Here is a 60948-nt window from a genome sequence, read left to right on the forward strand (position 1 = left end):
TGTGTTGTTTTTCTCCAACTACTGTATCATTACCATGAAGCTTGTTCTTAGACTAGCTCTGATCCTCAGATGACAAGCTGCTATGCACTTCCATCTTAAATAGACAGAAGCCAATGGTATAATGTGCCACGTCATAACAACAAATTACAATAGAACCTCTGGAAACGAACGTTTCCGAACACATACAAATCAGGTTACGATTTTTATTTGTTTGTGTATATGTTACCTAACATATACAGGGCCTAACAAAGTAGCTGATGTTTCAAAAGGAGTCACAATGTTAACCAAGCAGAGGCTGGAAGAGATGGAAAAACTGTTGCTAGTGTGGTTGAACGAGAAGCAACTTACAGAGGATAGCGTAAGCGAGGCGATCATATGCGAGAAAGCCAGAAAGATTCATGGCAATTTGCTGAAAAAAAATCCTTCTTCGAGTGGCGAAGGTGAGGAATTTAAAGCCAGTAGAGGATGGTGTGAAAAGTTTCACAAGAGAAGTTTCATTTAATTTTCTTTCCCGGTGCTTAAAACTCATAAAAAAAGTGTTTACAGCGAGTGGTTCGTAAGGGTCTAGCGCGAACTCTTACAATGTTAGTTTTCTCTATTGTTCAAGGTTTTCTCAGTGTTATTCAATGTTTTTACATTATTACACTGTGCATTCTATGGTATAATTAACAATTTTTGTGCTTAAAAAATATATATATTTACATACAGTTCGTACGGTCTGGAACGGATTAATTGTATTTACATACAATCTTATGGGGACATTACGTTTGAGTCGCGACCAAATCGGGTCGCATCCAGGGTTTCGGAACGAATTATGGACATGACCAGAGGTACCACTGTACATGGCCACAGCTATGCATAGAGCCACAAAATGACAGTATTCATCTAGAAAATGCAAAATGGTGTTTCAAGCAAATGACAAAATAAACACAATGTACCAGGATTCCAAAAATTAAGCGAATTAAATTTTCAATTGATTAATCACAAAGTCTCCCTTTTTAAAGCATGAGCAGCTTGTATAACCACCAGGTTTCTGTAGAAAATGACAATGAAATTCTCATAAGAGAGGAGAAGCATGGACATCACAGGCAGGTGTCCAAGATTGGTCTTCTGGGCATTAGCTCACCAGTGCAGTAGGTAATACATAAAAATGATCATATTCCTTTGGAAGTGGAGGGCTAGTTTTCCTAGACAATACTCTGGATTGGACCAGTAAGGTCATGATAAGTAAACAGGTCAGAGGAACCATGAAAGGACCAGGAATAGCCCATCTGTATAAGACTGGGCCTATGTTTTAATACCTGTATTAAGTGGAATTCATTTGCAAGATGGAATCCTCAGCAGAATCCTTAGCACAAGGTCTCACTTTTCTTTGGGGTCATTCAAGAAGTCATCACGACTAAACACCAAAGAATTGGTGTTTTATAATGAAAGGAGAAAAGATTCATAAGCATGAATTAATTTACAAAGGGACATCCCCATTGCAATAGTTTTCACAATATTTCAAGATAATTTGGTCAGAAATGCAAGTCTGACCAGTCAAACTATGATTAATAGGCCATAGAGAATAGAAACCTCTCAAAAGTCCTGATTTAACAATTTGTTTTGGCCTTTATTTTCAAAGAGATACCTGGATGTAAGATTTTAACCAACAACTATTTTATCACAAAAGTATTTCCAGAATCATGATATAAACTGAGGTCCAGCATCAGGGATAACTGATTTAGGAGATCCATGTAAATACACAAATTTCTTTAACATATAGTTACAAGTTCCTTAGGTGTTGGTAACCTCTTTAAGGGAACAACAAAATTTCCCTTAAAAACAGATAAATGAAAATTACAAAAACTGTATTATGTTCTTGTGAGGAAAGTGAATAAGTAATAAAATCCAGCGAAATCTCCTTTCAGGTTGACAAGGGGGTAGTAGGAGTTGTACTAAGAGAAGGGGACACTCAACAGGAGATGTATTACACCAGAGACAATGTATTCCTCAACATCCTTGCTCATTCTGGCCCACCCAAAAATAACATTTAATGAACTCAGATGTCAAGATGCAAAGGTTGTGGAAACATCTTTCCAGCGAGAAGCTAAGGATACCTTTGTTTTAGCTTGGAAAAGGCTTATTGAGCTTTCACTCTCCAAAAAATAAAACTTAGGGATATTGTGCTTAGTGAGCGGCTTAGAGGCTATTGTTCATACAATTACATAACAAAAATCTTTAATAAACATTCTGCTATAGTTGGAAAAAACATAAAAGAGAGTAGTTTTCAGTCCTGGATTGGTCCATTTTCAGCCGGCACGTTTCAAATCACTAACATGTTACAGATATTTTTTAATATTTGGAGAAAGTTTTTAAATAATATACAGTACAGGAGGATGTTGAGGGATGGGTATCCTGGCCAGGATGGTTGGTGGCACCTTGCCTGGCTAACAAGCTGTAAAAGAAAGACAAAGAAAACCTGCCTCAAGGCACCTAATGTTTCCCCAGTAAGCTGGATGGCATGGCTCCCACTGGGACACCTGCTTGGCACATGGAAATTGGAGTTCTGGTGGGCATCCCTGTTGAGGTTTATGGGTTCTGCTTGAGGGAGCTGCTGGGTTCACGATCTCATTTTCCCAAGAGGTCCTGCTTGACCTGGAAGTGCTTGTGGGAGGACATATTGTTACACTGGAAGTACTCAAGGGTACATTGTAAAAGGATGAGAGTCAAGGGGAGTCTGAGTCGGGAGTGGCCAAAGTTTGCCTGGAGAGGAGTAATGGAAAAAAAGGTTAGGATTAGATTAGAGGAAGGCAATTGTATTGCAAACTATAATTTGCAGAAGGTGAGGTCACCTTGCAGGTGAATTACCATCATAATAAAAGTCAGTCAGTCATTTTCCAACCCGCTATATACTAGCACAGGGTCACGGGGGTCTGCTGGAGCCAATCCCATGGGGAGAACATGCAAACTCCACACAGGGAGGACCCGGGAAGCGAACCCTGGTCTCCTTACTGCAAGGCAGCAGTGCTACCACTGCACCACCGTGCTGCCCCATAATAAAAGTATTAGGTCTATTACACAAATACCTTACAAAAAGACTTTGAAATCACAACTACAACAATATTCTTCTACTTATCTCTCTCTATCCACTCCTACAGGCAAGCTTTGTCCTTCTTCCACGAAACTCTGACTTGCCTGGTTTCGTCAAACAGCTTTTTTTTATCTTGGACCCGGAAGTACTTCTGAGTCAATGTCAATGTCAATGTCAATTTATTTATATCAAACAGAAATCCCTGAAAGTAAGGATTGCGAATCCCGGCAACTTCCTTTGGTGCTCCCTATGTAACACAACAGAAATGTCCTATGGGACTGCAGGTCCCTGCATACGTGGCTGGTGTCCATAATGGTAGCATCATTCAGGGATGCTGCCACCTAGTGCGTCAGGGGAGCATGTAGCCAAGACAGGTTGTCTCCCCCTGTCCTTCCATGCCACTGGTCTCCTGATCAGGTATTATTCCTTGGTCCAACCCTGCCAGGTCACCAGCATTTCCACTTCCACATTTGCTTCCCATTCCTGTCTCTTGGATAAGAGAGGATAATCGTCACTTTCCTTCTCATGCTTCTGAAGGGATGCCCGCCCATATACGCCATCTATATATCTTATCAATGAAGGGAAAAAATAGATTCTATTGGACTTATTAGATGGCCTGGTGAAAGCTTTCACTAAAATTTAATTAAGATAGTCGTGTATGGCCCATGTTTCCTGATGTAAAAATGCATAAATATTAGTCTTAGATAGAGGTACACCTGGTAATACATCAGTTGCACAGTCATACAGAAAGTCTAGCAGGTCAGCCTACTAAACACATCCTTGAGAGGTTTATATTCAGAGGATAATAATTTTGTTTAGAAAAAAATACATTACTGAGGATTTAATTTATAAAGACAGAACCAGAACGTTTTCTCCCCTATGCCTCATGTTAATGTCAAGTATAGGGGAATGTCTTTGCAGCCATTAACACCCAAACCCTATAATGATTTATGATTCATGAATTTCGAAAACAAGGAAAGAAGTGTTTGCATGATGCAGGTACCCAATCTGAATTTTACTAAGCTGCTACCGATTGTTTTATCATTGAAGGGTTTTGGGGTGTCCCTATCGTAACTTTGTTATGTATAACCCACATATATGGCTAAATAGCAAAGATGGGGATGAGTGTAACATAGAGGGATAAACATTTTTTAGGAAGGATAGACAGAACAGAAAAGGAGGTGGGGTTGCTGTTTATACCTAACAGGATTTAAATGTAAGTCCTCTTCAGTTGGATGATGAGCCCCATCGTAGTGAGGACATGTGGCTTCGCCTGAAAAATATTAGGGAAAGTGGTCTTATTTTAAGAGTGTGTTATAGACCACCCAATTCAGACAGTAATTTCAACACACATCTTTTTGTTAATATCAAAAAGGCAAGTTTACAGGGAGATACATGTATTATAGTCATGGGGGACTTTAATTATACAAATATTAACTGGGATAACCTTGTAGATGGAGGAGCACAAGAGAAGGAGTTTTTAAAAGTAATCAGTGACTGTTTTTTAACACAGCATGTTAAAGCACCAAAAAGGGATGAAGCCTGTCTGGATTTAGTATTTTGTAATAATCAAGATGGAATTGAGGGTATAGAGGTGATTGAACCACTAGGGTCAAGTGACCATAATGTAATACAATTCTCAGTATTTTGTAAGAGTGCAGATGCAAAGACTAAAATTGTTAAGTTGAACTTTGGTAGGGCTAATTTTGAGCAGATGTGACAAAGTCTAAGTAGGATACACTGGGATAAGCTTTTAAGTGTGGAGACAGTCGAGGAGCAGTGGAACAGGTTTAAAAATGTTTTACATGTAACGCAGGACAGATACTGTACATACTTAAATTTGGAATTAATAGGAAACTAAAAAAAACTCCATGGTGGATTAATAAAGATTTAAAAAAGAAGTTGCAAAGGAAAAAACTGCTTTATAAGGCATATAAGACATAATGACTGCAAAGTAAATCGTAGAGCGTATGAGAACATGAGGGCAACCATTAAGAAGGATATCAGGAAGGCTAAAAGACAGTTGGAGAGGAATATAGCATGACAAGGTGAAAGAAGACCCTAAGAGATTCTTTCAGTGTTTTAGTAGTAAAAGAACAGTCAAGGAGAAGGTCAAGTGCATCTGGAATAGTAAAGGGGAATTAAAAGATACAGACAGTGAAATAGCGGATGCCCTAAACTTACATTTTTGTGAGGTGTTTACAAGTGAGCAGGTGGATAACTTCCCAGAGGTAACAGGGACTACTAAGGAGGTACTGAGGGATTTGGAAATTGTAGAAGGAGAAGTGCTGATCAGATTAAATAAGTTGAAATCAAACAAATCATCAGGACCAGATAATATTTACCCTCGAGTTCTTAAGGAGGCTAGAGAGTACATATATAAACCCTTGACACATATTTTTAGGAAGCCACTGCACACTGGAGAGATTCCGAAGGACTGGAAAATGGCAAATATCATCCCATTATATAAAAAGGGTGACAGGGCAGATCCAAGCAACTATAGGCCAGTAAGCTTAACATGCATCACAGGAAAAGTAATGGAAGGAATTATTAAGGATAAGATTGAGCAACACCTGGCAAGGACAGGAGTTATTCTGAACAGTCAGCATGGGTTCAGAGGAGGGAGGTCGTGTTTTACTAACATGCTGGAATTCTATGATGAGGCAACAAAAGGATATGATCAAAGTGGAGCATATGATATTATTTATCTGGACTTTCAGAAAGCATTTGATAAGGTGCCACATGAGAGGTTGGGCATCAAATTAAAAGAAGTGGGAGTTCAGGGTAATGTTTTTAGATGGGTGCAGAATTGGCTCAGACACAGGAAGCAGAGGGTGATGGTGCGAGGAACCTCATCAGAACTAATCGATGTTAAGAGTGGTGTTCCACAGGGGTCAGTGCTAGGGCCGCTGCTGTTTTTAATATATATAAATGATTTAGATAGGAATATAAGTAACAAGCTGGTTAAGTTTGCAGATGATACCAAGATAGGTGGATTAGCAGATAATTTGGAATCCATCATTACAGAAGGACTTGGATAGCATACAGACTTGGGTAGATTTGTGGCAAATGAAATTTAATGTCAGTAAATGTAAAGTATTACACATAGGAAGTAAAAATGTTAGGTTTGAATACACAATGGGCAGTCGGAAAATCGAGAGTACACCTGAGAAGGATTTAGGAGTCATAGTGGACTCTAAGCTATCAACTTCCAGACAGTGTTCAGAAGCCATTAAGAAGGCTAACAGAAATGTTAGGTTATATAGCACGATGTGTGGAGTACAAGACCAAGGGGGTTATGCTCATCCTTTATAATGCACTGGTGAGACCTCATCTGGAGTACTGTGTGCAGTTTTGGTCTCCAGGCTACAAAAAGGACATAGCAGCACTAGAAAAGGTCCAGAGAAGAGCGACTAGGCTGATTCCAGAGCTACAGGGGTTGAATTATGAGGAAAGATTAAAAGAGCTGAGCCTATACAGTTTAAGCAAAAGAAGATTAAGAGGTGACATGATTGAAGTGTTTAAAATTATGAAGGGAATTAGCACAGTGGATCGAGACTGTTATTTTAAAATGAGTTCATCAAAAACACGGGGACACAGTTGGAAACTTGTTAAGGGTAAATTTCGCATAAACATTAGTTTTACTTTATACAAAGAATGATAGACACTTGGAATAAGCTACCAAGTAGTGTGGTAGACAGTAAGACATTGGGGACTTTCAAAACTCGACGATGTTTTTTTGGAAGAAATAAGTGGATAGGACTGGCGAGCTTTGTTGGGTTGAATGGCCTGTTCTCGTCTAGAGTGTTCTAATGTTCTAATATGTCCTCCAACCTAACTCTTAATCAGTTATCCTTGCACTCACCTGGGGCGTCATGCATAACGCAGTGCGTAGAATTCACCCTAAAACATGGCGTATGGACAAAAGCGGAAATGTGAATACGCACAAAAAAATCCAGATGCATAAATCTGTGCATACACCAACTTCCACATTCTTCTGCTCCATAAATGGCAGCGTCAAAAGTAACGCTTGTGCACTCACCTGCCGTCCCACCCTGTCTCCTCCCAGAATTACGCCTCTTTGAATATGCAAAAAAATATAAATAGCCCTTCAGTTCAGGGTGCCTTGAAAAGACAATGGCAAAAACACGGGGGGAATAGAAGAATTTCAGTGAATACCAAGTGGAGGCAAGGAAAAACGTACTATTTGTTGGCTTAAGCAGTGATATAAACAACAGAAGGAAGTTGATCGAGTGACATAGAAAGCTCAAGTTCACAAAGTTGCACAGTGCCCGAAGTTAAAAAGAAGCTGTTAGATATCAAAGTCGCCGCGAAAATATGAGTCGTAGCCCACCGTCTGAGTGTCATATGGAAGCGTATTAGGGCACAGAGAAAAGAAAAAAAATAGGGACACAGTGGGAAAAAAAGCTTGAAATGTCAACTTTAATCTCGAAATTTCCACTTTAATCATGTAATTTATTTTGTCATTAAAGTAGAACGTCATAAAGTTCATCTTAAAATCGTTTAATTTACTAGTTTCTCAAATCCTATCATAACTAAAGTAGCATGTTAAATGCTTTGTTTTGTATGTGTTCTTCTATGTGCTCTATGTGTGTGATTCACTACATGCTTATTAAACGGGCTTTCTCTTCTGCCGACAGGACACAGAATACATTATATTCATATCACAGCTCAGTGAACAATTTAAATATTAAGATATATACTTGATATAATTTTCATGATGAAATGAATTAAAGCATGAACTAAACATGGGAAAAAGGTGGCGCAGTGATAGTGACGAACTGGCGCCCCATCCAGCCTCCAGCAAGATGCTTGCTGTGCCATGCGTGACCTTCAATGAAATAATTTATTGCAGCAGTACTGTCTCTTTCAAACGTACTAACCAATTCCTGTCTTTACTTTTCTTTCTCCAAGTAACTAACCGCCACACAATCAGCTCTGTAATAGATGTAAAGCCATCTGTAAGCTGAGAACACCGATTCTTCAAAACTTTTATTAAACATTGAAATATCTTCGTAGTGCATGTTTAATTATTCCATCCATCTATCCATCCAGGGTTGCGCCAATCCCAGCAAGCATACAGCGTAACGCAGGAACAATCCCTGAACTTGATGCCAGCTCTTCGCTAGTGCTGTGACACCGTGTCCTCACATGTTTAATTATTAACAATATAGATTATTTAAATGATGTTAAAATTTTATCCGTATAATGTAATAAAAATACTTTGCTGCATTTCATCTTAAAAATGATATCAAGAACTCCAAGAAGATAGCGCTTGGAAATCTTAATCGACTTAGAAGTCAGTCATCATCATATGTAAATACGCACTTTATAAAGTGGCTCAGGTTGTTCAATATTATAACTGTATTGCAAGTTTACAGTGAGGTAATTGTAATTATAAGTACAAACAGTTCTACCAGGAGCACTTGATGGATTCATTGAGTGCGTTTAGAGTTCTTGGGATGAAACTGTTTCTGAAGCGCGAGGTTCCTACAGGAAAGGCTCTGAAGCGTTTGCTGTATGGAAGAAGTTCAAGTAGACTGTGTGCATGGCTGAGGCAGTGTGTGCAAGATGCTGTATACCGATAATCCGATCAGCTACTGTAGAGCTGTGATTCCACACTCAGATACAGTGGGTTAAATACTCTGAATGGTGCACTGACAGTGACAATGCTAAAGCAGCTATAGTATTTGGAACAGTTTGGCCATTCCGTGGACCATCATATTGTTACAGGTTAATTACAATCAGATGCCTTAAACTAATAAACGATATGCAGTTAATTTCAGTGTATTTATAAAGCCGCGACAGGGATGTGGATCTAAAAAAGAAAGGGAAACCACACTGGAACAATAGCACTGCTTTGACGCTGGTTGCTGCCAGTTTGCAAAACCGAGCGGAGAACTTGCAAACTCCAGGGATTGAGCTGGTGTGAAAATGTGTGTGGCTTTACGCCAAGTTTAGTTTTTATACATCGCGATGTAAGCATGGAAACTGGCATACGCAACATTTTTGTGAGTACACACCGTTTATACATGAGGCCCCTGGTCTGGAATACACTTGCACTTGGAACTGACTGACTGCTACTCTAGTTCGCTTCTTTTAATAGAGGACATCTTCTCTTTATTTATTAATACTCCAGGAAGCAGGATAGAGCAAACATTAAATGCAAGCAAGGGGACCAGGTAATACATTTTATTCAGTCATTAAAATTTGTAACATTTTTAAATGTTCATAATTTGCCAAAAAGTGAAAGCAATTAAACATAAATAGATGTGGCAAATCAATTAATACAACCTGGAACATTTCAAGAGCTGTCATAGACAATTTGTGCGTCTTTGAGTCTCCTAAGGTCACATTTTTGCATGGATGTGTTCTTTCTGCTTCTCCTTTTTCCTGGTTCTTCTCTTCAATATACTTTCAATGTTAACTGATCATTTTTTTCATAGACGTTAAAGCGGGTCAGGATGTCTAACCTTTTGCTGTCCAATGTCATTTTCGGCAGACCACATCATTACATATTCACATAGTGTATATGTACGAAGATAACCAAAGGTTTGAGGGCTTAACTGTTATGCATGTGCAAAGTTCAGAAAATGATGATTAGGACCTGACCTTCCTTAAAATATAATTTTGCAGTTTAAAGTTTTGACTTTTTACTATTCAAATGGTGTCTGTCTACTCTTCTAACTGCAGTAAAATCCCTTCTCTGTTAAACTGCCATCTGCCTCCACTAACACTTCATCGTTCTGTGTTTAGAGAGTCAAAGAAAAGTGCACTTAGAGTCAAAGCATATAGGTTTACATATCATAAAATATTGTTTCATTTTTCAGTGTAAAGAATACGAAATATAATAATATCACAGTCCTGTACACCAATCAGCAAAAGATGCATAATTTAATTTTTAAAGGGATCACATTACATCTTGCCTGAAGAAGGGGCCTGAGTTGCCTCGAAAGCTTGCATATTGTAATCTTTTTAGTTAGCCAATAAAATGTGTCATTTTGCTTGGCTTTTCTCTACATTCATAATGGCTAACACAGTACAACACCCTAGTACTATAAAGGGATCACAGAAATCCCTAATTGGTTGAAAGGTCCTAAATTATCAAAGCTTTCAGCCAAACCCAAATCAATAATAGTGAACTGGTATCATTAATCTGTTACAAGGCACCATAACAGTTTTTCTGCCTGCTCTTCCCAAACCTGCCTTGCACCTGATGTTGTCATGTTGAGCATGACTTAGGCAGAATTAGGCAGAGTCTGGATGGATGGAAAACATTATTAATTTAAACAAATAAAATACATTTCTGACAGGTGTTGTCATTTTTGCCAGTCCAGAATATAAGGAGGCAAGTAACACTGCTTTTAAACTACAATGCCAATGGAGTTGTGATTAATACCAATTGTGTATCAAATTTGAGTGATTATTTTAATTATGTACTTGTATATAATGACCCATTTAGAAAAAGAAGATGGACAGTGCCCACACAGTTTGTTAAACCTCCGGTGATCAGCAGAATACAGCATATCTGTTAGCCTTCATGAATGAATGAAAGGATGAATTAATTGTACTGCACATACTTGAATAATTCAAAAAAGTCATGTTGCTTAATAAGTACATTTTCAAAAGCATTCTGTAATGTGTACAAATAATAATTACATATGGAGAGATAGTTATATTGCATTTGATTAAGTAGTGCTTATAGGGCAATGTTAAGAAATGTCTGCCTATGCCATCCCAGTCCATTTGGTACTTAATGTAGCAGACACTAAGTGTGTTCAATGACAAAATTAATCCACTCCAGCCTATAAAAGATCAGCATTGTATATTATAAAACTGCAGTAACTGCTCCTTGTTTCATGCTTTATAGTCTGAAAGAATTCACTTCAGTCAGCAATTGTTTCCAAATTGCAGAATCTTTCAGAATGAGAATTAGTGGTGTTATGTAATTTATCCATATAAAGTAGCTGTTATTTGATATTCCCAGCAATTTAAGCAAATGTTCTCCATCACATTTGGAGTATATAAAAGAGTGTGTTTGACAAAATAGCTGGAAATTAAACAGAAAATGTTATACTTAATCTCAGTTTATTCAATTATTTATTTTGTGTAATTTTAAGAAATCCAACAGATAGTACTGCCATCTGTACCACTGCTCAGAAGCTGCACACACCATTGCAGTTATGTAAGTAGTGCGTAAGTTTCTACATTTATTTCACCTGTTCTGCAGATTTATTGACATTATCAGACCACAATGCACTTTTGATGTAAAACGTTCATTGATCTCCTTCTAACAATGGCAGTTGTAGTTGTATGACACTTGCAGCTGCATGAAAAAAAATCACCTATATGAAAAGTGAACGTATAAGACATGTTTTTACAGTTTCGTAGATAATGATGATATCTTCTTCTCCATATCCTTGTTTTGCTGTCTCTTCTCTTTTTTCCTAAAAAAAAAAAAGGTTGAAACCTCTTTAGATGTATTTAATTTAAATTTACCATATTTTTTTGTCTTGGGTTTGATAACATACTATCATAGTATCTATGACCAAGAACACAGCCAACATGGTGGATTCAAGGAAGTCCTTGTTTAGCTACTCAGTTAACTAGGAGACACACATCTTCACACAGCAGAAAATTTTAAAGATTTTTTGAGTATTTCAAAATAGAAATCTTAACCTGGAAAGCATACTGTTGTATTGCCTAACGCTGCTGATTTTAAGCTTGACTGCTCTCTGAGTGGAGTTTGCCCTTTTGATTCTTGCTATTTTGGTTCTCTGCATAGCCACCTGCTTCCTGCAAGGATATGCATGTTAGGTTTGTATGTCCTTCTCATACACCGAAATTCTAACTTGTTATTTATCAATTCCAAGCTGGCCTAGAGTGAGGGACTATACTCTGTGAGGACTTGGTGTCTCAAGGATGGACGCTTCCTATGTTATGTTTAGTGTTGTTAGGATGGGTTTAGGCTAAGAAAGACACTGCAATGGAAAATGTGACATGAGAAAAGGTTTTTAATGTTAATGGGGTTAGTAATTGCTCCAAGCACAGTAATGGCAATTGAGGTTGCGAGACCAGTTGGTGTTTCTGAGATACGTGACTGCCAATGTAATCCTGCATTAGAACAACAGGCACAGAAAATACAGGGACAGAAGGAGGGAGGGATGGATGGATGAAGGTGTTAGATATGAAGTCCTCCAGCCTATTGAAGGTCAATACAGAAAAAGAGAGGGGCTTAGATAGATCTTCTCAGTCTCGCTCATGGCTATGAGTCACAGTGCACATTCTACAGAAAAACTAGATAGATAGATAGATAGATAGATAGATAGATAGATAGATAGATAGATAGATAGATAGATAGATAGATAGATAGATAGATAGATAGATAGATAGATAGATAGATAGATAGATAGATAGATAGATAGATAGATAGATAGATAGATAGATACTTTATTAATCCCAAGGGGAAATTCACAGAGGAACCAAATGAATTTGTAAGGTTCAAATGTCAACAATGCTAACTAACAGCAGGGCACATTATTTGCGTCAGAGGGGTTTCTGTTATTTTATTGCTTGATTCATTTTATGGTTGCATGGGGCAAAGCCTGTCCCAGCAGCCCTGTGTATAAAGCAAGGAACAAGTTCCTTTTGGGCAGACGTCCATAGCAGGGCACACTTGTGCACAGCCACACTTACCAAAACTGCTCCAAACATGAGTAATATGGTAGGTGCAGTAAATGCCAAAATAATACCCAGTGCGTACACACAACAATTCAGTGAAGTGCTTGAGCGTCTCAGACTTGAACGTTTCATTTTACAGACAGGGTCATAAACTGCACAGAAAGGACAATGGAAACTTAAAATATTTCTTCTTTAGCATGTGAATTTGCAATAAAAATACACATTTGGACAAGACTTGAAGGTGTTATTTGCAATCCAGCAACATTTCAAAACTTTTAAAACTTTTTAATTCTAAGCCATAAGGATCTACAGTGGAGTATCATGTACATTGGAAGGGCTATGGACCCAAGCACAATTCTTGTGTTTTGTTTTGATGCCCTTCATGCCTTTTTTCCCATCTTCATAATAAGTTTCCCTGGAAACCCATTGGATGGGTCTGGAGGACGCGTCATTGGCAGGGACTTATGTCATGATTTGGTATGCTTTTAGATCCCCATACACTACTGTTGCTTAATTCTGTTGCTAGGTCCGCTTCCATCATTACTGGGAATGTGGCCTCTGAGGTTGTCAACCATGTGTAATCAAAGCAATGAAATAAAAAGGTTGGCTATGAGTTCAAGTCCTTATCCGACATGCGGATACCAAAACATTAAGAACTCAAAATTCATCGTTGTGCTCCTTTCTCGTATGTAATTCCAGAGAGAGTGAGAAGGGACCTTAAGAACAGATCTAAGTTGTAGGTAGAGGATAAATGAGGGATATTATAATTAGACCTCACCAGCTGGAAAGTCTGCAGTCTGGAATCATCATAAATATCCTTGACAGTCAGAATACCCTGATGCATCCATGGTGGGAAAGAGATTAGCCGGCTGTCAGCTGTCTATATTTAATTATCTTCATTTGTTAAAAACAGAATGAGAAAACAACTGCCTCGTATAGATATTAACTGTCCCTCTCAGCTGCTTTCTATAGTGAAACAAAATTTTAACATTAAAAAAATGGATTTGGTGATATATTACTTGGCCCCCTATGAATGGTAAAGTCAATCCAGTAAGGTTGTATGTTTAGGATTTCATCCATTAGCTTCCATTGTCATATTACACTTGAAACATACACAGACTCTCATAGTGGTCACTGCCTTATGTGATGAATTGTTGATACAGCGTACCTGATTTTAAAGATGTGTGTGGGTTTACCAGTGACATTAGGTGTACCATCAGATAAATTCATCTTTTGCTTTTATTCAGGTCCACTGCCTGAAACAAATTGTTCTTTTGTTATTCACATGCTCTTTGATAATAAAAAAAAACATGTAATTTAATCAGGGAAAATAAACGCCTCGCCTAAATCATAAATTATCCCACCTCTTCTTGTTCTGTTTCTCCTAACACAGATAACGTGTCATTAGTCTCTAACTATATAATTAGCCACATGCCTTAATGATTATTAAATAGATGCTAAACAGAAGTTGCTTACAAGGAAACTTTAGCTTATCGGTGTGTTGATCACACACACTGTGATAAAATGTAAGTTCCAACAAAATGCAAGTAAAAAGCTGTCATAAAACAGAAGTTATTTTGTATCTTAAAATCTGAACTACAATAGTCCAGTATTGGTATTTGAGAATACTGTATTATATTTTGAGAGTAGCCTTTAAAAAGATTTGGATTCTCTTTAAATTTATATCAAGTGAACGTGAAGTCAAACTTTCAGTGCTGCAGTATGTCATTTGTGCATTCGCGTGTCATATATGGTGTGAACTGTTACTGCTTTTTTAAGATGCCACTGGAGTACCGCATTACTCCAAATTCACTGCACTTACCTCTGTACCTCAACATCATCAATGGTTTCTGGTAAAGGCATATTGAGAGTTTCTGGTAGGAAGATGACAACAAAGGCTGCTATTATAGGCACTGCACCATATATGATGCCTGGGAGAGAAGGCAGATGATCTTCAAACATCCTTATCAGCGGAGCTGTCATTGAACCCACACGGGCTAGTGTTGAGCCAAATCCCATTCCAGTCTGCCTGCAAGGTACTGTAGATAATCACTGAATGAACTACTGAGTGATTGGCATACTATTGAACGTTTCATACTGTGTATTAAAGGCTGTGACAGCATAGTGAGAAAGAAATCCCACTAGAATCTATTATAACACTCCCCTCTTTTAAAAAAAAATGTTTATCATTAAAATCATTACAATATACAAGAATTACATACAATGAAATGAAAATATATATTCACTGATAACTGATGTTCCTACAATGCATTCATATAAAAGTTCATACGTTTTTAACTGGTATTGCAGATTCCTAAAAGTTAGAGCTTCTACCTCATTTACTGAAATCCATCACACAGTCACTTCCTGTTCAGTGTTTGCACTTCTCGCCATGTCTGTGTCTGTCTGTCCTTCTTCTTCTACTCCAGTGGTCCTAACATGGAGCTTAGGTCCACTGGTGTGTCTAAACTAGCACAGTGTTGATGAGTGTGCCATGACATGGACTAGCATCTGTTGTGCTAAAGTCACAGTTTCTTCCCTGGCTCAGGTGTGGTTTCCTATTGTTTAATCTTTTTGATAGATAGATAGATAGATAGATAGATAGATAGATAGATAGATAGATAGATAGATAGATAGATAGATAGATAGATAGATAGATAGATAGATAGATAGATAGATAGATAGATAGATAGATAGATAGATAGATAGATAGATAAAACATTATTACCCAGATGGAAATTTTTATAGAAGCTCAAAAAATAAATATTATTATATTATAAATCTGTGATGCCGAACTGTGTCATATGCCTCAATAACTCAGCTGCCGTCACAGCGTCCTCTGTTTTACCTGGTCTTTCACTTTTGCTGACAAGTTTGCTCCTCTTAACAGCATTTGTGAGCTTTGTGGAGTGAACAGGAGCTTCAATATATTAGTACTTTTATTTGTTACTGCCACACACATGTCCGCTCCATTAACAGTACATTTGGCTTCCACTCATTGCGTCCAGCCCAAACTCATCTCTTTATTTACACTTTTGCACATATGATCTAGTGTTCATTTGTGAAGCAGTTCTACCCTTTCCTCCTTGCTGTGAACGATATCAAACTGCCATGTATACTTTTCTTGAAACAAACCCCTCCACATTGACTACACATTACACACAGCACCAAGTTACCCTGCATGCAAGCTTAAAACTCCAGTGATAAAGAATGAAAATTTGGGGGCCTGTCATTGTTTACAGAGTCTACATACAAAACAAAATCATGGACAATGTTGCTACTTTCGTAAACTCCAGATAGACCTAAGTTTTAGACATCATGTGCAGGAAATAGATGATGTCTAATTAGTCAGATTTAGTGAGCAAATCTAATCATAGTGAGACGATGGGGTTGGGACATGGCAAATACTAGTTATGTTTCCATCGATCGGCCTCTGATCTAAATTGGCCAGTTTTCCCTATAAAAGATGGAGTCCGTGATCGTTAAATTTCACAATCACAAAAAATTATTTTTTCAGCAGCTGCTTTTCTAAGTGTTATGGCAATTTAGCTGTAGTGCTCTTTTACGAGAGGTATTATGGTAGATGAGCAAGCACAAGACATTAACAGTTTTTAAATTAAGAAAGTGAAACGAAAGTGAAGAAACAGGAATCAGAGGAGTCATAAGGTGCAGTTACACAAAAAGGCAAGAACCTTTATAAATTCAAACCTTTTTATATTGTCCTTTAGTTAAAATGGACACAGCTTGTCTGCATGTTGATGGTGAGCAAGCTTGTGTTAAGTGCAGCAGCTCACATTTTCAGTTAGAAAAAGAAAAGTTAAAGAAAAATGTCAAACTGCTGCTTAGTAAACAATAGACTTGTTAGCTTAAAAGCAAAACCTGTCTATTTCACTTGTAAATTTGTGAAGCATGTTAGCTTTGTAAGTTCTTGATTAACGTCTTATGAACATTTGATAAACTTGTGGCTATTTTAAAGGTTTGTACTGAGTTTATTATTTGTTTGTGTGTGTCATACAGTGTAAGTTTCGGTAAGAAAAAATACTGCATATATTATAATGGTAATTCATATCTAATTACACCTCAAGAATAAGGAATATCAAGCTGGTATACTGGAAAACAAACAAACAAAGAAAGAAACATCTGTAGTGCAATTAAGGATTACAAATGATTCAAAACTATTAGTGCATGTATATTTACATTTAAGCAGTGTTCAACTGCGAATATCAATTAATTGAATGAATGTGTGAAAATAAGTGTTACTTTGTCAGACAAATGGTGAAAATGACTTTTTTTAACGTAAGCTTTGTTTCAGATAAGTACATGACAAAAGAAGTTAAACAATATGACAGCTTGTAATTAGGAGAAGCACTTTATTTTCTTTTATACTATATGTATTATGATGAAATATTTTCTATACATACTGAATTTTATTAGTTTAAAAAGACATGCAGGTGGCGGGTGTAACAGAGTAAGACACAGAGGACACAAACATATTGAAAAAGATGATCCACTGTGGCAACCCCTAATGGCAGCAGATGAAAAAAGAAGAAGAAAAAGTATGTATATTAATATCATTTTCTTTATTTTAGTTTTTTTATGGTCACTGAACAGTCATTTTTGTTAACGAACAAGTGACTCCTGTGGCTTATATTTTAATTATAAAAATACCAAAGTTATCGCTTCAATATAGAACTATGTCCGGTTGGAGGAGTTTAGTGTAAAACGTTTTTTAAAGGGTTTACTCAGTCAATTCAGTGACTTGAAATCGGTGACTGGTATTGTCCCTAAAAAAACCTAATTAGTACATCCCATAAAAATATTGAGCAGGTGAAAAACAATTCAAAAGACCAGAATGCACTTTACAACGAATTTACCTATATGTGACAAAATAAAATGGCTTCACTACTTTTTTTTCGAGCCCACTTCATTTAGTTCTGGGTTGCAGGGGACTGGAGCCTTTCCCAGCCACTTGGGGTACAAAGTGGGAAGTGATCACTTCCAATCGCCCTAACAGATCTCCGCCAATCCTTACCTAAGGACAGTGGGATAGAGTTCTCCAGTGAAGATGTACACCCCAGTGAAAGCAGCACCAAACAATCCTTTTCCCAGAACTGCCAACGAAGTCCGTAATGCCTTCATATCTAGAAATATGGAGCAAAAAACAGTTACAGTTCGGTGAGTTATACAGCACATATAACTGACAGAACAAACACCAGATTTAATATTCATTTCAATGAATCTTTCTGCCTTCTATCATAAACTGTTCGTATGTGCAGTATAGTGATGTTCTGCCAGATTTAAGTCACAGTCAAATTGTCCAATAGTGATCTTTTAGTGTCCTCTAACCTTTTCATGTAGTTGCACATTTTGTTTAATAACATTATTTCACCTTTATTTTCATTTCAATGTTGCTATATAATTAGCTTTTCTTTGAATACTGTTTTTGTTCACAGGATGCCATTTAAATATGAATTATAAAACTATTAAACACTGAAAAATATATGCTCACCATAAGAAATGAAGGCATTAGAAATAATCATAATGCCAGCCAGCAGCATACACCCTCCCAGAGTTCTCCTTCGACCAAGATACATCAAGGAGGCCGAGGCAAATAACTTGACAGGGAAGTCAATGGCTGCAAAAATCAGTTGCACCAGGAATACACTCACACCAAACTTTTGTAGATCCATAATCAGACCATAAAATGCAAAGCTGTTGCAACACCTACAGTGGATTGAAATAGGACACTACATTAATTATCATTTCATTAAATTACACCCATTTATATTATTGGCTTAGCACAATGAACTAGCCATGGTAAAGAATGTTATAATGTAAAATGATGCTCTGTATGCCTTTCAGTGAGTGCTGATTGACTTAACGTGCACTGTTCAGAAGACAATTCCTCTTTCACTTTTTACGAAAAACATTTCTGTTTTCTTCTGCAGATGTTCAATATGAATGGCCATACAAATAATATCTCTATGTCTACCGTATAAAGCACAGATACTTCTTAACATAAGTCAAGTTTTTGACATATAACTAAGGCCTTGCCTAATCTTTCATCATCTCTGTGGGCCAACTGACAATTGCTCAGAGTCATGGCAAGTGCTAAGAAATACTACACTGTGGTCTATCATCAGAGAAATAATGCCATACAAGTACCAAGAAATCTGGATTTAATTCCTGTCCAATGCATTTAACTTTTTCTTTAAATATCCATATTTTCTCCAGAGTACTTTATTACATTATGGGGGTGCTAGGCTAATCTATCACCCTTACATCACTGTTCCATCTTCCCTAGCACAGTATCTCTGTAGCATTTGATGTTATATGAGCCACATTTTTGACATAACTTTTGGCTTTACCATGACAAAGGCAGCTCAAGGTCAGAGTGAGCGATCGTAACCCCACTGCTGACTCAAATCTCACAACAAATTTGGAGTTACCAAATGTATTTAGTTTAAGGACAATAACATTTAGGTGCTCTAAATTTTAAAATCTGGACAAAGCCTGAAACAGAGCTACAGTTTCAAAATGAAGATTGGCATTGTCAAACACACGATGCTCGTTTGTGACAGGGGCGCCAATCAGGAGAACACAATGGGGATGGTTTATGCAGAAGCACATATACTAACCTCTCCACCTTTTCCAGCTTGAGAATGGAGGAGTAGTCTCAGAAGAATAGTTATTTCACTTCCTGAAGCCCCAGAAGTCCTGTCCTTTCTGGCACTTTCTCTAAATAAATACATAAATGGATCCAAGTCGCCATTCATACTTGGATCTGCAGCCGCTAGAACCACACTAGTCTATAAAAGAATTATGAACCTCAGTTGTTATTCTGGACCTTTCAAAGTCAAGTCTTCTATGGACTAGTGTGGGGCTCCAGCAGACAGAGGTCCAAGAATGAACGCGGTCCTGTGGTGGAAACAGTGTTTAAATAGGAATGGTACCAGAAGAGAAGGGACGTCATGAGGCTTCACAGCGCAAAATTACAATCAATTTTCACAACTTCTTATTTTGTTGACTTTTGTTGTCTTATTTTATTTAAAATAGCTGCTAATAAACTGGGATTTCATGGATTTCTCAACACTTTATTGTGTCATGTCTTGTTTCTCATAACAATATGAAATACTACAGTGTGATCTGTCAACAGAGAAACTGCACAGCACAGGTTGTGATGGTTTTGTAAAGGTTAGCATACTTGCCTTTCAACTAAGAAATCCAGGTACAATTCCAGACCATTACATTTAACTTTTTTCCTTAATCTAGTGCTACCTTCACTAATTTTTTCATGCCAAGCCGCACCAGCTGCAGCCATATTGACTCGAGAGTCAGTTATTGCAATTTGTAGATCTTTGCACCAGAAGGAAAGCCTAAGAATTTTGCATACAAAAATGCTTTTCAGGGTGGCACGGTGGCACAGTGGTAGCGCTGCTGCCTCACAGTTAGGAGACCCAGGTTCACTTCCCGGGTCCTCCCTGCGTGGAGTTTGCATGTCCTCCCACAGTCCAAAGACATGCAGTTTAGGTACATTGGTGGTCCTAAATTGTCCCTAGTGTGTGTGGGCTGGCACCCTGCCCAGGTTTTGTTCCTGCCTTGCACCCTGTGTTGGCTGGGATTGGCTCCAGCAAACCCCCATGACCCTGTGTTAAAATATAGCGGGTTGGATTATGGATGGATGGAGATGCTTTCCAATACTGAGAGTAGTTATTTACTAAGTGTAATGAGTTCAAGGGTAATAAAGTTTGGCAATTAAAGGATTCTTTTTCTCTTTCCACCTTTCCAGTTTCTAACCTGAGCAACAGTGGGTAACCCATATACTGTAATCATTACATAAAACAACATATGCTTTGAATGAAGAAGATGTCTCATGATTCATTCTTCTCTGAAATTAAAGAATCATAAATAAATCCAAAGGAACATAAAAATAAACAATATTTATATTAATGAACTACAATTTTATTTAGGGCCACTGCTCAAACTAATTATATTCTTAAAACATCATGAGAGTTCAAAACTCATTACTTTATCAAAAGAATCTTTTCTGACAATTCTGTTACAAATGAATTTCTTCTTCCAAAAATGAAGTTAATTTTGCTATTTTATTATTCGGTCTTAATTGAAAGTAAATCCATACCAAAGAGTCATAAGACACAGTGTGATCCTTCTCATCATGGGGGTGCGAAAGAGGTCGTAGATCGTGTATATCACTTTACTGGATTCAACCTCCTTCTGCATGTGCCTCTTAAGGACCTGGGGATGAACATAAGAGTGGGTTCTTTTTATAAGCAACGGTTTATAAATGAGATCTCCATTGTAGAACATAAAGCATTTCCACTTTATACATTTTTAAATATACTACATAGCATGTAAAGACCAGCATGGACAAAAGTTCCTGAAACTCAGTCCATAGGATAAGGAGGACAATTTTAGTAGACATGAAGGTAGAGATACTAGAAATGGTCAGGTTTTACCAAATGGACACGCTCAAGGTTCAGGAATATCCTTGAATTGTCGACTTTATGTAGTCTTGGTGCAACTGAAATTCTAAAATTTGAAGGTTATTTAGCAGTGTATAAAAAATATTTTATATTTCAGTTGGGTCTCTTATTGGTGGGATTTGTATTCACAGATATGAATATTCCTGAAAAAACAGTTCATGAGTTAACATCACTCCTTAGCCCCCAACAGCTCTGCAACAAGAAGAAGTTCATTTTGGAAAACCCAGCCACGTCATTACATGGCATCCACCACCTTGCAGACTTCTACTATGAATGTGATGAACTTAATTAAAGCAATGAAATTGAAGAGGAATCTCAAACACATTTTAACATTTTGCACAGCTTTGTTGAATTAATTAAAAAGTCAGCTTCCTGTAATGATGTTTCTCCCATGTACAAATATGTCAACCCCACAACCAGAACTGTCAGCCTCAACTGTTCCTTCTTCATCTGCAGCAGTGGTTCCCAAACTCAGTCCTGGTGACCCCCTCAGGCTGAAGGTTTTTGTTCCAACCAACTTCTGTTTTTAATTGGACTCCTAGCCTAATTAAGTGAGCTGTTATTTCCCAGTTTCTGTGTTTTGGGGTCAATGAAGAAATTACAAAAGTAAGTGTGTTAACACATTTTAATGAAAATTAAGCCGTTATATGTTGTCACACATGTGCACATGGGAGAAAGTCAAAGGGCTCGAATGAGAGTAACTCCATGCCAGACCAAGGGGTGGTGGAGTACACTAACCCTTTCTCTTTTTCTCCTGCAGACCACTTATGGGAAATTCTGCCTGGTTCTGATGACGCTACTTCCAGGTCCAGCCCCGATGACATCACTTCCGGTTCCTGCACAGATGACGTCACTTCTGGTTCTGGGCCAGATGACCTCATTTCCTCTGCCAAACTGCCATTTTTTCCCACATACATCAGTTCTGTCTTGAACTCAAATTTGAAATTTAGTTTCTTTACTTCTTCCAGCAACCAAACTACAATATACAGGGGGTGGCTACCCCAAACCTTTTTGTGGCCTTTTTATCCTTTATTCTGACAATGTGGATAATGCTTTTTTTTTATAGGTTTTATTTATATTCATCTGGATTTTCATTCTACCTTTACATTATTGACAAATTAGTGGGTCTGATGCCGAGGCAGTTGCAGCCTTTCATCATTTAGTGTTGTTTGCCCGGGGGTCTGCTTTGTTAATTTTTAATTGTCACTATTAGGATACATTGAATGGAGCAGAATACACAGAATAAGGAAAAAATAATATGAAAACAACAAAAAAGTGCTAGACATTTAAAGCTATAGCAAAATATAGAAACATTTTTAAATGTCTTATAATATAAAAATCATTTGATTGTGATTTTCTGAATGCAGAATAAGAGAAGAGAAAAAAGAACAACTAATTAAATGAGATCAGTTATTATCTATTATTGTTAATCTGATTGGAACAAAACCCTGCAGCCATAGGGGTCCACAGGATTGAGTTTGGGAACCACTGCCCTACACAAACAGAAACTCCTGCAGCATGCAGTTAACCTTGTGTGGTACATCATTTTTTTACCTGTTTATTTAAATTGTACCTGTGTGATTGTTACAAGCATTAAGTTGCATTTTTAATTCCTTCTTTGTTTTGGAAAATGTATACAGGTATATAAATGTATAAACATACAGTGGTAAAACTTTGGGCACCCTTGCTTAAAATGTCTGTTACTGTGAATAGTTAAATGAGCAGATGATGAACTGATCACCAAAAGGCATAAAGTTGGTATTTTCAACCATTCGTCCTTGCAAAACGCTTCTGATTCTGCAAGATTCTTAGGTTGTCTTGCATGCACTGCTCTTTTGAGATCTACCCACAGATTTTCAATGACGTTTATGGACTGTGAGGGCCATGGCAAAACCATCAGCTTGCGCTGCTTGAGGTATTCCATTGTAGACTTTGAGGTGTGTTTCAGATCATTATCTTGTGTTAGGACCCATCCTCTTTTTAACTTCAGCTTATTTACAGTTGGTGTGATGTTTGCTTCCAGAATTTGCTGGTATTCATTTGAATCTATTCTTCCCTCTAATAATGACATGTTTCCTGTACCACTGACTACAACATAAGCCCAAAGCATGATCAAAACCCCATGCTTAATAGATGGACAGGTGTTCTTTTCCTAGAATTCAGGATCCTTTTTTCTTCAAACACACCTTCGTACATTGTGGCCAAAAATTTCTATTTTTATTTCATCAGTCCACAGGATTGGTTTCCAAAATGCACCAGGCAGAAACAGACATTTTAAGCCAGGGTGCCCAAACTTTTCCATGGCACTGTATTTTAAAATATTACTTTAAATGTATCTACTAATTACAGATCAAAATCTCTTTGTCATTACTGGCTTTTACTGGCATTATTGACAAAGGCTTTTTATTCTCCTTTGTGTTAGTGGTGCACTTCCACTTTTGATCACCCAACACACTCCTGCAAAAGTGCACAGTACTCCTTTTTATATTACAGTAGATAGAAGCAGCATGTGATGTTGCCCAGATAAGTAATGTTAAGGTCTGGTCATTTTATCTTCTGGGCTGGCTTCAGTCTGTCTGATGTTTCACTTGCTTTGAGCCAGCAGGTGGCACAGGTGTAGAAACTGTAGTGCACAGGTTAAAAAATAAATAAAAAAAGACTAAAATAAAACTGGAGATACAAAAGTAGTCTATCTTGTCCATATGGCCGTAGTGATCGACTATGCCAAATTTGGCCCTGATCCGTCAACATGTGTAGGATTATATAGGGAACTCAAAGATAGACAAATATTCTAGTATATTACAGTACATCCGGAAAGTATTCACAGCGCATCACTTTTTCCACATTTTGTTATGTTACAGCCTTATTCCAAAATGGATTAAATTCATTTCTTTCCTCAGAATTCTACACACAACACCCCATAATGACAACGTGAAAAAAGTTTACTTGAGGTTTTTGCAAATTTATTAAAAATAAAAAAACTGAGAAATCCCATGTACATAAGTATTCACAGCCTTTGCTCAATACTATGTCGATGCACCTTTGGCAGCAATTACAGCCACCATGCTTCACTGTAGGGATGGTATTGGCCTGGTGACGAGCGGTGCCTGGTTTCTTCCAAACGTGACGCCTGGCATTCACACCAAAGAGTTTAATCTTTGTCTCATCAGACCAGAGAATTTTCTTTCTCATGGTCTGAGAGTCCTTCAGGTGCCTTTTGGCAAACTCCAGGTGGGCTGCCATGTGCCTTTTACTAAGGAGTGGCTTCCGTCTGGCCACTCTACCATACAGGCCTGATTGGTGGATTGCTGCATAGATGGTTGTCCTTCTTGAAGGTTCTCCTCTCTCCACAGAGGACCTCTGGAGCTCTGACAGAGTGACCATCGGGTTCTTGGTCACCTCCCTGACTAAGGCCCTTCTCCCCCGATTGCTCAGTTTAGATGGCCGGCCAGCTCTAGGAAGAGTCCTGGTGGTTTCAAACTTCTTCCACTTACGGATGATGGAGGCCACTGTGCTCATTGGGACCTTCAAAGCAGCAGAAATTTTTCTGTAGCCTTCCCCAGATTTGTGTCTCGAGACAATCCTGTCTCGGAGGTCTACAGACAATTCCTTTGACTTCATGCTATGTTTGTGCTCCGACATGAACTGTCAACTGTGGGACCTTATATAGACAGGTGTGTGCCTTTCCAAATCATGTCCAATCAACTGAATTTACCACAGGTGGACTCCAATTAAGCTGCAGAAACATCTCAAGGATGATCAGGGGAAACAGGATGCACCTGAGCTCAATTTTGAGCTTCATGGCAAAGGCTGTGAATACTTATGTACATGTGCTTTCTCAATTTTTTTATTTTTAATAAATTTGCAAAAATTTCAAGTAAACTTTTTTCACATTGTCATTATGGGGTGTTGTGTGTAGAATTCTGAGGAAAAAAATGAATTTAATCCATTTTGGAATAAGGCTGTAACATAACAAAATTTGGAAAAAGTGAATACTTTCTGGATACACTGTATATGCTAGCTGTGTAAGCCCATGTTGTAAAAAGCCCGGGGTCCTAGAAACTATTGAAATCATCAGAAAAAAAACTGAAATGTAGAGATGTTGGGTAATTGAAAGGAACTACTCTGGGCATCTCTCACCTAGGAGGATTTGTTTTGCCGTCGTGCTCGCATCGCTTGTGTATTAGCGGTGGGAGGAAAAGTAAAAGGGATACCATTTTGCCGATGTTAGTGGCTAAGCGATTTTGTCTTTCTTCGGAGGTTTCGATTTGCTGACGTCCTGGCCCCACTTGTGTTATTAGTGGCTAAGCATGTTTTCTGTTTCCTCAGAAGTGGATCCCTTATTACCCCAACTCCACCTCTCACTTCTGGGCCAGATAGACACACACACTTCCACGCATAGACGTTTATATATAAGATAAGATATTTTTGGCTCATAAACCAATCATCATCATAGTCAAAAAAATCCTGCCAGTTGTTAAAAGCTCATTCCACTTGTATGTGTCCATTTGCGTAGTCTTCAAGCTGTGGCAAATAAGCCATGTTGTGTCAAACATTTCTGTACACAGCTAGTGAGTCACTCCTGAGTTTTTCCATCCATCCATTTTCCAACCCACTGAAACAGGGTCACGAGGGTCTACTGGAGCCAATCCCAGCCAACACAGTGCGCAAGGCAGGAACCAATCCCAGGCAGGGCGCCAACCCACCACAGGACACACACACACACACCCACACACCAAGCACACACTAGGGCCAATTTAGGATCACCAATGCACCTAACCTGCATGTCTTTGGACTGTGGGAGGAAGCCGGAGCGCCCTCCTGAGTTTTTACTTAATGCAATTATTGAAAACAAGAGAAGGCGTTAGTTTTCTAACCCTGAGATGTGACAACTGGCAGGCTATATAAACTGATGGAAAAACAAAAATGTTTTTCAGTGTAAATATGTAGCAATGGCCCATTTAAAAAAACAACTAAAATAGAGTGTATACAGCATATTTTGAGGTTTAACATGTTTGTCATGCTAACACACATTATAACAATGGATCGGAGATATGAATTATTATATGTGTGAGTCATCAAGTAGCTGGTTTGGCTGCATTTCCCTACTTCATCAAGTGCGTCGCCATTTCTCACTTTCTCCAAAATGTTGCCTATGCATAGGTCAGAGTTGTGGTATATATGCACAAGTTCTCCCATCAAGTTTTCCTTTATAAATCCTGACTCTTTTGTGTGGAGTGTTAAGTGCACACAAAAAGAGACCTAATAATATTTATAAATCTGACCCCGGGAGACCTTGGCCCACCGGCCACCCACCCCCTCCTGGACATTCTATAGTATTACTATAGTAAGTTGCACTGTACAGTCTAATAAGATGACAGAATGCTTACATCCTTTGCCTCTGGTGTCTTTCCCATGGACAGAAAAATACCTTTGAAGCAGTGCCATCCATATTGGCTGTACAGTCATTTCATGAATGCAGGTAGATTGAATGAGAGTCCATACAGAGCAAAAATTATCAATACACTTCCATAATGTTGGACGTTTATGTTAATTACCAAGAAATAATAAGTTCTATTTGTTCATCTCCAGAGAAAAGCAACTAGGCTGATTCTAGGACTACAGGGGATGAAAGACTAGAGTTGAACATTTTCAGTTTAAGCAAAAGGAGATTAAGAGGAGAAATGATTGAAATGTTTAAGATTATGAAGGGAATTAGTACAGCTGGTCAAGACTGTTACTTTAAAATGAGTTCATCAAGAACACAAGATCAGAGTTGGAAACTTGTTAAGGGTAAATTTCGCAGAAACATTAGGAAGTTTTTCTTCACACTGAGAGCCACAGAATCATGGAATAAAGTTACAGTATATTTGAGAAAATGAATCCACAAATTCAGAAAGACAAAACCAACTTTCTACAATGCTGAACATGCTAATTTTTAGCTTGGCATTTTAAATTGCTGTAAAACTGGACTTTTTTAGACGTTCCTTTGTGGAGTGAACTAGGCACAAAAACAATCATTCCCACCTCCAAGGTGACAAGCTTGCCCTTATTTGCGAGTCCATTGATCCTGGCCACTTTCTTGATCTGTCGGAGTGCTTGATCGGGCTTATTCTTCAAAGTGAGCCACCGTGCTGATTCTGGCAACCACCTGGAAAAATGGAGAGCATTTTTCTAAGCAACTACTGTACAGTGTGTTTTTTTAAGGAGGAATCTCTGCAGCAGTAAGTTTTCATAAGTAAATAGAAATTGTGATGTTATGTTTCAAAGATTTTTAGAAAAGGGTATCATTGAAGTATTAAACAATCAATCAGTCAGTCCATAACCATCTCACTCCAACCCAGCTGTGGTATTTGTGGCACACTGCGTTGCTGGAGTTTAAAGGTCACCGTGACACTGTGAGCTGCCACATGTTGCTCCTGTTCTCAGTCGCAGTTCACCTTCACTCCCTGACACCTCAGAATTGTTTCTTACAGCTTCACATTTCTTCTGTTGTGTACTCCTGTTTTAGGCTCCACGGATTTTTACTTTTTTTCTAACTCAGATTGCATGACAACCTCTTATCCATGATGCAAGGAGCTTCAAATGGTGTCAGCATACTGTCTTTTTATAAGAAGTTTGTTTTTATGATTCCTTTTTTGAGCAGACGTACTGTTGAGTGTTTCTTATTACTGGCTGTTATGCAGTCTGTCCAACTCCTGTTCTTCTATAATTCCTCAAAATATTTTGTTGTAACTGTATCTACCTACCTCTCTTGCCTATTAATGTTTTGATCCATAATATTTGTTGTAGTCCTTGGTAAAATAAAAGAGAATGAGAATTATGAGAATTGTATGAGCCTGTTTGGGTAGGAGGTGCTGCCTCAAGCGGAGTTGTTTAAGAATATTGGGGTCTTGTTTATGAGGGAACAAAGGAAGAAGGGAAGAAAAAAAGGGGCAGAGAGATTGACAGACAGATCATAGCTGCATCGACAGTTATGTAACATTGTACAGGTCCTTCAATAGCGAAGAGAGAGCTAAGCTGAAGAGCAAAGCTCTTGACCTACCAGTCGATCTGCGCTCCTACACTTACCTATAGTCACGAGTTGTGGGTACTCACTGAAAGAATAGATCACTGATACAAGTGGCGGAAGTTAGCTTCTTTCATAGGGTATCTGGGCACTATTGCTCAATTTAAGCAGTTGTTTAGTTTCAATTTGTTCTAATTCTGTCTTTATGATTTTAAAATTGCCATAGTGTTTTTAGTTGTGGGCTCTGTATCCATGCAAGAGTATTGTTACCTTAGAGTGGCAGAATAGAAATATTCTTGATGTTTTTTGCAGCATGATGTTATTTCATCCATTAGATGGCAGAAGAATATTGTCTTAAGTGTTTTTCATGCTTGAAAATCATGTATAGCAGATCATTAGGGTGAGAAGATACTTAACTCTATACAACACATACGCTTGCGTACACTTCTGCAATCTAAGCAGTGTACTGTCTATACTTGCGAGCGTACTTTATGCAAATCTGGAGGAGTCCACAAAGTGGCATTGTGAGACATCATTATGGTGAGAAAACAATGTCTAGTTTCACTGTGTGTTGTAAGTTCAGTGAAGAAAGACGTTAAAATTAAAAATTCTTTGCATTCTGATGCTGTTGAAAACATGCAAAAAAAGACCAACAGTGACACATAAAATGGTATGTGAGACCTTTAATAGTATCACATCATTACGAAGGAGAATATGCGATGCTTGTATTGTCTATGAGAGAAATGGATGAAGAAAATGACCATGAATCATGTCAGCATTTAAGTTTGATGATTTGATTCACCACATCGAACCATTCATTAAACATCGAAGAACGCAGATTGATCCTGCTGGAGCTGCAATACGGCTTACCGTCAGTCTGCATTATCTTGCAATAGCCGAATTCCAACTTCTTTTTTCTGATATTTTCCACTTTACACGAACATATCTGTCTCAAATTTGCTTCCATTTCATCTTGCACATTTCCACATCCACTTTCAAAGAGCTGACGATTTGATATCATCTATTCTGATGGGCATGTCTGTCATTTTGGAGATGTCGATAGTAAACAATGATGCTGATGTCACGTAATAATAATCCATCCATCCATTATCCAACCCGCTATATCCTAACTACAGGGTCACGGGGGTCTGCTGGAGCCAATCCCAGCCAACACAGGGCGCAAGGCAGGAAACAAACCCCAGGCAGGGCGCCAGCCCACCGCAGGGCACACACACACCCACACCCACACACCAAGCACAATTTAGGATCACCAATGCACCTAACCTGCATGTCTTTGGACTGTGGGAGGAAACGGAGCGCCCAGAGGAAACCCACGCAGACACGGGGAGAACATGCAAACTCCACACAGGGAGGACCCGGGAAGTCAACTCAGATCTCCTAACTGCGAGGCAGCAGCGCTACCACTGCGCCACCGTGCCGCAGTAATAATAATAATTCTTTGCATTTATATAGCGCTTTTCTCACTACTCAAAGCGCTTAGCAATTGTTGGTTAAGGGCCTTGCTCAATGGCCCAACAGAGCAGAGTCCCTTTTGGCATTTTATGGGATTCAAACCGGCAGCCTTCCGATTGCCAGTGCAGATCCCTAGCCTCAGAGCCACCACTACCATAACTTGGACACACACGCCACCCACATTTTTGCTGGTACTACAACATGCACATGAGTCGCATTAATTTTGGGCAACGTGCTCAGAGGACGTGTCAAAAGAGCGCTAGGAACGTGTGGCAGCCATGATGCATGCATGTAAGCGTTCTGAGCATCAAGTATAAACCCAGCCTACAATAGTACTAGGTAAGATGACTTTCTAATAAAACGACTATAACAGTTTGCAAAACCAGCCTAATGTAACCCTCTTTAGTTTTCTTTCAGTTTTGGACAGTATATAAATCTTCCCTTTAGGTTTTTCTGGCAATAAATCGATTACACAATCATAAAATATAGAGACTTTTCTCAGTTTTAATTGTTCATGAAGAATGGATCCAATGATAATCGCTATAGAACCAAAAGAGAAGTACATTCTAATATGTAAAGTACTGTGTAAGTTTCATGTTAATGGCAAATATGTTTTGAGAATTTTCAGTTAAGACAGGCATAAGTTTTGAGGTAAGCCCTTAATACTCACTAATCATAGCGCTGGATAGTGGAAATGTACACGTGGCATTAATGACCATAAAAGTATATACCATACATGTATGCATTCACATATTTTATTTTTATTTCATTTACTAAATGCAATTTATTTGAAGGGAGGCAACAAAAGGCTCAAGATAATCTGGGAAAGCACCACAGTGCATGACTGCAGCCACTCAAGGACAAGTCCACCCACACTCACTGTGCAACAATTTAATACTGAAGATCAACCAGACACTATGTGCTTCAATAACTGGAAAGAAAGTATAGCTCCACACAGAGAAGGTTTCATTCAAAAATTAAACTTGTCATGGTCTGAGTTGTATTTGAATCATTTACAGTCACTTCTTGCCTTTTAAAAAAGAACCAAGGTATCACTTAAAATCAGAATTCACTTTATTGGCCAGGTACACTAATGTGGACTAGGAATTTGTCTTGATAGTATTGATGCAGCATGTAAGGAGAACACAGAATACAAAATATAAATATAAGAACATATAAAATATAAAATACTAAAATATAAAATGGTAAAATATGATGCAGCATACAAGGGCAATACAAAAAACGGTTAAAATGTCCAGACAGTCTAGTGTGCAGGTATATGTAGATACTGAGTAGAAGCTCAAACCTGATTAGTAAGAATAATTGAACATGGAAATAAGGAGCTGCGGTGGGCTGGCGCCCTGGCCAGGGTTTGTTTCCTGCCTTGCGCCCTGTGTTAGCTGGGATTGGCTCCAGCAGACCCCCATGACCCTGTAGTTAGGATATAGCGGGTTGGATAATGGATGGATGGAAATAAGAAGACGGTTGTTTTAGTTTTCACTGCACAAAGACATTTGCCGGAGGGAAGTCTTTGGAGCAGGTGATGCCCTGAGTGAGTCAGATCAGAAATGATCTCCGCAACCCTCTTCCTTACTCTGGACTCACATAGGCTTTCAATGTGCAGTAAGTTACAGCCTATGATCATTTCACAGGCTTTGATGATACGTTGCTGAATGGCCTTACCCTGAACAGAGGCAGCACCAAACCACACAGTTGTAGATGATGTCAGAGTGGACTTGATGATGGCCATGTAGAATTGGACCAATATTGCTTGAGGGAGATTGAACTTCCTCAGCTGAAGCAAAAGCAACATTCTCTGATGGGCTTTCTTAATAATACATGTGATGTTATTGTCCCACTTAGGGTTTGGGAGGCATAACAACAGTATGGGTTCATTTTCTTTTTATCCAGGCACATTCTTAGTTGTGTTTAAACGTAAATATGTTTTGTGGGTGTGCTTTTTTTAAATGGTCACCACCATTATGTGAATTCTGTTTAGTCTGGTTGCACGAGCAATTGCTAAGCCAAGTCAACTGGAAGTGAGCAGCGCATGGCATCACCAGGTCGAGGGTGTAAAGGTCAGTGTCTTGCACTTTGCAATTTGCTCAGGTCTGTGGGTACAACAGGCGAAACACTAGCATTCTCATTAGTTTTGCAATCTGATTTTGGCAACAATTCCTTTTGTTAATTGACTACAACTTTTATCTTACGTTTTGGATAGATAGATAGATAGATAGATAGATAGATAGATAGATAGATAGATAGATAGATAGATAGATAGATAGATAGATAGATAGATAGATAGATAGATAGATAGATAGATAGATAGATAGATAGATAGATAGATAGATAGATAGATAGATAGATAGATAGATAGATAGATAGATAGATAGATAGAAATTCACATACTCCAGCAGCACCTTACTGATACAAAAAACAATATTAAAGATTGATAATAATGCAGGTAAAAACAGACAATAACTTTATATAATGTTAACGTTAACCCACCCCCACCCCGGTTGGTATTGAAGAGTTGCATAGTTTGGGGGAGGAACGATCTTCTCAGTCTGTCAGTGGAGCAGGACAGTGACAGCAGTCTGTTGCTGAAGCTGCTCTTCTGTCTGGAGATGATACTATTTAGTGGATGCAGTGGATTCTCCATAATTGATAGGAGCCTGCTGAGCGCCCGTCACTTCACCACAGATGTCAAACTGTCCAGCTCCATGCCAATAGAGCCTGCCTTCCTCACCAGTTTGTCCAGGCGTGAGGCGTCTTTCTTCTTAATGCTGCCTCCCCAGCACACCACAGCATAGAAGAGGGCGCTCGCCACAACTGTCTGATAGAACATCTGCAGCATCTTATTGCAGATGTTGAAGGACGCCAGACTTCTAAGGTAGTATAACCGGCTCTGTCCTTTCTTGCACAGCGCATCAGTATTGGTAGTCCAGTCTAATTTATCATCCAGCTGCACTCCCAGATATTTATAGGTCTGCACCATCTGCACACAGTCACCTCTGATGATCATGGGGTCCATGAGGGGCCTGGGTCTCCTAAAATCCACCACCAGCTCCTTGGTTTTGCTGGTGTTCAGGTGTAGGTGGTTTGAGTCGCACCATTTAACAAAGTCCTTGATTAGGCCCCTATACTCCTCCTCCTGCCCACTCCTGATGCAGCCACTTTGGCACTGGTTAGGTGCGATTATTTTGTTTTTAACTTGACCACTAAGTTTTTGTCTTTTTAGTATTGGCTTTACATCCTGGGCTTGTCTATTTGAGTATTATTGTCTTCCCAGTATTAACTTTTGCCTGTTAATAAAGCCATGACCTGTCTCCTGCCCTATGCAGTCAGTACAAAACTAACTTCAAATGCTCTGTGAGGGAACTCTGCTATACCTTAACTGTGCTGCCTATAAAAAGTGAGGTCCACTTACCAGCATGAAGCAGGCTGCTTTCTAATTTCCCCATATTCCCTATGTGACTTCAGTAGGGTCACATTTCTCATTTTGATTTTCAACGGATTTGCATGTTTTAGGTATCTCTGAACAAAATACCATTAAGTGATGTCTGTCTGTCTGTGTCCAGAGTTCAGTCTATGCGTGCAGTAACTCAAAAATGAATTACTCAGTCTGAGCACAGTTATCACAATTATGAAATGTTAAAGTCAATTGATTTTGGGCTTCAGAAAAAGACTTCATGTTATAGCTGCTTCACTAGTAAAACATATTTACAACTGTAACTTTGTTTAATCAAAGGTTTAACATTAAAACGTCTGAATAAATAGAAGACATACCAGCTGTACATGAAGCAAAGCAGCATGGGACAGGACACTGCCAGCTGGAGCTTTCGCCAGTCTCTGATGGTATATGCCACTCCTGCTAGCACCATCTGGCCAATGGAGAAGCTAAATGCGTAAAGTGTGCCAAAAATGGTGCGTGATCTTATAGGAACCCATTCCACATCTGCTCGAAAGAAAGGTTGAACAATATTAACATGAGGAATTGTTTGATAAAGGCCATTTAATTCAGTTTATGGTTTCCATAACCTGCAGGACAATGACTGCTATTTGTTGTTTTTCCGCAGCACAAAAATAGGCAATAACAAAACAATTTATGGCATAAAAACACAACAGAGACAAATTATTAAACAAAACAATGACACCTGAAAAATGTTAAATATGTTAGCATATCAATGTAACAGATTTAAATGTACAACATGTATCAGACAGCATAAATACCTGTCAGACAATACAACTAAATAAATGTATTCAGTTTGCTTTTGTTAACTGTTAATGGTATTTGCTTAGAAGCTGATAATTTAAGAAATAATATGAAGATTATTCCAATTGATCAAAGACGTATGTGGTCACTAGTAGTTTTTATGGTAACCCCTCCTGATTTTAAAATAATGGCTGCTTATGTTACGTTTGACCTACGCACCATCATAATTCAATCAGACCTGACACGTATTTGGCAGATTTATTAATAACAGGTGTCACACACGTGCGCACGGGAAGAAGCTAGGGCTTAAATAATAGTAATACCATGCCAGACCAGCGGGTGGCGAGCTGCACTAACTCTCCCTCTCCACAGGCCAGCAGGGTCCCTCTTGCACAGTTCTTTGTTTCTTTTTTCACTCAAACAAATACTTTGCTTCTCCATCATAACTCATTTGGTTTGGTTAGTCCAAACTGCAGAAGGACAAGGTTTGGCTATGATGGTTGCCTTTTGGGTGAGGTGTGGTTCTGAGTTTGTGTCCTGAGAGTGCAGAAGGGTTGGGCTGTGAAGTTAGCGCCACTCAAGCAAAAAGAACCTGGTTAAATGAAGATAACAGCAACAATAACCGATTACACAGCCATTATCTGGTTGTGCCCAAGTCAACTGATTTTCCACCAAAGTCTATTCCCTTGAATGTGTACTCAAAACAGCATTGCTTACACAAAATGGTGACAAAATGATGTCATTGAAATAATCATAAAAATATAAAGATACACAGAATGTGCAAAAGTGAGATTCCCAACAGACAACATCAATGACAAGTTTTTTCTTCAAGAGTTTTTTTTTTGAATGGTGCATAGGTTAAACAACACATTGAATGGCAAGTAACTATTGGAATTTGGGTGTCACGATTTGAAAACGGCAATCTTGGTGTTTCGTTGATCACTTACTTATGTTAAACGTACTTCCAGTTTGGTTTTGTTATAGGTTTACTATTTGCTAGGAGTTATTTTTGTTTAACTAACCCGATCCAGGTCTCTTAGTTCCTGTATATTTCCATTTCTTGAGAGGCACCTTCTCACATTGTCTTGCTAATTAACCTCAGTACTCCTAATCATCTGTACCAGACTTAGAGAGTTCTACTGTACCAGTGTGGAAGAGTCAGCCCCTCACATGAAACCCTCCTCATGTGAAGACTGTGAGTCTACCTAGGCAAGTCCACCGAGCAGAGGCAGTGGACACACATTTCCAACTTCCTGTACTGCTCTCTCTTTAATCTTTTATTCTTCACCTCTTGTTATTAACAGTACATTCCTGTGATTCATAATGGACACTTTTCTTATCCCTCCAACAGGAGAAGACATAATGCTGACAGCCTTCGACTGCCCGGCCAAGCCTTACCTACTGAGAATCCCTTCTACTTTAGCTTGTGTCTGCAGTCTAGTCCTGCATTTGCCACCCAGTGCGCACTGGGAAAATCAATATGCTTGTTTTTTAAATTTTTTGTAGTCAGACCTGCATTCAATAACAGACAAAAATAAAAACACATAGAGACAAGCATGTTAAAATTACACAAGAGTTTCGAAACATTTAAATCATAAAACAATTGCTTAGTTGCTTCTAACATTTTGACAGTATGTATTTACCTTAAACAGTAGTCATACAATACATATGAAAAAGAAATAGAAAGAAAGGAATGACTATAGTGGTTTGTTTGGGTTTTTAAATTAAACTGTCCTCTGTGATGCACTGAAGGTAATGGGTGTCTGTCACCAGCTGACATGATTTCCAGTTTCTTTATCACTGCCCTCCAACTCACACTTACCAAATGATTTACATGATTTACAGTACTTTTGGCATCATGTTTGGTAACCTGCTGGAGCTTTTTTAAAATTTTGATTTGTCAGCCCACCAAAGCAGGCAATGAAGCTGAAAGTGACGACAGACTGGATCCCACTGTGATAAAAGGACAACATGAGATCCTTGTCCACTTTAGATTGTTTGCATTTACAGAGGAGCAGTGAACACTAATTGCATTTACAATAGATATTTTTGTATTCATTTTCTATTATGTAGATTAATATTTTGATAACCGTTTGTAGTACTAGGGTGTTGTACCGTGTTAGCCATTATGAATGTAGAGAAAAGTTAAGCAAAATGACACCTTTTATTGGCGAACTAAAAAGATTACAATATGCAAGCTTTCGAGGCAACTCAGGCCCCTTCTTCAGGCAAGATGTAATGATAACCGTTTGTAAATTGTCATTTACAAATGAATAGTTTGTCATGCGTGCGTATCTGAGGATCATTTTCCTGACTCATCCTTGGTAAGTAATTCCACCACAGGGCGAGAGGGGGCACTGTCACTAATGGTATCATCTCCTTCTGTTCCTACAGTACAGAGAAGACAGCCAATGAGTGCAACTGACTCCGCCCTTTGAGGACAGAGGACTATTCGACGGTGGTGCTCATTGTGGACAAACACTTGCCAGAGACAGAGCTCTTCTCCAGACCCAAGACCCTCAAGAAGGTATTGCGATGCTTTACTTTGTTTGAAATGCACCCCCATGTGCTATTTTTGTTAAAGTCTCTTTTGTTAATGAAATGGGGCAACCCAGCTGGTGCCTCAACATTTATTTTGTATCTTGGGTTACACCTTGCACAACCACAAGTTAATTAAAAAAAGAAACAACTTTCTGAAAATGTGAAAATTTAATTTTCTTTCTCCCAAAGCTTTAAGGAGTGTAATTTATGGCAATAAACTGCCTATCTGATATGAAGCAAGGTCCAGAGGTGTGAAATGTGGTTATTTACGATTGGCCATTGTGTACCACAATGCCCCATTGGTCCAATTGAATTAACCATTCCACCTTTTTAGATGTCTCTTGCCATTCCTCCATGAGAAGAAGACAACTCTTTCTCAGCAGCCATATTGAGACAGGCAGGTTGCCTGGGTCTGTGCAGATGATGAGTGTCCAGTATAACTACGAGTTATTGCGTCACATGAAATTACACATCTAGCATTATAAGGTAGTATTGATTTGTAATACCCATTGTGTTCTGCTTTCTTTTAATTTTGGCATGCTATCTATTGTCATGAACTAGGAGTCCCAAACAACAAAAATCCTGATACTTTCGAAAAGCACTTCCAAAAATACTCACTAGAGGGGATATCACTGTCAAACCCAGGCTAGTAATATGGGCATGCACCAAATCTTTATTAAATATAAAATTTATTCTAAAAATGCTCTACAATAACAATGAAGCTGTGTGGAGCACAAGGAGCAAGGCACTTATGACAAAACAATGCAAGCAAAGTCCCAATTCAGTGCGCTCCAGCTCCCCAACAACTGACTTCGACAGACACAGACACAAGTCCAACACCAAACAAGGCTTTTATTTGTGTGAAAATTTCTCTCAAGTGTTTCCCACAGCACCAACCCAGTACAGGAAAGCAGCACACAACAATGCCGTTGTCGTCTTCTTTCGCTCTCTCGCGCTCTCTCTCTCTCTCTCTCTGTCTCCATTCCTTCCAGCAAGCTTTGTTTCCTTCCTTCTGACTCTCGCTCCATGAGCAGTGGCAGGCAACTCCTTTTATGTTTAGCATTTCTATAGCTTGGAAGTACTTGCTGATGAGGTGAGAACCCGACAGAGTAGGACTACCCAGTCCCCCGCAGCACTACACAGCAGGGGCCCCGTGGGAATCCATGGAGCTGCTGCAACTGGGGTAGGGGCATGCAATCTGGCGGTCTAGGGGCAATAATGCCCTCCACACGTTTTCTCACCAAGTCTTCCCACTACAAAGGCCTCCCAGTCAGGTAAGGGTGCCAGCCATCTGCCGCAACAGTAATCCAGAAACACAGAGCATGAAGGTCAAAGTTCCAAAGACACAAACACAGCAAAAAACACAATTAACTCACCAACTCCAGAGCAGATTCACAATGAACCACCAGCAACTGTGGAAGACCCTCCAGATTTATAAGATGGAGGGGACTTCCTGGCAGTGATTGGCAGGTGACCCTGACTCTTGGGGACTCACACACAAAACACATGGAACATAACACAGACAGCTTATATACATAGACATAACCAAAAACAAAGAATGATGCACATAATCAACATAAACCTTGAATTTGAACCTGGCTGAGACAAGACACCTATAATACATTATTAATTAAAAGTGTAAGGAGGGAGTGCTGAACTACAGCATCTAACAGTGCAGTAAAAGTACAGGATTTAAGACATTTTGTTAACGTCTCCATTAAGAAGAGTAAAAAATGGGTGAATAGGGTCACTGAAGACTCTATTAAAACATGTTTCAATTTAGATTATCATCTAGTGGAGTTTCAAGCATTTATATTCATTCATTATTTCTGCTTCCTCCCCAGAACAATGATGGGTGAATACGAAGGGATAAATATAATTTCTTTGGTTTTTTTGACATTCAGACTAAAGGTTTTTATTGTGCCAAGTTACTGAACAGTCCACCTGGTTGAAGTAATGGCTTTCACTACCTTTAGATATGTGTCCAGTCACTATAGTAGTGTCATCGGTATACTTGACAAACAGTACATTTGATGGAAGATCAAATTTGGGCGGAGTGGTGGCTCTGAGGATCTGTGCTCGTATCCAGAAGGTTGCCAGTTCGAATCCCCGTCACTGCCAAAAAGAGATCCTACTCTGCTGGGCCCTTGAGCAAGGCCTTTAACCTTCAATTGCTCCAGGGGCGCTGTACAATGGCTGACCCTGTGCTCTGACCCAAAGGGGTATGCAAAAACTAACAAATTCCTAATACAAGAAATTGTATAAGGTGAAACAAAGAACAAAAAAAGATAACAAGCAGAGTGTGTTCTGTTCTTTAGTTTGCAGAATAGTGTGTTCTGTTCTTTTGTTTGCAGAATAGTGTGTTCTGTTCTTTTGTTTGCAGAATAGTGTGTTCTGTTCTTTTGTTTGCAGAATAGTGTGTTCTGTTCTTTTGTTTGCACAATAAGCAGATTGAATGCCCAGTTTGGCCACACCTGTCATTAAAATGTTTTATACAAAATGTTCAAAGCAAAGCAAACTCCTCTGGCCTATAGTCATTCAAACTGCTTGGCTCGGAGACCTTAGGAACTGGCAGTAACGATTAACTGTTTCTACAGCCCAGGCACAAAACCAAAGCTTAGGAGCCAATTGAAAAAGCAAATGAAAAACTGGAGAGATCTGCTTGACCTGATATGGCATTTGGCCCCACTGGCCTGTTAGTTTTGCCATTTGGCCTACTGACCTGATTCCTCTGCTTCAGTTATGCCATCTACAAAATCCCAGCAATATTACTGGAAACTTTCCCTACTTGTGCATTACAGATACTGAAACCATTAGTTTCATATCTTGTAAAAATAAGTCATTTAGCTTATTTATTAAGTGATTGCGATCCTTATCTACTGGAAAGATCACAATTTTTACAACTCACTCCTATAATTGTTTTCAGGTCTTTCTAAACCTGCTCTGGATTGTTATCATTAAACCACCTCTTGATTTCCCCCAATGCATATTTTACTTGGTTTAATTGACTTGTTAATTCTTTGCTGTAAAACCCAATTTTCTCCTGCTTTAATTCTCATAGCTTACTATTGAGCCACATAATTCTTAATGACTATAGATCGAAGGAATTTCATATATTCGCCGACATTATAGATGGCCCCATTATTGCTTGTGAGGACATTTCTTCTACTCCGTCCTTGCACCAGTTCTGTGTTTTCCTTATGAATGTTTCTCCTGTTTCAGTTTCTGTTTGTATTTTGGCGGTAAGTGAACAACGATACGGTCAGATGTACTCTGAGCTGCTCTATGATAGGAACCAGAGATGTTTCCATAACACTTGCCCAGTATTTTGTCCCGTCTAGTATTCATGATACAGTGACAAAACTGATTCAACTTAACCTTGTTAGAAATCAACCATCACTGGTTTGAATGACCCAGTTCTTGAATAGTTTCAAAAATTGTTTGAGCTATATAATTTACATGAGCAATGCAGAACTACTATAACAAAGATATGATTAAACTCTCATGGCAGATGGTACAGATAAAGATGTGGTTTCTCACAGTGATGTTATTACATCACCTTTTATTAATGTATAGGCAGACCCCGACACCCATCTGCTTACCAGAAGCTAATCTCCAGTCTTGCTGTTGATGTGCAAATCGATCTATGTCAATGTGTGTGTCCGAGTCAGAATTCTTAAACCTGGTCTCAGAAAAGCTCATTAGACAGCATTCAATGTACTCATGGAAGTATCACATAGATGCGAAATGCTTTATTGAGAGTACAGAGACAGGGTTGTTAACTTGTTAATGGCAGATCTCACACAAACATTAGTAAGGTTGTCTTCACACAGGGAAACGCAGGCACATGGAAGAAGCTAGCAAGTAGTGTGGTAGACAGCAGGACTCTAGAAGACTCAAAATTTGACATAATGCTGTTTGGAGGAATTAAGTGGGTAGAACTGTTGAACTTTATCAGACGGAACAGCCTATTCTGTTCTAATGTACAGATGAGATATTCAATATCAGGGTCAATTTGCACAGTGTATATTAAAAAAACCTGCTCTAATTTTTAATTAAATTCATTTGATCAATGAAATCAAAAGTCTTTAATCAATCATTGCAGCACCAGGGTCCCAATTTGAGGTGGCCCACACGAGTGGGCGCATGGAACGTCTTGTCTCTCCAGCAAGACGATCATCTTCCTCTTCTGTCAGACAAGCTGCATAAACTCCGCATTTCAGTGGCAGCACTCTCTGAGGTGCGCAGACCAGGGACTGGCCAGATCTCTGTAGGTGGATACACCTTTTATTGGTCTGGTCGTTCTGATGGCTATCATCCTCGGGGAGTAGCTGTTGCTGTAGTGGATTGGCTTCTTCCGATGGTGTACAATGTCACTCCTTTCAACGAGCATATTATGAGACTCAGATTACGGCACTCACTGGGTGTCTTGTCTGTTGTCTCAGTGTATGTTCCGACCGTGGTGAGTGATGTCTCGTTGTGGGAGACATTTTATTTGCAGCTTCGCTCAGTGGTTGATGGGTGCCCACGAGGTGATACTCCTCTGGTCATGGGTGACTTCAATGCAGCCACTGGCATTGACAGGACTGGCTATGAGGATTGTCTTGGTGACCGTGGTGAAAGTGGCTCCATGTTCCTTGACTTTGCAAAAGGTCAGGGGCTGCGAATCGCTGGATCCTGGTTCCAGCGCCCTGAAACACATCGTTGGACTTGGTACTCCAATACTGGTGGTGTGGTGAAGGAGATCCTCATGGGCAGACGCTGGAGCCTCTTGCAAAACTGCAGGGTCTACAGAAGTACCCAGTTTGTGAATTCTGACCACAGACTTGTTGTTGCTACTTTTAGGATCCAGCTTAGGTCCAGTAGGTTACCATCTGCTAGGAAAATTAGCCTGGACTTGGCCAGACTCCAAGACCAGGCTGTTTCTAATGAGTTTGCATGCAGTTTGTGTGAGGAACTTTCAGATTTGGGTACGACTGACGATCGTAATGTGATCGTTGTGAAGGTTGCTGAGGGTTGTGTTGGTGTAACCGGTGTTCCCAGAAGGAGGTGTTTCATCTCGCAGGGCACCCTGGATATCATTGAAAAGAGTCGCAGCGCACGGCTCAATGGCAACTCTGGTCTGTACCAGGAACTGAGAGGGATGGCTGCGTGGGCTCTGAGGGCAGATAAGGAGGCGTTTGTTAGAGGAATCTGTGAACAAGTGACACACCATCTGTGGTCTAGCGACCAACGTCCTGCTTACAGATGAATTGAAGCATTACACACATCTGAATCTGTTCCTCGGAGAGTCACAGTCAGGGCAGCTGATGGAACGGTCCTTACGGAAGAAACTGCAGTTGTGACCCACTGGGCTGGCTACTTTGAGCAGTTGTTCAAAGCTGATCCTCCGGCTAGGACGTTGGATATTTCTGGGTCCACAGTTCTTGAGGCTGATCCTCCATTTAGCTGTGAACTACCCAATCTCACTGAGATTGCACAGGTGGTGAACCAGCTGAGGGGGGGAAGGCTTCAGGGATCTGTGGTATCTTGGGTGAATTTCTCCAGGCTGGTGATAAGGGTGTCCTCCTGGCATTGCAAGCAATCTTTGGTTCCATTTGGGAGACTGGCATCATTCCAACGGACTGGAAAACGGGACTTGTCGTCCCTATCTGGAAAGGGAAGGGTGATTACCTGGAATGCAGCAACTACAGGAGGATAACACTGCTCTCGGTGCCAGGTAAGGTCCTTGCTAGGGTCATCCTCAATAGGATCCGTGATCACTTGCTCACCGACCAGTGAATAGGACATTCTGGTTTTACGCCTAAGAAGACTACCATGGTACTGAGGGTTCTCATGGAGTGCAAACACGAATATCGGCAGAGTTTCTTTGCAGCCTTTGTCGATTTTCGCAAAACGTTTGACTCAGTTGATCGAGCTTCCCTGTGGGACAGCCTGAGGATTCGCGGGACACTGGTACTGTGAGTGCTGTGCAGAGTGGAGGCAGGACCTCTGTGTTTTTCCCAGTTGATTCTGGGGTTCGTCAGGGGTGTGTTCTTGCTCCTACTCTGTTCAATGCTTGTATGGACTGGGTGTTGGGCAATGTCATGGGGTCCAGTGGCTGTGGGGCATCTGTTGGTGAACAAAGGTTCACGGATCTTGACTTTGCTGATGATGCTGTGATCTTCGCGGAGTCAATGGAGGCTCTGATCGGGGTGCTCGAGAGACTGAGTGTGGAGTCTGAGTGTCTGGGCTTGCAAGTGTCCTGGATAAAAACCAAGATCCAGGCCTTTAATGACCTCTTGGGCACAGCCATCAGCAGTGTGTCTGTTTGCGGAGAGAGTGTTGACCTTGTTGAGAGGTTTACTTACCTGGGCAGTGACATTCATGTCTCTGGTGACTCTTCCTATGAAGTCAGTAGATGGATTGGGAGAGCATGGGGGGTCATGAGATCACTGGAAAAGGGTGTGTGGCGTTCCCGATATCTATGCAAAAGGATGAAGGTCCAAGTCTTTAGAGTCCTGGTGCTTCCTGTCTTGCTATATGGTTTGCGAGACATGGACGCTATCCAGTGACCTGAAACGAAGACTGGACTTCTTTAGTACTGTGCCTCTCCGGAAAATCCTTGGGTACCATTGGTTTGACTTTGTGTTGAACATGTGGTTGCTCATAGAGTCCTGAATGAGGCACATTACTTGCATCGTGAGGAAAAGGTAGTTACAGCACTACGGCCATGTGGCACGATTCCCCGAGGGTGATTTCATTGTTGAGGACCCAAGTGGATGGACCAGGCCAAGGGGATGCCCATGTAACACCTGGCTGCTGCAGATAGATGGTCATTTCTGGAGGGTGGGACTGGACCACGTGTCTGCACTGGGGGGGTTGCCAATCAGGATCCCAAGTTGTTTCGTTGTGTAGTGGGAGCAGCAACGCACTGTACCAGTGCATGCTCCCCAACTTGATTTGATCAATGACTTGGAAGCTAAAGTTTCTTTCCATTTCTCAGTAACTTATTAGTGCTTCAATTTAGGTAGGTCAATCTGTCACTGAAAATCATTTGCTATTCACAGCAGTAGACTAGCTTAAATTGTCTTTGGTGGGCTCACTGCCGTTACTTTTACTGAAATGATAAAAAACGTAAATTGGATGTCTGTAACGACTACTCACTCAGACACACTGCATTAAGCACTGCTCCAGAAACAGCCATGCCAGTCAGGAAACGTAAAATGCAGAAGATTTCAAAGGAAGGAGAGAAGGATGTGCAGGTGCCAACCACTCCTACTTGCAAGTATGACCAAGTTAGAATTGTCCTCCTGCCAAACCTAACAAAATGAAAGGAAACCTAAGTTATTTTTCTCACCACAGATTGTTAATTGTGCAGTAACAATAATGGAGAGCTGTACAGTAGGTGAATGGCTCTAATACAAGGTACTGATGGGGTAACATGGTGATGCAAAGGTTAGTACTAGCAGTTGTGATCTTGTCACATGCACAGAGCACAATGAAATCTTCACTCGGGTGTTCAACTAACAGGAATGTTTTTAAGATATTCAGAAGATGTGGAGCAGGTGACTGAAATGACAATAAAGGTGTCTTTCATGAAAACACAAAGATAAAATGGCACCACCAGATAGCAGGTGGAATGAGGGTAACAAATTTTAGGAAGTCTGTCTTCATGCAGGGAACTGCAGAAACATGGAAAAAGGTAGTAAGTTGTGTGGTAAGGAGTAGGACCCTAGGGGACTCAAGACTCGATTTGATGCTCTTTTGGAGAAATTAAGAGCGGTATAATTAGTAAGCTTTGTCAGACGGAAAAGCCTCTTCTGTTCTAATGTGCATATGAGACATTTAATATCAGGGTTGATTTGCACGGTGTATATACAAAAAACATAAAGAGAAAAATCTGCTGTAATTTTTAATTAATTTCATTTGATCGAATGACTTAGAAGCTAAAGTTTCTTTCTATTTCTCTGTACCTTATTGGTACTTCAAATCCTACGTGATTCAGGCTAATTGACACGTGGTGCAGTCAACGATAGTCTGTCACTGTGAAAATCATCTGATATGCACAGCAGTTGACTGCCTTAAAATGTCTTTGGTGGGCTCACTGCCATTACCTTTACCCCTGCATTTACCTTTACTGAGATGGCAGAAAATAAAACCGTATGTTCTATAATGGCTACTCACTCTTACTTAGTTTGAATGAGGGCCCATCCCCACCTAAGCGGCATTCCCTCATTCTTCTAATGCAGTTTTTAACTAGGAAATACTGTTTCCTGCTTCTCTAAAGGCAGACGTCGCTTCGGAGTGGTCTGAGGTGGCTTAACGGAGACACATTTCTCTTGATATTACACATTTAGTATAAGGCCTATGAACCCTTCATGTTAATATTACCATCATGTCAGTATACCACACTGCACTCAGATGAATAACAAATCTAGTGATGTTTTAGAAGTGTTATGAAGACCAAATGATGCCTTTGTTAAGGTCTTCTTTCATAAGAGAAAATAAGTAGTAGATGCATTTTTGCAGTACCTAAACTAAAGTGTTTCCTACTGTTTCTTTAAACACTTCTGGGCTAGCTAGCATCAGTTTCCGGATATATACAGTATGTGTGATTATCTAGAGGACTTTTTCTCCATTACATTACTGGGGAAGGTCTTCAGGTTCCGAATATGTCTACAGAATGATATTTTTATCTTTAAGAGACTAAGGAATGTACAGTAATCCCTCGCTACTTCGCGGTTCACTTTTCGCGGATTCACGACTTCGCGGATTTTATATGTAAGCATATCTAAATATATAACGCAGATTTTTCGCTGCTTCGCGAGTTTCTCCGGACAATGGGTCTTTTTACTTCTGGTATTTGCTTCCTCAGTTGGTTTGCCCAGTAGATTTCATACAAGAGATGCTATTGGCGGATGGCTGAGAAGCTACCCAATCAGAACACGCAGTTAAGTTCCTGTGTGCTGCTGATTGGCTCAGTGACGAAGTGCTGCATTAACCAGGAAGTCTCATCTCACTCATTCAGCATTAACGTGCTCTTGCTACTGCATTCAGGGAATTATCACCTTCATCATCATCATTTTTACTGCGCAGCATATTCATCACCATCATCACGTCATATATAGCTACGTGTACTTCGCTATACAGTAAGTGTAAACTTATCTACCGATTTCATATTGCTTAGCAGTTGTCCCTGTTATTAATAGAGTAAAGGGTGGGTTGTAAACAATACAGGGAGGGTTTAAAAACGTCCAAATACATGTTAAATAATTAAATAAATATGGTGTCCCTACTTTGCGGAAATTCAGTTATCGCGGTCGGCCTTGGAACCTATCTCCCGCGATAAGTGAGGGATTACTGTACAACATAGCTCATTTGACATACCGCCTAAATTTGGAAGTACAATTTTCGTTTAAAAACACATCCTGAGTCACTAAATTGAATAGATTGTATGGCTTAAAATGTAAACACATTAGATGTTGGACCTTATGATACATCCATCAGTTTTTTTGACTGCTTCCCTGCATATTTTCCTTCAAAGCTGTGTTTTAAACCTCAAAAAATATAATAAAATTAGCTACCTGCTATGCATTGCATTAGTTTCTCTTGCTCTCACTTACTTATCTGAGAGGCTGCCAAAGATGAGCGCTCCAAACAAAACACCCCCCATGTAGATACTCTGGCTCATCTGTCTCAAATGGCGCAGGTCACAAACCAGGTTCCACTGTTTAGAAAGAAAAGAAAAGAAAAGAAAAGAAAAAGATTGGTTACATGATAACAAAGGATAGGAACTCCAAGAGATGAACACTGTTAGGAAAGAGTTGGATGACTTGAATGGCCTGGGTGTTGCTGAAGGTTTTGCAAGAGGATCCAAAAGAACCCCACTGTATACCAAGCTGGAGAAATCCTTAAAAACCCAGCCAGCCCCCAAAGGACACAACTCTGTCAGGAAAACAAGAACTTCTGGGCTGTCCCTTAAATAGCCTCACTGTGTCAGTGTGCCGATTTACTACAACTTAATGCGGTGTCTGAGCACAGAACCCCAGAATGCAAATATTCTATTTGTGATTGGTCTGAAAAAGTGGGATGGGAACTTTGTTTGTGAACAAGGCATGCTGGGTGCTGATGGCGGGTTCGAAATAAAAAGCTGTTGTTTGTTGTTTCCTAAAAGGTCTGCTGCTCATTTTTTGGCATAAAAGCCCTCACAAACCACCACCTTTTTGGTGAGTAGGTAAAAGACAGAACACTTAAGAATTTACAAGTAAGCCTGCTCTGAATACACACAGAACAGGCAGAGCTCTTCTTACAAGTCTGTGAATTTCAATCACTCACATGAGCAAACTTCACTTCTTCTACTTATGTGGGGTTGTCCCTCATGAGAAGACCAGGGTCGTATTTATCAAGCATCTCAGAATTAATTCTAGGAATTTCACTGAAAATCTGACTAGAATAAGAACTTGTCCTACCCGAAACGTAGGACATGATAAGTAGTTATGAAGTGTCCTACACTTATCTCCAGCTAGGAGTAAGAGTTCACATTTGAGAATGAATTATGTCACGATTTTATGACACCTGATCTGCAAAATGGTACTCATGATGACGTTTTGTAGTTTCTTTAGAAATTGTGATGATGCTTTGTAGTTTTCTGATCTAACACTAAGCCTTTACTTCAAAAATAATAATAATAATAATAATAATAAAACAATAATAACCATCATTATCATCATCAAAGAAAACATAATAAGGTGAGATATTGCACTAAGCTGCATGTAATTGTTGCCGCTTTACATAATGAATTATTATTATTATCATTACAATAATTACAAGAATAATACTGTAATGTGCACCGACAAGGCACACACACACCAAATGGGAGTAAAGGCAGACAACAAGGCACATTTATTTAACAATGAATGATCTACATGTGTACTTTCAGAAGAATCGCTTTTACTAAGTTATGGCCAAAAGAAACAAGTCGTAAGTAACAGTTATACTGAAACTAACTACGGCACTGTGACCCCCCATCTTCTGTGAGGCTCTATTTATCCAATGCACTGGGCGTCTTCTGCCTTTATGAACCTTCCCAGGCATGGCAAGTGTAACGCGAATGTTCCAGGGGGTCATGGGATGCATTTCATTGTCAATTACCCGTCTACAGTACAGCACAGTTTGCATCTATGCCCACTTGTGTGTCGATACTGTGATATCAGCTTTGATTCACGTACGCGTGCTTATCCCCACTTGGGGCAATGAGCTTTACATGTGTGCCGATTTGCATGAATGCAGTTTGCTTTAACATTACCTCATGTGGAGTGGTGGGGGAATGTATGAATCTGCATGTTACCTCACGTGATGTAAGGGCATTCAAACTTTCAAAATTCAAGAAATGATTGGTTGTGACTTACTCAAATCATCGCTATTGCAAAGCTGCATTTTAGATGTAATGTTACCAACACTTTCATTTCAGCTGACAGTGAATGGCTTCCCCATGTAGATGGATTGATCACATAATGTACAAGATTTGTTACGAATATTATTCCATCTCTATCAGATCAATATCTTTTTATAAGTTCATTGTTGTCCAGCATTTCCAAAACATTCTACCTTTCCTGGGATGTGTGTGCCAATCTCTGACTGAATGTCATCTTCCGACAGCTAATAGCAAATTAGGGCAGCTCATAAGCTCTCCTAAATCCTGATCAATTTAGGAGAACTTTCCTACTCAGTCATTATCCATCCATCCATCTATTTTCCAACCTGCTATATCCAAACTACAGGGTCACCAGGGTCTGCTGGAGCCAGTCCCAGCCAACACAGGGCGCAACGCAGGAACAAATCCCGGGCAGGGCGCCAGCCCACCGCACAGCACACACACACACACACCCACAACACACTAGGGACAATTTAGGATTGCCAATGCACCTAACCTGCATGTCTTTGGACTGTGGGAGGAAACCGGAGCACCCGGAGGAAACCCACGCAGACACAGGGAGAACATGCAAACTCCACGCAGGGAGGACCTGGGAAGCAAACCCAGGTCTCCTTACTGAGAGGCAGCAGCAGCACTACCACTGTGCCACTGGGCCGCCCCGGAGAACTTTCCTAAATTAGGAAAATTAGTAACGTGTTTTAGCTGCTACTCATAAGAGTAGAACAAAATTTGCATCTCTGATATTTTTGAGCCAGTTTGGACTGTTTTCCTACTCTGAGACTCTTAAATACGAGCACAGACCTGATTATGATAGCCGTATTGAGTCAAGTTCTTCCAGCCATTTATTTATATGTGACACCAAGTGAACTATGGACCCTCATAATATCAGCAGATATCGCTCCAGAGTGGAGCTCCAAAGCAGGAAGTTCTATTCCACTGTCCAACTAAACACAAGGGAAATGGACCATTCCCCTTTGAAAATGTGACGCTGGGTGTTTTATGCTGATCGATTATCCAAGAGTACAATAAAAAAGACTGAGTTTTAGCAGAAAGCAGCTGAGGTTTGTGTTAAATGAGTTCTAGATAGGAGTAGCAACAAAAAAAGAGAAAGGACTTGTCTAGCCTCCTAGCTCACCAATTACCTAACCTCTAATAATTTGATGGAAATTATTTTCAGTCTGGTTTCAGGGCGCGACACAGCTGTGAAACTGCTCTGCTACGGGTAACCAATGATTTGCTTATGGCAGCAGACTCTGGACAAACCAGCATATTAATTCTGTTAGACCTCAGTGCAGCATTTGACACTGTCAGACATGACATCCTACTGTCCAGAATAGAGAACATGCTGGGTATCTCTGGCACTGCCCTCCAGTGGTTCAAGTCCTATCTGACTGATAGGCAAGAGTTTGTTAGTCTTGGCAACAGCAGATCCAGCACAGCGCCAGTCACACAAGGAGTTCCACAGGGCTCTGTCCTCGGTCCTCTGCTTTTCTGTATTTATATGCTTCATCTTGGCCATATTATTGGTAGCTTTGGACTGGGTTATCATTTTTATGCAGATGATACTCAACTCTACTTCAATGTTGAAAGTGCAACTTCATCAGAGCTTTCTCAGCTCACAACTTGTCTCAGTGAAATTAAAACCTGGATGGAGCAGAACTCTTTAAAATTAAATTGCAACAAAACTGAACTCCTGCAAATCGGGACTAAAGCACAACTTAAGAAAATGAGCTCCTTTTCAGTCACTCTTGGCGGTGATCTCATCAGACCTTCTTATGATGCAAGGAGTCTTGATGTCACAACACTGTGGGGATCTGGGATGGCCGCCAGGTGGTGCTGCATGGATCCCTGAGTCTTTATGGACACCTCTACAGCCCCGCCCGGAAGTGCAATTAGACACAGGTGGTCAAGCACCTGGGCTATAAAAATGGTCAGCATCCACCACTCAACAGCCAGAGTCAGGTGGAAAGACGATGAGGTTGCCTGGGAGGACTGGTGGTGCCTGAAGAAGTGTTTTTGGTTTGTTTGTGCTGTACTGGAGTGCTTTTGGGACTGTGTTGTGCCTGTGGGGTTCACGGGGAAGACGTGCCCCACAGGTGAAGAAAAATAAAAAGTCTTTGAACTTTTACACGTGCCTCAGTGTGAATCTGCGTGTATATAGCGCCTTATTCACAGCTGTTATACACATATATCTACTCTTTCTCTCTCTATATATATATATATGGGAGAGCATGGACTGTGATGGTCTGGTGTCTCAAACAGTATTGGTCTTAGCCCAGTGCCAAATGCTGTCAGGACATCAGGTAACCTCTATTGACCCTCTGAAGGAAAATTAATGAATGGATGTGGAAATTACATTGAGCAGCCCTGACAGTTACAAACATTTCTACAGTCTCATCCACTCCCTTTAAAATCAAGTTGAAGAATGAACTACCTTAGAATTGTTTAATAAAGTTTCTCCTACCTCTGTCACAATTGTCTCAGAGAACTCAGTTCTGTCGTAGGACCAGCCATGCTGACACGGTATTTTTTGAGTTTCTGAGATGTTGAAAAAGCTTCCATTTTCAAAAGTCAGGTGCCACTGTGGCTTTGAGAATTGCAAACACTTGGAGAGTTTCGTTCCCTCATCCACAGGAATGTAAGCCTTGAGAAGAACATCAGAACTGGTGAAGTTCCAACTGCTGCCTGGTAAAGTGTTGTCGGCTGTCTGACAGTGATGATCTGGAACAGCTGCAGAAAAATTCTGAAGAAGAGGATGACTGGCCATTATAATTCCAGGTATAATCAACAAAATGGTATTGATGAACTGGAAACGACCCTGACCTCCAATGTCATCCAGTAGGTCTGAAAAGCTCATGCTTGCAGAGAAGAGAATTATGACATATTGACATTGGATGTTTTAAACAGCATTGCTCCTTACAGCTGTTCAAAGTTCAAAGACATTATTCAAAATTGTTAACCCAGTGTCCTGTTTGCAGAGGTGGTTGGGGTGGGGGGGGGGGGGGGGATGACTGGTATGGAGATGGCACCTTCTGAAGTTTTTTTTTTCTAAATATTATTTTACTTTTCTTCTGCATTTACTGTATTACAGCTATACTTTAGAATATTCACATCATTGCTGTTATTAAAATGCTGTTCTAGATGCTAAAAGATGCTTAACCACATCCCAGAATAATATCATGAGGAGAAGTTCACCAACTTGCAGGGCTCTAATCATGTTTTATGACATTTTTTATACAATATCAAAAGATGAAATATTATTTTGGTAATATTATGAAATATATTCAGTCATGTGAAAAATTTAGTTCACCCTGTGAATTTTGTTTTCTTTTTGAAACACATTAACATGTGAAGATATGATCTTCATTTAAACAATATCTATAGATAAAGTTGATATAACTGACATTATGCCACATTTAGATTTTGCAGTCCATTGTTTAATTTAAATTTCAAATGTGGAAAAAGTAAGCAAACCTCTTCAATTATCACAACCTCAAATTCCTAACATTAGAATCGGGTGCAAATGATTAGAACGTCATGAGAGAAGATCTTGGAGGAACGTGCCTTATTTAAACCTCAGACGTTTAGCTTGGTTTGTTCTGTGTTGTTGAAGTGTGTGTTATCAGCATGTTTTGATCTGTGAGACCTTAAGAAAGAAGGTTGTAGATGCCAATGAGTCTGAGAATGAATTTAAAAAGATCTCCAAATTATTATAAATTTACCATTCCACAAAAAACAGAAGACCATCCACAACTGGAGAAGACTGCCAACAACTGTCTACTTGTACAGAATTTCAGCCTGAAAGTGGAATGCAAGATGCTGAGAGAAGTTTCTAAGAACCCCAGAATTTCATCATGGGACCCATAAGTAGTACCTGCTACTGTTGATATCAAAGTGGCAAGAGTCTACCATTTGAAAAAGATTACAAGTTAGATCTACGTAGGAAGTGTGCCAGAAGGAAGCCTTTGCCATGCAGAAAGAATATGAGGGCAAGACGACAGTTTGCCTATAAATACCTAGACAGTGAGAAGGACTTCTGGAACAATGCGTTCTGGACAGAGGAGGCACAATTATTTGGCCTTAGTATCAGAAGACATGCTTGGTCAAAACCAATGACAAAATTTGACCAGAAGAACCTGATAGCAACTGTGAAGTATGGTGGTTGAAACAGAACAGTCTAGAGCTGCATTGCTGCTTCAGGTCCTGTCCAATGGAGAACCCACTATGAATTTTATCATACCAGAGAGTGCTTAAAGTTAATATGAGATCATCTGTCACAAGATTGAAGCTCAACCAAAAGTGATCTTTACAACATAACAATGACCCTAAACATACCAGTAAATTCACCAAGGAATGGCTGAAAACAAAAGAAATAGAGGGTTGTGGGCATCTGAATCCCTTTGAGATTTTGTGGGGATGGGTTCTGAAACAGGTTGTGCACACAACACGCCCCTTAAACATCACACAGAAAGAACTGTTCATGGAGGAGGGGGAAAAAACTTTCTCCCAGTTGATGACAGAGTCTGCTAGTTGAGGTTGTTTCCACCAAAGGGGGGCAATGCCCACAATTAACTCCAAGAGTCTGCTTACTTTTTTACTTTCTTGTATATGAAATATAGGCAAAGTATTGTAATCATCTAAAAATTCGACCTAGAGATTTTGATGAATCTCGACATTTTAGACCTACCTTAGTCCGATTTACATTCTCATAGGGAAAGTATTGTAATTGTCCAAAAATTTGATTTCAAGATTTTGATGAATCTCTATGTTTTAAACCTGAGTCAGAAAATACCATTTTTGGAATTATGTCTGTGTGTCTGTCTGTGTGTGTGTGTGTGTGTGTGTGTGTGTGTGTGTGTGTGTGTGTGTGTGTGTGTGTGTGTGTGTGTAAACACGATATTCTGCAGTATGTTTTCACTTAGGTCAACCAAATTTTGCATACAAGTGTTACGTACAAATCATAGATTTCTATCAACTTTTGAGCTATTTCCGCTAACCAGAAGTGGTACTTTTTTATTTATGCAGCTGCATAGTCTGATTTATTCAACTTTACTTTTATAATAATTGTTCGATATGTTATTAATTTGATTTGATTTGTTGTTGATGGTTCTTTAATGCACATAATATAAAAATATAATCATTGTCTTGCGGTTTACTCCTCAAATATCCATCTCCATATCTGAGTAGACAAGAAAATCTAGGGGAGACCACTCCTGGGGCCTCATGTATAACGCCGTGCGTAGAACTCACACTATAACATGGCATAAGCACAAAAGCGGGAATGTGCGTACGCACAGAAAAATCCAGATGCAGGAATCTGTACGTACGCAAACTTTCACGTTCTTCTACTACTTAAATCCCGATCAACGTGAAAAGTAACACACGTGCACGCGCCTTCTGTCCCGCCCCAACTCCTCCCAGAATTACGCCTCTTTGAATATGCAAATTGATATAAATAGCCTTCTGAGAAAAGACAATGGGAAAAGCACGGGAGAAAATATAAGAATTTCAGCGAATACCAAGTGGAGGCAAAGGAAAAACGTACTATTTGTTGGTTTAAACAGTGGTATAATCAACAAAAGAAAAGTTGATCGAGTGACATAGTGTCGGAGAAACTCGAAGGCTCAAGTTCACAAAGTCGCACAGTGCCCGAAATAAAAAAGAAATCACATATCAAAGTCGCCATGAAAAGGTGAGTCGTAGCCCACCGTCTGAGTGTCACATGAAAGCTTATTAGGGTACAGACTAAAAAATAGGCACACAGTGGGAAAAAAGCACGAAATGTCAACTTTAATCTCAAAATTTCCACTTTAATCACGTAGTTTATTTTGTCATTAAAGTAGAACATCATAAACTTCATCTTAAAATCGTTTAATTTACTAGTTTCTCAAATCCCATTATAACTAAAGTAGGATGTTAAATGCTTTGTTCTGTATTTGATCTTCTATGTGCTCTATGTGTGTGAATCACTACCTGCTTTTTAAACGGGTTTTCTCTTTCTCCGACAGGACACATAATCCATTACATTCGTGATATTACAGCTCTATGAATAATTAAAATACTGAGATGTATACGTGATATCTTTTTCATGATGATAGGAATGAAAGCATGTTATTAAACATGGGAACACGGTGGTGCAGTGCTTGTTCATGTCTCACGCAAGAGGCTTACTGCGCCATACGCGACCTTCAATGAAATAATTTATCACAGCAGTACTGTCTCTTTCAAATGTACTAACCTCCAATTCCTGTCCTTACTTTTCTTTCTCCAAAAACCCAATCACCACACAATCAGCTCTGTAATAGATGTGAAGCCATCTGTAAGCTTAGAACGCTGATTCTTCAAAACTTTTAAGGAACATTGAAATATCTTCGTAGTACGTGTTTAATTATTCTATCCGTCTATCTTTCCAGTGGCGCGTCAGCACCAGCAATAATACAGCGCAATGCAGGAACAATCCCTGAACTAGCACTGCAGCACCATGTCCTCACATGTTTAATTATTAACAATACAGATTATTTAAATGAAGTTAAAGTTTTATCTGTATAATATAATCAACATATTTTGCTGCATTTCATCTTAAAAATTATATCATCATCGTATGTAAATACGCGCTTTATAAATTGGCGCAGGTTGTGCAATATTATAACTGTATCGCAAGTTTACAGTGAGGTGATTGTACTTATAAGTCCAAACAGTTCTACAAGGAGCACTTGATGGACTGATTTAGTGCGTTTATATTTCTTGGGATGAAACTTTTTCTAAACAGCGAAGTCCGTACAGGGAAGTCTCTAAAGCGTTTTGCTGTGGCTCAGGCAGCGTCTGCTTCATGCTGTGTACCGATAATTCTCTTTCTGATCAGCTGCTGCTGTGATTCCCCACTCAGATACAGTGATATAAATACTCCGAGTGGTGCAGTGAGAGTAATATGGAAAAAGATGATCTGCTGTTACAACCCTTAATGGGAGCAGCTGAAAGAAGAACAAGATGCAGTGAGCATAACAACGCTAAAGCAGTTATGGTATTTGGAATACTATGGCTATTCCCTGGACCATTATATTGCTACAGGTTAATTACAATCAGATGCATTACACTAATAAACAATATGCAGTTAGTTTCAGTGTATTTATAAAGCCGCGTCAGGAACGTGGGTCTAAGAAAGGGTGACCACACAGGAACAGTAGCACTGCTTTGACGCTGGATGCCGCCAGTCTGCAAAACCGGGCGGATAAATTGCGTACGCCAAGGTATGAGGTATCGTGGAAATGTGCGTGGCTTTACGCCAAGTTTAGGTTTTATACCTTGTGATTTGAGCGTGGAAAAGTTTGTACGCAACATTTCTGTGCGTACGCACCGTTTATACATGAGGCCCCTGATTTTTCAATGAAGGAAATTGAATATCTGTTCATTTTTCATTGAAAAAAATTATTGTAAAGTTAAATTATAATTGTTTTTATTTTTATTAGATACTATTTAAATGAAGATCAAATCTTGATATCTCCACATATGTTAGAAAAGAAAAACAATTTCATGAAGAGCACTTACTTTTTCACATGGCTGTATTCTGTCTACGGTGGTTTTGAGGACGATTTAAAGAACATGGAACCAGAAGACGAGACACAGTGAAAATACCAGGCCAAGCTCATTACCAGTAGAAGTCAAAACATAAAACTAATTTGTAGTTGAAAATTCAAAGTGGGGAATCAAAAGACAGGAATACTGAACTAGACAACACACTACTCTTTCAGAATGGATCCACAATCTAGGATAACCCAGAAGTGTACAGTATGGAACTTTATGCCATCGCAGTAATGACACCACATTCTGCATTGTCCCAGCCCAAGTTTAATAACCATGGTGCTGCATAAATATGCAAAAATATTTCAGCAACTTTAAATTTATGCCTGGGAAAATTTTGAAATTGAATTCAACAACATTCAAAACCCCAAATGGGAGGCAATGAAGAGTGAAAAAACACAAAAATTAGTCTGGAAAAATTAAAAGCAAATTCACATCATAACATAACTCCAAAGGTGCATCTGTGATGGGTCGCTCTATGGAGTCAGTGTTGGAGGTGTAACTATTTATGAACTTTTTCATCTGCTTAAAGATTTACACAAAGCATGTAACTTGGGAGCAGAAGTTGATGCAGACGAAAGTTCCGGTGAAGGAAACAGCTGGGCAGCTGTATGGGTGCGCATGTCCAAGGCAGTGTTAGGGGGATTGGTGGAGCAACTCATCTGAGCCTCTGGACAGGCCAAGGCATCCCAACATGATATGCCAACTCGCATAGGAAAAGGATCAAGTTAGAATAGCTGTCTCTGTGAATTTAAGGGTCTGAGGGAGAGAAAAGAACTGAAATTACTTACTGGGAAGTAACTGAAGTTGGGGTGTTCATGGCTGCACACGTGTGTGAGTGTGTGTCATGAACTTCTAGGGTTCCTTCCGGACTACAGGCCATAGTATAACCTGTGTGAAGTTGCACAAGGTGATTGGAAGGATCTGGGAGGGGAGACCACATGGATAGAGCTCAAAAACCCATTGGAATAACAAAATGGGAAGATAGACGCTAGAGGTCGCCTTCATTTTTTCCCCTTTGATTCTGTCGTTAGTAAATTGTGTATCAAAGTCCTTCTGAGCAGCCTGAGTGTTGAGAGTGAGGATGATGAGGCGATCTGGACATTAGTTTAATTTGAGTTATTTTTCTTTTTAGAAAGTCATTAGTTCCCTTGAGCAGAATGGAAAAGGGAGAAAGGAAAAGGACCGGAGTTCTTGTTGTGTTCTTACTGTTCTGATTTGGATTTTCTTTATTTTATCATTTTTACTGCGGTGGGTTGGCACCCTGCCCGGGATTGGTTCCTGCCTTGTGCCCTGTGTTGGCTGGGATTGGCTCCAGCAGATCCCCGTGACCTTGTGTTCGGATTCAGCGGGTTGGAAAATGGATAGATGGATGGATTATCATTTTTAATTCATGCACCTGGGAAATGTGGTGTGATGGACTTGCTTGTTTGATATTTCACTAATATTGATATTGCTGTTATCACCTTGTTTTTTAGATAAAGAACTTTCATTTTTTTACCATCATTTATATGTCTCACTCTCACTGGTTTATCCTCAGTACAAACTACTAGATGCCTGTTTCATCATTTTTGTTGCTTGCATGAGCGCAGAACCTTTAACAGCTTCACGAATCCTTTGTTTGTCTGTGTTATGTTACGTCATTAGCGTGAGGCTCGCCGAGTGTTCATTGTAACTGTAAGAGGAGGAATTGTACTAGCAGAGTTTGAGCACTCAAATGTTTTCTGGTTTAACATTACAGCCTGTTAATAATAAACATGAATAGTTAAAGTAGCTCAGTGTTGTTTCATTACCACTTTGTGATGGTTCACACGAAGTGGCACATCGTGAGTCACAACATAGAAGCTTCGGAGGTTAACCAGATTCAGAGTCAGAGTGCAGCATTACAGCGTGTGCAGTGAACATCGGTTACAATGGCAATTACATTTGTTTTCTTTCCTTTCTTATACTGCTAGATCACCATGTTTTTTGTGCCAATGATCAATTGCTTTTTTTCCTGTAATTGTAAGACAAATAATAAACTGAGATTGAGATGAATGAGTCACGGCATACAGAGGTGGCATGGCAAAAACTTTAATTTGCCCAAGGGACACATGGGTGGTCGTAAGTTGCTAACTACCTGTATGAATTATTTTTTGAGTTAGTTGAATTTTTTTGGTCAGTTTGGTTGGTTATTTTACCAGTTTGATGGAGATGTTGTCTTGCCGCCATTTGATTTGAGATTTTACTGCAAGATTGTGCACGCCACAAACAGGAAAAGGCCTACATCAAAATAAAATCTGATTTATAAACACGTTTCTACACAATTTACCTTTATATATCACAATCATCTTGTAAATGTGTTTCAGACCCCACTAGGCTGCCACACCTGGACTATGCTTATGAACCTCATACATATGAATTCACGATGCTGCAGTTGCTCAATGGTTGGAAGAGCAGCCTCCCTCGAGACACATCCAGACATCGCCAGTTGCACATGAGGAGTCCTATGGTCCTATTGAAGCGCCACTCCTCTGTGCTCTGAGAGGCTGGGAAAGGCATAAGGCACCAACGTTTGAAAGGGTGGCCGACATTATCTGGCACATGTAATGACATGACTGCTGTTACAATGAATAGTGCAGGCCACATGAAACATTGAGGGTTCATCCAGTTACCTCACCAGCCATCACGTATAGCACCTTCAGCAAGTCATCTGATCAAAGCTATTTTGCCTCAAAATGATTGAATCATGGGTTGACCCAGCAAACCGAGCCACAACATTTGTCAGTCTCAACTTGGCATCTGGATGATTTGTGCATTAATAGAATGTCACTGCCTACAGGTTATAAAAGCAGCGTCACTCTCGCTAGGTGCTCTTATTGTAACATGAGTGCTGTGAACTGCCATGTTTGCTTTAGGAGAATCGGAGAGTCCTTTTTATGTTGGCATTTACAACCAAATCATACGGAAACTGAATGTAATTCCTGGTCATCCACTTATGATTTCCAGCACAGCAGGCATGATGGAACTGAACTTGGCTGAGACAATCCTGACCTGTCAGCCAGCCCCCTCTGGATGGTGTGTTTTATCAAAAAGCTAACCATTGTTTAAACCTACATATAAACTGATTTCGCGCAATCTGTCTTCCTAATGGCAGGCCCGGCTCAACACATAGTTCCAACAGAGGGTCTCTTGAAAGTCTAAATCAGCCCAAAAGCCAGTCATCATCATGGGCAAAATATCCTGCTGGGCCCTAAAGGCTCATTTCCTTTGTATATGACCATTTGAACTGTCCTCAAGCCATGTTGTGTCACGCTTCTCTTCCTGCCATTAGGCTATGAACAGGCTGTAGGGCATGGGATGTTGAGCTTTCTGTAGCGAGTGTTTTTACTGTGCTTTGGTTTGTAATCATGAGGGGTGATAACAAGTAGCCAATATAAATAGAAACTGACAAAAAAAAAACAAAATCGTTCTTCAGTGCAAATATGCTGCATTGATCTTTTTAAAAAGAGAACTAAAAGTCTGTACTTCATATTCATCACTCTTGAGGTTTATTATGCTTGCCATGTCAACACACATTATTAAAATGTCTCAGTGATATGAATTATACACAAGTCATCAGTTATCTGGTTTGACATCATTACCCTACTTTATTAGAGTCACCATTTCCCAGTATCTCCAAAATGTTGTGTACAGATGGGTCAGAGTTGCTGTAAATATGCGCATGTTCTCCTATCGAGTTTTTGTTTATAAATCCCAATGCGTACGGGGGATGTTATGTACGTACATTTAACAACTCTTTCTGTAAGTTTTATAAATCTGACCTTAATATTCAACTGAGAGAGGTATACTCGACATTAAAGTTTGAGGATTTTTTCTAAATCTAAAAACTCCTTAAAAATAAAAGAAAGAGTTATTAGTTAGCCTCTTGTTTTTGACTACTGCTTGATTTTGGACTTAATTCCTTATTTTTCTCCCTCTTGTTTTAACCTTTGAGCTGTTGTTTAGGTCACTGTCTTGGCGGTTCCTTCTGATCTATTTCCATCTCCTGGTTTGTTTTTCTGGGCTGTTAGCTCCTTACACAGACTGGGAGAAATTGGGGCTGCCCCTCGTCTGGACCATATAAGGTCTAATGAAAATGTCGGCCAGTTTATGGGACAGAACCCTCAAGCAGATATCACGTATAACCAGCTGCCACACAGTACAATTTCCAATTCCAGTTCCAATTTCCCATTGGGATTAATAAAGTATCTATCTATCTATCTATCTATCTATCTATCTATCTATCTATCTATCTATCTATCTATCTATCTATCTATCTATCTATCTATCTATCTATAAAGATTAGCAAAGTACTGAGCCACACAGATGAAGAGACATATTAAATTAAAAAGAGGTAGAAAGAATTGCTTGAACTCGTATAAGTTCTTTAAATGAGTTGCCTTAACTGCTGAGTGATATAAAACATTATGAGCAAACTCTGCCAGAGGTAAAACACGTTTAAAGGCAGTTTGACAAGAATGAAAAGTAAAACAGAGAAATTGCTCAAAATCTCACTTGATTTTATTACAGAAGAATAGTTAAAAAGTGCAGTTTCACTTTAGATTATGTGTCCTTAATTATGTTGTGCTTACCATTTAATTGCCTGTATAATTACAGAGTAACTTGGTGTTATTGCCTTGTATTTACTGTGTAATGCTGTGGTTAAGCACTCAATTGTAATTTTTATTCTACAATTTATATATACTCATACATCCATCCATCCATCCATTATCCAACCCGCTATATCCTAACTACAGGGTCATGGGGGTCTGCTGGGGCCAATCCCAGCCAACACAGGGCGCAAGGCAGAAAACAAACCCCGGGCAGGGTGCCACCCCACCGCAGGGCACACACACACACACACCAAGCTCACACTAGGGACAATTTAGAATCGGCAATGCACCTAACCTGCATGTCTTTGGACTGTGGGATGAAACCGGAGTACCAGGAGGAAACCCATGCAGACACGGGGAGAACATGCAAATTCCACGCAGGGAGGACCCAGGAAGCAAACCCGGGTCTCCTAACTGCGAGGCACCAGCGCTACCCACTGCGCCACCATATACACATACAGTACTTATAAAAATTGTATAATAACTATTACAATTGAGTACTTAATTATAGTGCTACACTGTATTACACAATAAACAAAGGTAATAACACCTAGTAACTCTGTAATTATATAGGCAATTAAATGGTAAGCACAGTGTAATTAAAGTGATACCCAAAGTGCTTTGAACTGGAGACCACAATCTGAAAAAATAGATAAGAGAAAATCACGCAGGTGGACAACATCCTTAAGAAAAAGAAAAAAAAAAAAAAACTAAAATCTGAAAATTTTGAAAAGCAGCCACCCCTACCAAAACTGTGATACAGTTACAATAAAGGTACGCACGTGGGTATTGCTTCCCATGA

The 60948-nt window shown here is 39.5% G+C and overlaps 1 protein-coding gene across 2 annotated transcripts; it reads right to left on the bottom strand.

The window, feature by feature from the left end:
* Positions 1 to 9384: 9384 nt before the first annotated feature.
* Positions 9385 to 50831, bottom strand: LOC114645908 (solute carrier family 22 member 6-A-like). Of its 2 annotated transcripts, none has more exons than XM_051935539.1 (10): positions 50399 to 50831; positions 46124 to 46227; positions 43665 to 43819; positions 33551 to 33719; positions 27307 to 27430; positions 20916 to 21031; positions 18285 to 18499; positions 17808 to 17916; positions 14598 to 14804; positions 9385 to 9487 (listed from the first exon to the last, which is right to left on the bottom strand). In XM_051935539.1, exons 1-10 carry the CDS (start codon positions 50789 to 50791, stop codon positions 9445 to 9447), a joined length of 1635 nt encoding a protein of 544 aa, XP_051791499.1. In that variant the 5' UTR covers positions 50792 to 50831; the 3' UTR covers positions 9385 to 9444. The 2 variants fall into 2 exon arrangements, with proteins under 2 accessions (XP_051791499.1, XP_028649660.1); XM_028793827.2 differs by lacking the exon at positions 9385 to 9487 and adding an exon at positions 11246 to 11541.
* Between the last annotated feature and the right edge of the window lie 10117 nt (positions 50832 to 60948).

This window comes from Erpetoichthys calabaricus, chromosome 1, assembly GCF_900747795.2.
Source record: "Erpetoichthys calabaricus chromosome 1, fErpCal1.3, whole genome shotgun sequence".
NCBI classification, from domain to species: domain Eukaryota; kingdom Metazoa; phylum Chordata; class Cladistia; order Polypteriformes; family Polypteridae; genus Erpetoichthys; species Erpetoichthys calabaricus.

What these genes read in the sequence shown, in the direction of transcription:
- LOC114645908 (XM_028793827.2), bottom strand. Translation starts at nt 50,791, where the DNA reads ATGAGCTTTTCAGACCTACTGGATGACATTGGAGGTCAGGGTCGTTTC. An exon ending in GCTTAATGCAGTGTGTCTGA is followed by an intron (nt 33,720 to 43,664) that starts GTGAGTAGTCGT and finishes TCTTTCGAGCAG; the next exon opens with ATGTGGAATGGGTTCCTATA. An exon ending in CTGTGTCTTATGACTCTTTG is followed by an intron (nt 18,500 to 20,915) that starts GTATGGATTTAC and finishes AATCCACTGTAG; the next exon opens with GTGTTGCAACAGCTTTGCAT.